Source organism: Dendrobium catenatum, unplaced genomic scaffold (genome assembly GCF_001605985.2).
Source record: "Dendrobium catenatum unplaced genomic scaffold, ASM160598v2 fragScaff_scaffold_466, whole genome shotgun sequence".
Taxonomy (NCBI): Eukaryota; Viridiplantae; Streptophyta; class Magnoliopsida; order Asparagales; family Orchidaceae; genus Dendrobium; species Dendrobium catenatum.
In genome coordinates, this window is record NW_021318928.1 from 252,473 (window position 1) to 324,561 (window position 72,089).

Below are 72,089 nucleotides of genomic sequence, written 5' to 3' on the forward strand. Positions count from 1 at the left end.
CCTTTATCCGTTATCAAATGAATTTCCTAATGCTCATCTTCTTCCTGGCAGATGTTCTGATGCCGCACGGGAGGCATCTGCGGCTACGAAAATCAGGACTTTGAATTCATTGTGGATGTCAGCGGTGCCAATACACATTCCTTCGCACGAACGAATGGAAGACGACACACTGATAAACAAAGTGGCAGAATAGAAGAAAATGAAAATTTATATGACATATCAGTAAATATAATAGTTTGGTCGTTGAATATGTATTTTTAATAGTTTTATATATTATGTATGTAAATTTTTTTAAAATTTTATATAAATGATATAATGTAATATTAAAGTTTTAAGTATTAAATATATGAATAATATGAAATAAAGTTGAATTTTTGTTGTTATATGTGGGCTAAATCGAATCTCCGGTTCTATGTCCGGAGCACGAACAATAATTTCCGGACACTGCGCCCTTCTCCCAAGGCGACGGGAGACTGACGGAGGCAGAGACGAGCGAGAGCGCGATGCGAGCTTGAAAGAAATACGCGGTTTTGCGAGGTTTTGATGCTCACTTACTTTAGGCGAAATGGATTGCATGACGATGGCGCCGGAACGGGAACGGGAACGGGAGCGGGAGCTGACGCCTGAGGAGGAGAGGACCCTCATCAGGGATATCTGTGCCGCTGCGGAGGTCCAAACCAAAGAAGGCGACACCTTCTACCTTATCACCAGCAGGTTCTACCTAAATCAATTTCGCTTTTATTCCTCAGCCTTTTGGGCGAAAATCAGCACTCCTTAAGTCTTTTTTCTTTTTTCCGCGAAACTGTCCTCAAAAACCTAATGTTTTTATTTGTTATCACTGCTGTTGATATTTGAGTTTATGTTTGTTATATGTTTCTATTTAGGTAATTGGTTTTCCCTGGACATTTCTTTTAAATTTGATTTAATTTATTAGACTATTTCTTCTGTTGATCGGAGATTTTCAAGTTGGGGATCAGAGATTCTCAAGCTGAACTGATTGCACATTAAGCTTGTCTGTTTCCTTTATCTATCTTTGCTGTTGTTGCCATGATTGAACTGCAAGATGTGGTCCCTAATTTAAGTGAAATAAACCTTCGAAATTTATTGTCTTACTTGGTGGGTTTAGGTTGCTGTTAGCAGCATGCAAGTCATGCGTTATGCTTTCAACTTTAATCTGTGCAAGGTGCTTTCTTGAGCATTCCATACAAGAAAACAATGTGCAGCAAATGGATTACGGTGATGCTTTTAGTGGAGTGATAAGAAATAAATAAGTTTTGGCAGAAGGTTCAGATATGATAATGTTGTAATCTTCACATGTGAATACCAGAAGGGGAGGGTAAGTGCCTACCACAGTCTGCCATCATACATCTATTTCATCTCAATGTGCATATTTTCATGGCTAATTCACTGAATAAGTCTCCTTAGAGAAACAAAGTCATAGATAGCGTTCTCTATCTCAGCTTTCGGAAAGTAATCCTATTGTTAGTTCATGTATTCACAGTTAAGTTTTAGTGACATAAATCTCGAGTTGCAGTATAAACAAATTCTTAAAAAAGTGATGGCCAATATATTGTAGAAGTGTTAAACTTACTGGAATCTATCCTAATTTAAGTAAATCTCGATATGAACCATTAGTGGTTATGCAATTAACTAGAAGATAATCCCCAAACAAGTTGTCCTTGTAACAATGTTCACATAATAGAATGTAAACTCGTTGAACCTTTAGGTGAGGCCTTGAGGCCAAATGATTTGACTCCTCCATCGCCGTTGGAGCATCACACCTTACAATTACGTTGAGTTCAACCTAAGCTAATGCTTTACAAAAACAAAAGCATTATGTGAGCCTTATAGATTGCAATTAGCCAAGACCTCGATAAATAAAAGTTCTCAAATCAATATATGCAATGAGCTATTAAACATGAACCAAAGTAAGTCCAAGTTTGCATAGGAAGAAGCAAAGGTAATATGAGATTTATTTGATAGTAGAGCCATGAACAATCCCATAGGTTCATTTTATACAGCAGACCTCCTTACAATCAACTTGATGCATAAAGAGATTCAAAACCCTAACCCCATGATTCAAATGCGGAGGCATGCTTAACCTCTATGAGGGCTTGCATATTTCCAAGGAATATTTACAAGCATATGTGAGCTTTGTTAGATAGGACAACCATGAACAACCCCAGATGTTTGCTTTATGTTGCACTTCTCTTTACAATCCACTTGATGCTTATAGAGATTCAAAATCCCCAACACCATGATTTGTGGTCACTTGATTTGTTTGTGAAAGATCAGGTTTTTGAGATGAAAATACAAGTGCTGAGGAAGGCTTGACCTTTGCAAGGGCTTGCATGTTTCCAAGGAACCTTTATGAAGTCTTTTAGGTAGAGATTTGATTTGCACGAAAGGCGATAAGAGAATTTTTTTTCAATTTTGAGAAAAAAATCTCGTATAGTTTATTATATATATTTTTCCTTGTAGAACCAAACCTAATGCCATTTGAGCCATGAATCTAAATTATTTGTCAGGAATGCATGTAAAACTTCCACCACAATCATCGTAAGTTTATTATTCAAACAAATTAGATTTATATCGTCCAATTTGATAAATTCCCCTTCTTCATTCTTTGTTGTTTAATGCTAAACTATTGAATATATTTTTTAACATAATATCTAGTCACGTTTTATAAGGTCTGCCCTTTTCTTGATAATCATTTATATTCATTCTATTTACTTGCCTGGTAGAACTTTCATCCTTTGTAGTACTTTTCAACAATATTTTTTCTATGAGTGATACTTCCAATGTTCTTATAATTTTATTTTTTATTTCATTCTTTATAATCTTACCACACATTCATCTTAATATTATCATTTTTACTATATTCAACTTGACATTTAGTGACTACGTTGCCACCCAACCCAATATAGGATGAGATATTTTCTTTCTTATACTATATAATATTTATATTTAAGTCTTCATTGTTTAGCATAAAGTTAAGTGTTGTGAAGATGAGAATGCTCAGGTGGATGAGTGGCATGAAAGTACCCTTTTTGTAACAAGTTTAAGACCAGATAGTTTAATTCTTAATAGTCATTTTATAATGAGGTAAATAAGGTATAGAGTAGCACCAGGAATAAGATTATGAGGTGTTGAATATTTACAATTGGGGTCAGAGTGAATTAACTTCATCAAAAAGATATCGTTATAACTCATTAAGAAGTAATCTAAGTTCGTGTTTGTTTTCTGCAAATTGGGTCTCTTCTTTGTTCAGGGATGAAACAACAATGAAATACCTGCTAGTGCCCTCAAAGGTCAGGGACTAGTAAAGTTCTCTCAATTTGACTACACTAATTGTCGTTCTTTTGATCTTTGGATGATCTGATATGGGATTGAGGTTCTCTCGCATTTTAGTGGTGAGAGTGTTAACTGGATCTTTTCCTTGACAATTTTAGAGATTCTTTTCCATCTATTATGTCTTTTTCTTCATTCAAATTACATTGATGGTCTGAGTTTAGTTTGGAAGGAATTTGAAGGTCCAAAATTACTCCATATTGAGCTCTAGTGAACCTTGCCATTGCAAATGACATTGGTTTTGTAATCTTACTTTTGACACCAATAATATTTTAGGATGAGATGGCTTATGCTCCCTGCCCTCAAAGATGGTTTTCTCTTATAGGTTTGTGAAGATGCAAGAAAGGGTAAGGAATTTTGTTGCACCTTTATTACGTATGAACCTTTTTCATGAATATAATGGAGATTAATTAGCTCATCTTGGAACTCATTTTGTTTGCTAGCTAGTGTTCTCTGTGCTAGTAAACTTTCTTCATTAAAATTCTCTTTAAGCGAAAGGTGTGTTTCTGACAGGAAACACTGGTAACCCACAATGAAACTATGGATAAAATTGAATTTTAGTGAAGTACAAAACTAGAAATACAAAGAACGAAGTGGAGGCAAAGGCGAGGAATGATTGTAGATAGAAGATGAAAGAAAACACTCAAGATACAATGGATCTTCAATTCGAGAAGAAGATCTAGCTCTCCCAAATCTCTAGACGCCGTTATAGCCCAAAAAAAATGAAGAACAACTCAATTTAGAAAAAAATACTTGATACCCTAACCCTAGGAAAACATTCTACCTAAAACATACAATCATAAAGGAAATCTCTAAACAATCATTCATTTGAATTTTCTCTCCTAAACCACCTTAATTTCTTCCTAAACGAGGGCTGTTGGACCCCACAGATTGGAGGCGGAAACCAGGGAGGCGAACATGTTCCACCTTATGTAGTAGAGGCCTGTCATTTCTGGATTGGCTAGACTGATCCCTCCTGGACCTGTCTAACAATACCCCCCTCCCAAAGACCCACCTTGTTCGTAAGGTGGAAAGAAGGCTCCCTCCTCAAGTTCCTCTTCATCACACAGGGTGAGAACCTGAAGAGATCGGTCCTTATATTTATGCCCCGATGTATACCTTTCTTCACATCTAAAATAAGCCCCTTCTCGCCCTTCTCCTGTAACTCCATTTATGTGAGCTTGTTGAAGTTTCCCCCGTTCTTCCTTCTACAGTCTTCTCTTTCGAGGTCTCCCGAAGGGTACCCTATGTCGGCTCCTTTGATGCCAAAAAGGCAGTGGTCATCTTATACGACTCGCCTGAGTTGTTGCCTCCAGTCCCTCTCTCCAGGTCCCTCTGATCCTCCACTAACTGAGTTGGGTCCATAGCCTCTCCCAAATCATGAGGCCTCATCACTCTAGTTGTAGCTCGAGTCTCGGGTTTGAGCCCTTTCATAAAGTTCCCCTTCTGTACAGTCTCTGGAAGCCGGTCCAGTTTATTGGTCAGGTGCTCAAACTGCTCATGATATTTAACTAGTTTTCTCTTGCATTAGGGTGAAGAACTGCTCATAGAAGTGCCCTACAAAACATTCCAATAAACAATCCTTAAACTCCCTCCAGGTACATATGGGTTGCCTCGTATCTCTCCATTAGTACCATGCTAACTCTTTCCCCTTCAAGCACATCCCATATGTTGTCAGTCTTTCCTCTTCTGTCAACCTTTTGACGATAAAGTATCTTTACACCATGTAGATCCACCCATGTGTACCACCTCTCTAAAAAATAAGCATCTTTAGCTTCCTCACCCGCAGATCTCCTTTGTTTCCCCTGTTTCCTCTATAATTTTTCATTCTCCAAGGGGGTTGTTCCCCCCAAGTGTCCCAATCATCTCTTCTATGCTCGTATCCACGCTTTTTGTCAAAATTTCACATTCTTCTTTCAAGTTCTGCACCTCTTGGATCATAATCAACTTTTCTCCCTTCAAATTTTACCCCTCCTTTCAAATTCGGTACCCCTCCGGTCATAATTAGCCCATCTCCTTTCCAATTATGACCTTCTTCCCTTAAATTCAGCACCCCTTCGTTCATGTTTGACCCCCTCATGCCTCTCCCCATACCCTCTACCAGATTCCTCCCTATGAATAGGCTCTAGGGGAGGCATTCTCTCTTCTCCCTCCAAAATTTCCTCCTGATCTTCCCTTCTCGTTATCAAATTAGGGTTTTGTCCATTTTCTCCGAAGATGCTGTTTTGGGTTGTCCATTAAGCAACTTCTTCAACATCTCATCCATGATGGATAATTTGAGATCAATCTTCTCATGGATAACTGAAATTTCATTTTTTAAATTTGAAACATGAGTTTGGAGATCCGAAATTTTAGATTTCATTTGTCCGATCTCCCCTTCCAATACTTCTACCTTTCTTCTAGCCATAGGTACACAGATCTAGGCTCCAAATAACACAAATAGCCAAAAAATAGCAGATTTACTCTTCAAACAGCAAAAATCAGTAAGATTGGAGAGAAAATCACAACAAGAATCAACAAGGGAGACTCATATTTCAACCTAGGATACTGCTCTGATACCAATTTGATAGGAAACACTTGTAAACCACAATGGAACCGTGACTGAAATTGAATTTCAGCAAAGTATAAAACTAGAAATACAAAGAACGAAGTGGAGACAAAGGCGAGGAACGATTGTATTGATAGCATATGAAAGAAAACATACAATATACAATGGATCTTCAATTCGAGAGGAAGACCCGCCTCTCCCAAATCTCTAAATGCCGCCACAGCCCAAAACAACGACGAACAACTCAATTCAAAAAAATACTCAGTACCCTAACCATAGGAAGACATTCTACTTAAAACATACAATCATAATTGAAATCTCTAAACAGCCACTCCTTTGAATTTTCACTCCTAAATCACCGTAATTTCTTTGAAAACGAGGGCTGCTGCTGGACCCCACGGAATTGTGATGGAAACCAAGGGAGGCGGACAGGCTCCGCCTTTTGTAGCAGAGGCTGATCCCTCCTTGACTGGTCTAACCGTTTGAGATCTAGTATTGCTTTAAGTTTTGGCAGCATGTAAATGGTAAGAGAAAATGAAAATATGGTGCAATTTTAGAGAAATTAGTTCTCTAACTTGGTTGCTAGGTTAGTTGGATGATCTTACTAAGACTGATAATAGTCCTCGCAATCTTCTCTTTTCAGGAGAACATTAAGTGGGTGAATGTCATGCTTTAACGGGTCTGATTTGTTAGATGGTAGTTTCAGATATTTGTTCTGCTGGTTTGGGTACGGTGTAGATTGCTTAGAATTCCGAGGAAGATTATGCTTGGTATTTTTGATAGAACTTAACTGCTTTTAAATTATGCTATCCTTCGATTATTTATCTTATTCTCACATAAAACAAATTCTTACTGAACAATGTGCATCTTGAGATGCTAAAACAATATCAGAACGGGTGACAAGTTCCTTTTGCCAGAATCTTTTATCCATTGTAATAATTACATCATGACTTGGGCCATTGTAATAATTACGCACCACACTATCAATTTCGCTGTTAAAAATTTTACTGAATTATTTTAATTCTTTTATGGTTCTTTTTCAGATTTAATTGTTTGAACTTGGAACTGTTTTTGATTGGTTTATTATGGTTTGAAAAACTTAGATTTCCTTTTCCTTTTGATAGATGGTGGCAATCCTGGCTTGACTTTGTTAACCAAGATATGAATGTCACTGTGAGCAATGGCTATGGTTCACACAATTATGGATCTCCTTGTTCAAGCAGCCCCAAAAGGCCTTTTGCTATTGACAATTCTGATTTGATTAATGACGCAACATCAGAAATCTCAAATGTAGATATAGAGCTTCATGAAACCTTAGTGGAAGGTCGGGACTACATATTGCTCCCACAAGAAGTTTGGGATAGATTGCATGGGTGGTGAGTTAACTGACTTCGAATTTAAATATTTCCATTTTGTACACGTGCATTTTGATACATGCAATCTTTCTTCTTTGAGTTCCATTTTACTTACAGAAAATTCAATACGTTTGAAGAATTTGACTCTTAATAAGGTTTATTGTTGAAAGGGATGTGTTATCTTTTGGCATAGCCCGACTGTGATGGCTTGATACTTTGTGTTACAGTGAATGTTCCAAATTTATATACGCCTCAATATTTCGCGAAACTTTTGTTGATACCTGATCCTGACGTAATTAAAAGAAAACTTGCTTCTCAATGTTTGCATCTTTGAATCATAACTTGAGAGCGAATCAAGTATGATGCATAAACACTCCAAAATGTCAAGTTTTGCACATCTAACATGATGACATAAAAACTTATCCAGTATCAAATAATATGTAAAGCAAGCCCAGCATGTGGTAGATGTGATATGGCAGGACTCATATTGGGAACGCCTTAGACATTGCTGACAATTTTTACTTTTTTTCCTTTTTATTTATTTATGATAATTTAATTTTTTTTGCCTTTCACTTTAGAAGGCAAGGACAATGTTACTTACGCTATTGCCCATTTATATTATTATTTTCTCATTTGTTTGATATTATTAAGAATATGATTGTAGAATATTATATATATATATATATATATTATTAGAACAATGATTATATTATTAGAACAATGATTGTATGATTTTTGTTTTTTAAGATGTGTTTGTGGGCTCATATCTTTCCAACCTATGTTAATGTCTCATATCTTTCTAGATTTTCCCTGCTTTGTGGGCTCCAAAACATTGTGCCCCAGCCTCTCCGTGTATTTTTATCGATGAGGAAAATTTTAATAGATTATATTCCATGTTAAATTTTTAGAAGGCAGATTAGTTTAATATATAAGACGCTACCCAGAGATTTAACTCTCATTTTGCGAGGACTTTATGATCTAAGTCTGGTTTATCCTTGTTGCGGACTGGAACATTCGCAGCGGTAGAAGGATAAAGAGCTTAATGTCTTAGCTTTAAACAAAGATCCAACACACATACATATAAAGAGAGGGGTGCAAGAAGCATAAGATACACCAAGAATTTTATGCGGAAAATCCTGAAAAGGGGAAAAATCACGGTGCTTGGCCCAATTAAAATGATTTCACTGGTGTTTGTAGTCGATTACAAATTGTGCCCTTCTGCGGGGGAAAGGCATTGGCTCAATATATTATATAGAGCACATTACATTGTTGGGGTTGGAAGAATCCAATGAAAAGGGAGCCATTCTCAAGAGAACTTTGGCATATTCATTTGGTTGGTAGGGCTGTATTTGGGCAAAAAAGATCAGAGAGATTGTAGCCGGCGGGTGACGGTAGTTGGAGGGATCGTAGTCGGCGGGTGACGGTGGTTGGAGGGACTTTAGTTGGGTGACGGGATACTGCCAGTAGGAGTTCCTCTCTCTCTCTCTCTCTCTCTCTCTTACAGGTAAGAAACATGATCCCAGAGAAAGAGTTATTAAAAAATCTTGTGAGAATTTATTTGATTGTAAACTAGTATATCTTTCTTTGTATTCTGTTATGCTTGAACCAGCCCAGGAGGGGCCGGCTGGACCCGGTCCGACCCGGGTCTACACCAGGCGGAGGCGGAACCAAGAAAGGGAGGAGGGCGGACAAGGTGGGCCCCACTTGGGGCTGATTTGATTATGTGGGAGGGAAAATTTTGAATGCAAAGGGCTGTTTAGGTATTTTGTAGGAATCCTTTATTGTTAATTAGGAGGATTAGGAGGGAAAGGGGGTTATCTGGAATTTGTATGTAATTTGAGATTTAGGGTTTCTTGCTTGGGCTCTTGGCGTTGCCGGAGATAGTTGGAGAGTTATTCTTCCTCTCGAATCGAAGAACATTGTATCTTGCTTTTGTTTTGATCATCTACTAGTGAAATACAAGTCCATTGCTTGGTTTTCTCTCATATTTTCCTACAGTTTCTCTGTTTTTTCCACTATCTTCCTGTACGTATTGCTGTTTTCCTGCAGCAAACAGCAATTCTGCTGCTGTTTGCTCTCCAATCTTGGGTAGGTTTGCTTGCGAACTCAAGTATTTCCTTAGGGTTACTTGCGAACTCAAGTATTTCCTTAGGGTTACTTGCGAACTCAAGTATTTCCTATCAAATTGGTATCAGAGCATCGTCGTGGGACTTGTGGCAGCTGAAAATCAAGAATTTCAGCGGAGTTCTTGAGGGATTCGAAGGAATTTTTTCCGGTTTTTCGTGAAAGGAAAGATGGCCGGAAAGAAGGTGGAAGTATTAGAAGGCGAGTTGTCCGGCGAGTTCGGACAACTGAAGACAGATCTGGAGGGAAAGTTCCTGGAAATCTCCACCAACAATGACAGGTTGGAAGGAAGGTTCGCGGCTATGGAAGAAATGATGAAGAAACTATTAGAGATGAAGACCAATCCGGCGACATCGGAAGTGAGAGAGATTACTGACGGCCATGGCATAGGAGGAAATCCAAACCCAATCCGGGGGAGGAGGAATCCGAAGGTGGAGATTCTTGAAGGGGAGGACGACATGCTGCCTCTAGAACCACTTTCTAGGGAGGAGATGAGTATGGGATATGACAGAAGAGGTGCTGATTTTTTAGGGAGAAGGGAAGAATTTCATTGCCGAGGTGCTGAATTTGAAGGAAGACGCGAGGACGACACTCGTCGGGATGCTGATTATGAAGGGAGAAGAAGGGATTACGATGAGGGGTTTGGGTATAATCCCAAAAGGGATAATCAGGACACTTGGGGAGCACCACCTCATCATGGAATGGGAGGTTATAGAGGAGATCCCAAGGTGAGGAAACTGAAGATGCCCATCTTTGAGGGCGAGGATGGACATGGCTGGATTTATAAGGTGGAACGGTATTTTCCAGTCAACGGGTTGACAGAGGAGGATAAACTGACAGCGGCAAGACTATGTTTGAAAGGGAAGGCACTGGCATGGTACCAGTGGAGGGACATGAGGCGACCCATTCAAAGCTGGAGGGAGTTCAAGGACTGTCTGCTAGAGCGTTTCCGAACCAGCAGGGGAGGAGACTTCTATGAGCAGTTCTTTGCGCTGACACAGGAGGGGACAGTAGCAGAGTCCAGGACCGGTTTGAGTACCTAGCTAGCAGGTTGGATCGTCTTTCTGAGACCGTGCTTGAGGGGAACTTCATGAAAGGGCTCAAACTAGAAATAAGGGCAGCTGTTAGAGTGATGAGACCACACGACCTGGGGGAGGCCATGGAGTTGGCACAACTGGTTGAGGACCAGAAGCATCTGGAGAGAGGGGCTCAAGGCAGTAGCTCAGGGGGATCCTACAGAATGACGACCACTTTTCTAGCTCCCAAGGGAGCTGCACCGGGGGGTATACGAGAGGTACCAAAGGAGAGGACTGGAGGAGGAGGACCTGGGGGAAATTTTAAAAAGCTTACTGATAAGGAGATGCATGAAAAGAGGGCCAAGGGATTGTGCTTTAGATGTGATGAGAAGTACATGCCAGGGCATAGGTGTAAGGACCGAACTCTTCAGGTTCTCCTCGTTTGCGAAGATGAGGAAGACGAAGAGGGAGGAGGGAGCAGGTCAGAAGTGGAGGAGGAGGAGAAGTTGCACCTGGATGTGGCAGAAGTCTCCCTGAACTCTGTAGTGGGATTCACTTCGAGTCACACTATGAAAGTGAAAGGGGTGATAGCTGACCACGAGGTGGTGGTTCTGATAGATAGTGGGGCAACCCACAATTTCATTTCCACCCGGCTTGTTGAATTGCTTGGAATGGAGTTAGTGGATACCGGCGGCTATGGGGTGATGATGGGCACGGGGAAGGTGGAAATGGGGAGAGGAGTGGTGCTGACTATTCAGGGGACCATTCAGGAGATACAGGTGAGGGAGGATTTTCTTCCCTTAGAATTGGGAAGTACTGATGTGATTTTGGGAATGAAGTGGCTGCAGACTTTGGGGGAGACCAAGGTGAACTGGGGAGAACTGAGGATGGAGCTGATAGTGGGGGGGAGGAGAATGGTGATACAGGGAGATGTCGGCCTGTCTAGGACGGGGGTGTCTCTCAAGTCCATGATCCGAACCATCCAGGAGGTTGGGGGTGGATATTTGGTGGAGCTGCAACGATTGGAAAAAGTTAGTGTGGGAAAAGAAGGAGACATTTCTCTTGTAGTTCAACCAGTCATCCAACAGTTCAGCGAGGTGTTCCAGCCACCTCAAGGGTTACCACCGGTCAGAGAACAAGAGCATGCAATTCTACTAAGGGAAGGGGTGTCACCGATTAGCGTACGACCCTACCGCTATCCCCAGATTCAGAAAGATGAAATTGAAAGGTTGATTAGTGAAATGCTGGAGGCAAAGATCATCAGACCTAGTGTAAGTCCTTTCTCTAGCCCCGTATTACTGGTCAAAAAGAAAGATGGAAGCTGGAGATTTTGTGTGGATTATAGGGCTTTGAATAAGGAGACTATCCCAGATAAATTTCCCATTCCTGTGATTGATGAACTTTTGGATGAACTGTATGGAGCAGTGATATTCTCCAAACTGGATTTGAAGTCGGGATACCATCAGATCCGGATGAGGGAGGAAGACATCTCTAAGACGGCGTTCAGAACACATGAGGGGCATTATGAGTTTCTGGTGATGCCGTTTGGGCTTACCAATGCCCCTGCGACTTTCCAATCACTGATGAATAGAGTGTTCAGACCGTATCTCAGGAAGTTTGTGCTTGTGTTCTTTGATGACATCTTGGTATACAGTAGAACTGAGGAGGAGCATATGAAGCATTTGAAGTTGGTATTGGAAGTTCTACAGGAGCATCAGCTGAGAGCCAATCTGAAGAAGTGTTGTTTTGGCCAATCTAGGGTGGAATACTTGGGCCATGTAGTATCCAAGGAAGGGGTGGCAGCTGATCAGGCAAAGGTGGAGGCGATGTTGAGATGGCCATTGCCTAAGAATCTGAAGGAATTGAGAGGATTCTTAGGACTTACAGGATACTATAGGAGATTTGTTAAAGGGTACAGTACTATAGCTTGGCCACTAACAGAACAGCTAAAGAAAGATGGATTCCTATGGGGAGAGGCAGCCACAGCAGCATTTGAGACACTAAAGAAGGCTATGACCACGGTACCAGTCCTAGCTCTACCGGACTTCACTCAGACCTTCATAGTGGAGACTGATGCTTCAGGGTACGGATTGGGGGCAGTGCTCATGCAAAATCGTCGACCCATTGCCTACTTCAGCCAGGTATTAGCAGCCAGAGCCAGGCTGAAGTCAGTCTATGAGAGGGAATTGATGGCTATTGTCTTAGCCATCCAGAAGTGGCGACCCTACCTATTAGGTAGGCATTTCATTGTCAGAACAGATCAGAGAAGTCTGAAGTACTTGTTGGAGCAGCGGATGGTGACGGAAGAGCATCAGCGATGGCTTTCAAAGTTGCTGGGGTATGACTTTGAAATTCAGTACAGACCAGGCGGGGAAAACAAAGCTGCGGATGCCTTGTCCAGACGATTGGGTGAACTACAGACAGTGGTTGTGTCTGTTCCTTTGATGCTAGATTGGGAGGCAATCAAAGTAGAGAGCTCGAAGGATGAGGTGTTGGGAAAGATCAGGGCTGATTTATTAAGGGAAGGTGATAGCCACCCAGGGTACTCAGTAGAGGGGGACAGATTGCTTTATCAAGGGAGGTTCGTGATGCCCAGGACTTCTATCCACATCCCAAACATACTCCAAGAATTTCATGGGAGCGCGGTTGGGGGTCATTCTGGGGTGCAGAAGACCTACAGGAGGATTGCGGCTGAGCTTTACTGGAAGGGAATGCATAGAGATGTAGAGGAGATGGTGGCCAGATGTGAGATTTGTCAGAGGAACAAATACATGGCTATGTCACCAGGGGGGCTACTACAACCATTGGCGTTACCAGGAAGAGTATGGGAGGAAATATCCATGGACTTCATAGATGGGCTGCCCCGTTCAGAAGGCTTCACAGTGATCCTGGTGGTGGTGGATAGGCTGAGCAAGTATGCTCATTTTATTCCCCTCCGACATCCTTACACCGCAATAACAGTGGCTTCCGCGTTCATCAGAGAGGTTGTCAGGTTGCATGGGGTACCAGAGGCAATAGTGTCCGATAGAGACAAGGTGTTCCTCAGTCATTTTTGGAGGGAGCTGTTCAAGTTACAAGGAACAGTTTTGAAAAGGAGCACCGCTTATCACCCACAGACAGATGGCCAAACGGAGGTGGTTAATAGGAGCTTAGAAACCTACTTGAGGTGTTTTGTGTCGGAGACACCTAAGCTTTGGGCCAAATGGTTACCTTGGGCAGAATACTGGTACAACACCTCTTTTCACTCAGCTTCACAGATGACGCCATTCAAAGTGCTGTACGGAAGGGATCCTCCACACTTGGTCCATTTTGGGAGTAGCAGCACTCCTGTTTCGTTAGTAGAAGAGTACTTAGAGGAGAGAGACCGAGTACTGGAAGAGCTAAAAAGGCATCTACTGAGAGCACAGCAAATTATGAAGAAGCAGGCGGATGGGCATAGGAAGGACATACAGTTTGCAGCAGGGGAGAGGGTGTTTCTGAAGCTCCGACCATATAGACAGAAGACAGTTGCCAACAGAAGGAATGAAAAGCTGGCTCCAAGGTACTTTGGGCCCTATGAAGTACTGGAGAAGATTGGGGCAGTAGCATACAGATTGAAACTACCTCCATCGGCAACTATACATCCAGTGTTTCACGTGTCACAATTGAGGAAGGCCATTGGGGAGCACACCGCCAATTCTGAGCTACCAGCAACCCTGACTGAGGACTTAGAGGTGATTCTAGAACCTATGGAGCTCAAAGGGGTGCGCCAGAAAGAAGATAAAACTAAGGAAGTGTTGATCCAGTGGAAGAACCTTCCTGACTACGAGGCTACGTGGGAGCCATACTGGAGGATGAAGCAGCAGTTTCCAGATTTTCACCTTGAGGACAAGGTGATTCTTTGGGAAGGCGGTAATGTTACGCCGGCCCAGGAGGGGCCGGCTGGACCGGTCCAGGAGGGACCGGTCCGGGTCTATTCCAGGCGACGGAATAGACCCAGCGGGAGCCAGGCTTTGGGCGGAAACTTGGTGGAGCCCATTATCCATTGCTTGGTTTTCTCTCAGATTTTCCTACAGTTTCTCTGTTTTTTCCACTGTCTTCATGTACGTATTGCTGTTTTCCTGCAGCAAACAGCAATTTTGCTGCTGTTTGCTCTCCAATCTTGGGTAGGTTTGCTTGCGAACTCAAGTATTTCCTTAGGGTTACTTGCGAACTCAATTATTTCCTATCATATTCTTTGTCAAGGGGCCAATGCGCTAAATGGAAGTGAGATTGTACAAATTCATGCATCTTTTAACCATGGTGCATAACCCAGATGTAATGAGATATTCTTGTTTTGTTGTTCAGTGAAAAATTTTGGTAATAGAACCAGCGTTGGTTCAACTTAGCCTTTGTCATTTGAGGTACCTGGCATGCTTTCCAATGAGATTCAGTATATTTTTATCAGTTTAGTGTCTTGAAGATTCATCAGCAGAATTCTTTTGGAGTTCATGGGTTTGAAACAAAAAACCTTTCACTATTCTAATTATTTATTTTCTTATTTTTAAGTTAGCGACCATTGCTGAGCATGCTACACCCTGTCTCCATTCTGAGAAGAGAGGGAATTATGCAACTGTTATTCTATTATGATGATTTCTTTCATTATTTTTCGTTGCCTATTCTTAGCTATAAATTGTTGAATCATCAAATTGATATTGTAATTTGACTTAAACGGTCAGCATCTTCTGTTGCATCCAAATATTTCTCAAACACTTCCCTTTACTTTTTTCTTAGTAATGAATTTTTTTTTCTATTCATCAGCTTCTTCTTATGTCCGCATGTGTCACAAACGTAGTTAGTGCGGAAGAAACTTCAGTTGAGTCAGAATTCGAATTTATTATATCTTTGCTTTGATGGCAGGTATGGAGGAGGTCCAACATTGCCTCGTAAGACTATCAATTCAGGTTTATCTCAAACAGATTTGTCCATTGAAGTCTACCCTCTACGGCTTCAGCTACTTCTAACACCTAAAAGGGGGCAAGCAATTATTAGAATAAGCAAAAAGGTTATGCAGAGTATTCCATCATTTTGTTTGCTTGTTTTTGGAGCTGCTACTAGATTTCAAACTCTGGATTTGGTGTTTCAGTTTTGTTACTTAATATTATTATCATGCAGCCAAGGATAGTTTATCTGTACAGAAGTTTACTTTCCTTTGGATTTCTTTAGTTGATGAGTGAAATTTTTAAGTGATTTTAAATGAAGTACTGTAAGGAAAGCTTAGTAATGCTTTCATGTCAACTTCTGCAGGAAACGGTTCGAGAACTTCATAGAAAGGCTTGCGAGGTTTTTGACCTTATCTTAGATAATGTAAGGTATTGGTTACTTGTTTTGATCACTGGCTTCTCAATCGGCATAATACTGATTACCTCACCTACAGGTTTGCATTTGGGACTACTATGGCCATCAAAAACATGATTTGATGAATGACATGGAGAAGACCCTTGATGATGCCAATATACAAATGGACCAGGACGTGAGTTTTATTTTGTTATTATCAACTTTTTTTTTCTTTGGTTTGATATGCCTTCAGTATTTTTTTTTTTGGTTGCTTGTAGAAAAGTAGGAAAGTAGAAAACTAGAAAATATATAATTTTTTTCTCTTTTAATGTGCAAAGTATGAAGGAATATAAGACTCCTACAAGAGTTTTACAGTAAAAATAAATCGAGGCTAACTAAAAAAAAGGGGGACCCCAAGAGGGTCCAACAACTAGAGGGAGCACACATATTGCAATTTGAAGGTCATGAGGATATCGATCTAATGGTTAGAACCCTTAATTCGTGTGTTCAAAGATGTCTATTAAGATTGGTTGATATGTGGGTTCTACCAGGTAGAGGTCTTGTGTGAGATTGGGGTGGGTGCTCATGTGTGTGTAGAGAGTGGGCTCCACGGTCTTTCCCCACTCAAACTGGATGGTATGAATTTTTGATTCCAAATTTGCTTACAATACTTATGAACATGGTTGCAATCCTTTGGTGAATGTGTCACGCCCCAAGATCTAACTTGGAAAGAATGTCAATCAATTTCCCAAAATAATTTACCAGAGTTATCTAAAACCTTCAATAAACAGTCTATCAAACATCTATAAAATTTAAAAAATCAATATACAAGTCGATTCATATCTCAAAAGCAAATCAATCAACTTTTTAGTTTCTCTTGTATGAAATGTCTATCTCAATATGCTTGGTCGATTATATTGTATTGGATTGTGAGCAATGATGATGGTAAATGCATTGTCACAATTATCTTTCGTAGGCCCCTTCTGATGGGGACATCATATTAGCATGGAAGGTTTATCAGAGACGTGGTCACAGATCTACGACCACGATTGAGTCTTTGTATTTCTGAGTCATGATTGTATTCTATTTTATTTATGCATTTTCTTATTTGCTTAGGTGTCGTTATTATTTTCCCTTTGTACCCCTTTCATGGGAGTGGTCGCATGTAAGCCTAAAGGGCAAGTTGGTCTTTTATTTTCTTGAGTCTTTGTACCCGGCTATTTATAGCCTCATTTCCTTTGTTTTGAGCTAATGAATAATTGATAATGAAAATTTCCTTCTTGCATGAGCATTGAGAGCTATGGAGTTCTAATGGAGAGAGCTTCCTAGGAGAGGAAGAGGATTCGCGCAATACCCACCAACCTAGATAACTCGGGTTCGTGGCTTCTTTGTTTAACTCGTTTTCTTCTCTCCCTTTTGTTTCTTCTTTCTTTGTCTTTCTTTTACAACCACTTAGCCACCGGATTTCCTCCTTGTTTGAAACCCCATCCTTTTCTCCCTACCCTCACGGCTGAGCACCCAACCCGAACCCCCCATCCCGCCGGCTCCAACCTTCCCACCGCCGACCGCCCCACTCCCTCTTCTCCTTTCACCTCCATTGCCTATTTGGGATTGAGTATTTTGTGGACAGATTTTGAATTCAAAATTATCTATTTGAAATTTAAAATCTTGCCTAAAATACTAAATCTATTTTAGGAAAGTTCATAATCTAAACTCATTTGAATTTGAAATTTAAATTGGGTAGAATTATTTACTTTCCTAAATCCTTAAACCAGATTAAGAAGCCTTTAATACTCCCATTAAATGCTCCAATATTCCTCATACCGCCGGCTTCTACAGGAGGAATTTTGGGAATTTCTTTCCTAAACCTCCTCTAACGTTATTGAGAGCAATTTCAAATCTCCACCCAGTTAGAAATAATTCAAATTATTTCTTTCTCTTTGGCCGAATACTCCAGGGACTCCAACTTCCATATTTCTTGCCTTTTTTTTCTTCTGCTGTTTTGGAAAGAATTTCCTGGCACCTCTTCATTGCCGCCCAAGCCTTTACCGTGCTCCCTTTTTTTTCTTTCCAAACTTTCTTCCCTCTCATAAGCCGTCTCTTGAATTGCCGGCACAAGCTTTCCTCCAAAGAATTCTATTGTCTCCTTAGAGAAACCTGAGATTTTCTCTCAGATTTTTGGGCCAAAAAAGTCTGAAAATTTATTCAGATTTTGGAAGGATTTTGGCTACTTCTTCAGCCCACGATGAAGAGAACATCTTAGTTCGTCGACCTTGGATATTCGTCAAGAGTAGTTGCTATCGTGGAGGATCTACACGTCTCCCTGAACAAAGGTTTCTTTTCTTTTCACTTGCATCTTATTTCTTCTAAATCTAAATTCTCATTGGATGGTTGCAATCACGAAAGCTCTTTCACTTGCTCTTGCCAAACCTAGTTCTTTGTAGGAATTGAGTGTAATCTTCTATGCATCCTACGTCTCATTGTTAGATTAGGGATTAACTTGAAACTACTATTTTGCATTGCTTTATTTTCTTGATTATCTTGAATGTTCAAAACTTAACGCATGTGATCTAGCCTATACAAGATTAAATCCCTCTTTGTTTGACTCGCCGTGGATAATTGCTAGTAATTTTAATCCGAACTTATTCTAATTGACGAGTTGTGCAAAGCCTAAGTGAAACTCATAACATGGCATCTAAGTAGTCCTGCATCATCTGGTATCAGAGCATGGTATGCTCTTGCATGTTTTAGGATTCCTGGTAGTTTTCCTTATTGGTGTTTTCATTTTGCATTAATTTCATTTAGAAAGCTTTTCACTTTATCCCTAGGGTGCTACTAAGTCATTGTGTTTCATTTATTTTGCATAAAGCATCTTTAGTTTCCCCTACACCCACTGTTTAGTGGCTGTCCAGAAAATTCCAGCAGCTTTTGGCAAACTTTAGGACCCCCATTTAGGTGTTTACTTGCTGTCCTTAGCTTTGCCATCACTTTTACTTGTTAGGGTGACTTTTTACTTGAGTGTAGTTTGCTGTCCCTGAATTTCCTGCACCATTTAGGATCATTTTAGAGTGTCTTTTCATCCCCTAGCTTGCTGTCCACTTCCTAGGAAACCACCCAAGCACCCCATTGTGTTTAGGAATCGACCCGGAACAACTAGGAAGGACCTTAGACCTCTTGGTAGGTCAAATGAACACTATTAGCCAGCAACTCAAGGAAAACCAGGCGGATCTAGCTGAGCTTCGTAGGAACACCACCGAAAGATTCGATACACTTGAGCGAGCTAGAGACCACCTTACTCCCTACACCCCATCTAGACCCACTTCTATGTATGGGGATGAAACTTACCCGGATGAGAGGCCACATCGGGCCAATCATCGAGCTCCCTACCACGGACATGATCCACGTCATGATCCTGATTTGGATGAGAGGCATCACCGTGCCAATCATCGTACTACCTACCACGGCCATGATCCCGATGCACCACTTATGAAAAACATTAAGGTTGATGCTCCTACCTTTGATGGCACCCTCGATGCCCAGCTCTTCCTGGACTGGGTCAAAGGTATGGATAGTTTCTTTAAGTGGTATGATATTTCTGAGGCCAGGAAAGTTAGTTTTGCTACCATGAAGCTTACGGGTAGGGCGAGTCAGTTTTGGGCGAATTTAGAGAGTCTTAGGGAGGATAGGAATGAATACCCTATTGTAGACTGGTTGTCCATGAAGCGGGAACTCAAACAGAAGTACTTACCCTCGTTGTACTTCCCCCGCCTATTGGACAGGTGGAATAGGTTGACCCAAGGCAATAAACCAGTGAAGGAGTACATCGCTTCGTTTGATGACTTCTTGATTAGATGCAAAGGGGAGACCTCTACCACCCCCGTCGCAAATCTTATTCTATGTTTCGAACCGGGTTGCGTGAGGATCTACGCAATGAGTTATTTGCCCGGAACGTCACTACACTGGAGAATGCCTACAGCTTAGTGCTTGATCTAGAGGAGTCCCGTTCTCAACACCCGAGTCGTTCCCATGATTCTAGACCCTCGTATAGATCAGCCGGTAGTTCCACCCCGCACACTCCTGCTTCACGACCCACTCCGGGAAGCACGACCGACCACCCAGCGGTCCACCTGCACCTAGATCTGATTTTAGAAGTAAACCTCCCACCCGGATGCCCCTCGGTCCAGTCCCGGGACCAAGTGCTTTCGATGCCAGGGGTATGGGCATATCGCTTCTCAGTGCTCCAATCCTTATAAGGGTTTCGATTGTTGAGGAGATGACTGAGGACGATCTCGAGCCCGAGGTTGATCAGATCCATCAAGTCGAGGAAGAAGACGAATACTTCGAGGAGGAGGACGACACTACGGTCCTCAATTGCCTTCAAAAGCTGGATACCTCTCCCATCTGCGTGGTGAGATGTGCACTATCACATCCGACACCCACTGATGACTGGCGTAGGACCACGATTTTTCATACCTACACCAAAATCAAAGACAAGAACTGTAAAGTCATAGTGGATAGTGGTAGTTGCATTAATGCTGTTTCCTCCAGCATGGTATCCCAGTTAGGTCTGTCTGCCGTTCCTCACCCCAACCCGTATAAGGTATCTTGGGTCAACTCCAATGCCTTGGAGGTGAAGGAACGAAGCCACGTACCCATCTCCTTTGCCACTTATAAGTAGAATGTCTGGTGCGATGTGTTGGCTATGATTGTTGGACAAATTTTGCTATAAGGTGAGATTCTTTAGGTTTGTGCTAAATTGATTGATGAGACTTACAGTAAATGCAATTTCAGGATTAATTTTTTAACTAATATTTGTTATTGCCTCATGTCTAACTCTATTCCTTCTTTATTTACGTCCAATTTTTGTCATGGGCTAGTTAGAGTTTCATAAGGCTTATATGTGTCTCTTTTTTTTTTTTCAATAGGTCTTTGATATGTTTCTTTTGAGAGAGAAATATTCCATGTTTAGAATAAGCATCCTTGATTTTTGTTTAGAATAGTGGTAGACATTTTTTTCTTCCATTTTAATAGTTCAATGATGTTTTATGTTTGATTTTTGTTTTTTTTTTTGAGGATTCATCTATTCTCTCATAAAATTCTTCCAATTCTTGTTGCTAAGTATCTCAAATAGAGTTTGTAGTATTTATAATGGAATTTGAGCTGAAATTTGTAAGGAATATTTTATATTGGATAAATTTTTTGGGAAGATGTGAATTGGGAGATTGAGATATATAGGAGCATGTTTAGTGATGGACTGATGGGCTATCATTGCTACCTGATATCAGCCCTAAGCTTTGAGATTGTTAGAGATTTGAGTTGGGCTTGCCCCTTTTTTGTATAGATTTAATGGAGGCAGTGTTTGGATTGAATGTCAAGATGAGAGAGAGCTTTTATTAAATTTATCTTTCAGTTGAGAGTTCTCTTGAAAGAGAGTTTTATTGAAAAAATTGTCTTATCAAAGATGACTTTTTTGCTTTTAAGTTAAAATGTGATAAAATTAGGAGGATAGATAGGAAATTTTAGAAGAGGAAATAGCTCGAAGATAATATAGTGAAAGTAGGACTAGGTGGTTTTTGGCATGTGCACTGGATGTAAAATTGCTCCAAGGGAAAACTGAGGGATAAAATGACATATAATAGAGGGATCAAAGTGAAATTTGCCCATTTCTTTTTGTACTTTGATTTGTTGAGGTTGAGCTTCCAACTTTGCTCTTATGAGCTATGAGGCATATGGGTGATCAAAGTTCAAAGCTTGACAGGTTAGGTTTGTGACTTTTCTTTGGTACTTAAGTATTTAATTAGTAACTCCAATTGTTTGCCTAGCAAACAATAAATATAGGTAACCTATTCATTATTATTTGATTTTCAAAATTTCTTGGATATTATTTCAATTGGTTGTTAAGTTTGTTTTCTTCTAATTTGATGGTGGTGAAGTCCGCAAGAAATTTAGAGCATTTCTTTTCCTTGAAAGCATTTTAATTAGTCAGATTAATTTGAAATTTAATCATACTTCTTTTAATATCAGTTTAATTAAGTAGTTGTTAAGTTTGTTTAAAAACCCTTGAGATTTTAACTACACTTTTGTGAGGTGTTTGATTAGCAGCTAATTTTATAATGAACAGATTCTTGTAGAGGTCCTTGGTGATTGCAACGGTACCACTGATGGTGGATGTATGAGTTCGGTTCAGGAAAATGGATCTAATGAGAGGGATTCTGGTTCTTTAGCTGCAGAACCTTGTAGGTCAAGCATATCGGTTGCTGAAGGTTTGTCAACAAGCAAGAATGTTTCAAGAAGTTGCAGTTCAGAGATCTCACAAAGCCAACTGCTTACATCCCCAAGCAGTGAGTTGGATACTGTACATGCCACCAGCACTGTTGCTACTAGGGGACCCCCTGTAGGTCTCAATGGACTTTTGAACCTTGGAAATACTTGCTTCATGAATAGTGCAATACAATGTCTTGTCCACACACCAGAATTAGCTCGATACTTCCGCGAAGACTACCATAAAGAAATTAACTGGAAAAATCCACTAGGGATGGTTGTAAGTAACTGCACTTATATAATTTTTTCATTTTCACATTAAGTAATTCGAAAGTTTAGTTCCTTCAAATTTGCAAGTATTATCAATTTGAATATTTTATTGCAATGATTTGATATTGTGTCGTTCTTTCACTGTATTGCAGTTTACTTGTGAGTGATTTTGTAATAAAAGTTTTTCTGAATTACTTTTGTGCACCCAAGTTCTTCGGACACGTGTGGATTGTCACATGTTATCTATTATTTGAAGTCCTCAATCAACTATCTGAGTTGGTACAACCAGTTTACAATGATTGGTCCAATTCATGATTTAAAAGGAAGTTTATGGCGCATTGGTGTTTTGTTCTTTTCGGTTTTGTCTTTTGCCCTTAAAACAAGGAAGTTGTTGGAAGAAAATTTACCTTTCAACTATGAAAGTTTGCATGTTTTCAGAAGTTCTAAAGGTATCATTTTTGGGTTCTAAAGGTCTGGAAATATACCTGAAGAAAACCTATTGCCAGTGAATATTTTATTTTAAGGTTTCAAATATTTTATGTTGTTTTTTGTATGCCCGAAACAATTTTATATTACAAAATGTTATTACAAAAGCTGGTCAATATGAGTGACAATGATTTAAACGGGAGTGTGATACACCTTGGGAACGAAAACAACAAACAAGTAGAAAAAAAATTGCAGTAAAATCAAAACGGTGGTTGATTTTGTAATGAGCTAACATCCCACTTGACATTAATGAGCTAGAGAAGTCAAAAATCAAATTTTAGGATTTGATTCGACCCCCCTCCCTTGCCTACATCATAAACTTTACTTTCTATTTCTTTAATATACTCATTACATGTCATTCTTCTTTCTCATAATTGTACTCATACATATCGTTGCTTATTTCAGGTAATCATTTCCAACAGTAGCATAATTCATAAGTCTAAACAATTACATATGTAATTCTTTCTAATTAAAATAGAATTGAAATAAAGAAATTTAAACTTTTATAAATACCCACTTATTTGCTCTTCCAGCATTCGTACAGTTTTGAAAACCTTTAACTGTTCACAAAACTAAAACAACTTTAAGAAATATTAAATCTCAATTTAAATATCTCAACAAGTATTGAACTTCTTTCATACCTCAAAACAAGTTTTCTTTCCTATTGAAAACTTCCTTCTTTCTCCCTCAGATCTCCTCTCCTCGCTTCCAAATGTCTTCCTTATCATCAAATTAAATGTTTACACTAATTAGAGAAAATATTAGGAACAATTTATAAAAGATTTGGGAAAACAAACTTTTTCCTATTTCCTCCCAATCATGACAGAACCAAGCACATAGAAGTGGATAGACATTTTATAAAGGAGAAATTAGTCAGTGGTCTTGTATGTATCGACCCTGTCTCATCAAAATATCAGTTTGCAGATATTCTTACTGTGGGACTTGATAACTCTACCCTTTTGTAATTGATTATCAAGCTGAGAATGATGGATTTGTATTCCCAGCTTGAGGGGGAGTGTTAAATCCTAGCAGTCCCTTGGCATTTTGATCCCACGATTAGGATGAGAATCCGTGGGAGGCTCACCTATTAAATCCTAGCAGTCTCTTAGCATTTTGATCTCACAGGTAGGATGGGAATCCCTGGGAGGCTCATCGGGATTGCGCTGATCTCCTTCGATATTTAGGTGATTGATTTAGGAAGCATTATATTAGAGCAATTATGCATGATTATACAATTATGTGTTTCTCTATTAAGATATCTTGTATAGATCTATAGATAGGGACAAGTTTGTGCAATAAAATTAAGCCTTTTACCTCTTAAATTCTCTGAATTTAACAGTTCAATACTGCGAAGGAATAAGGATTGATTAAAAAACATGATCCTTAAGATTAATTCATGATGAATTAGCAATACGTGGGAAAAAAGTGTCTTTGTAGAACATTATTGATCAAATTTCTGAAAGCTGTAATTAATAAAATGTGCATATGGCTGTTGGCTGATATGACGCCATTTATATGCTGGAACCAATACCTGTTTTTAGAGGCTTTTTATGACATTAATAATTGTTGTTTCCCTTGCTGTTGTATAATTCTATCAATCTTTGGTGATCATTGTTTTCCTTGTAGTAATGTGAAGTCTGCTTATATGAAAGTCCTCTATATGTGGCTGCTAACTAAACTTTGATGTGTAGGGTGAGCTTGCTATGGCATTTGGGGATTTACTAAGAAAACTATGGGGTCCTGGCCGAACGTCAGTTTCTCCTCGGCCATTTAAGGCAAAACTTGCTCGTTTTGCTCCTCAGTTTAGTGGATATAATCAACATGACTCTCAGGTTTTAGTTATTCTGCTTTTTAATTTATTTGCTCGTGCAGCTTTTTCATGCTTAATGATGTATGGCCCATTTCAGGAGCTTTTGGCATTTCTTTTAGATGGACTTCATGAAGATTTGAACCGGGTAAAGCATAGGCCTTATATAAAGTCTAAAGATGCAGATGGACGTCCTGATGAAGAAGTTGCAGATGAATACTGGGCAAACCACATTGCTCGTAATAATTCTATTATTGTTGATGTATGCCAGGTACTTGGGCGGTTTAAATCAGAAGTTTAAAACATAAATAAGGGAAATAGCCCTACTTATAATCCTCATTTGTTGTTCTCAACCTTTTTCAATGTATAATTCATGTTTAGAAATGATGCTCTTCTTCTATTTAGGTGTTTTGATGTGATTGTCATTGTTTTCTCATCTAGAGTAAAGCCTTTGATATGCTAGCATCTGAGTTGGCACAAAGGATTTGGGTGCAATGCACAATCAATCGAGGCTTTAAGTTTTCACTCTTTTCTCTCTTTTAATGCCATCACATCGAGACTTCTTGGGCTGTAAGTGGGACAACCTAGAAATTCTCTTTCATCTACACTGTAACCATCTTTTCATATGTCATGGGAGACTTTTGTGGAGTGAATTCCCTGATATATGAATAGTTTTGTTTATTTGTTTTTTCAGGGTACTTAAAAACAATGTCATGTTTCTCTGGATTGAATATATGCAATTATTTAGTATATTTGTACATTGAATACCCGTATGTTTCAAACTTGCAACTTTAAAGAGTTAAAGAAGCGCAGAAATTCATATTGCAATTTTTTAGTTTTTATCGATTTCAAACAGAAATTTGTTTGTAATTTTTTAAATATTTTACTAGATGAGAACATTGTGCATATACTTGTTTATTAGAGTATTTTTATGATATAGAAAGTATTATCAAGTACTTAATTTCATGTAATCTTTTCTTTCTACTTTGTAACCAAACAAAGCTATTTAATGTTTTAGGGTCAAAATATTCCAACTATAAATATCTAGATATTCTGCTATCATTTTTCTAAATAATTACAGTTATTGCGACCAACAGTAAAGAGTATAGTACATTTTGTGTGAGCCATTATAAGCCATCTAAATTATCACTAAGTTTGAACAATGATTAATTCTTCATAAAAAATATCAAATTATCTCAGGTTGAGGTGAACACCAATAATCATGATCTTACATTTTAAAGGTAAAAACATATAAAATAATTATGAAAATAGAAAATTTCCATTCTCTTACACATTTGTGCACTGTATGTGTATATAGTATATGTATGCATATGGTACAATGTGCTTGTAGATATGTCTTTGGGCTTATATGAGGGAATTTTCTCCTCACTTTTTCCTATCGATTTTATGTCTCTTTTAATTTTTTTGTCTGCTAGATATTGGATGCCAGTTTCTGATGAGAGCTAGTACTTCATTATTTTTATCTTTCTGATTTCTGATCAATGAATATTTGGCAGGGTCAATACAAGTCTACTTTAGTCTGCCCTGTGTGCCGTAAAGTTTCTGTTACTTTTGATCCATTCATGTACCTTTCATTGCCTCTTCAATCACCATCTGCCAATTCCATGACTATCTTGGTCTTCACTAGTGATGGCAGTGCACTTCCAACCCCATGCACTGTAAATGTTCCCAAGCAGGGTCGGTGCAAGGACCTTATCCAAGTTCTAAGCAATGCATGCTCGGTGAAGGGTGGAGAAAAACTTATTCTTGCTGAGGTTTGCATGATGCTGTGATGGAATTTCTTGGAGGTTTTTTTTTTTTGCTTGATGCCTCTTGTGATCAATCAACTTGTTTAACTTTAATTGCAGATTCGGGATCACAAGATTCATCAGTTTGTAGAGGACCCTATGCTTCCAGTATCTAATATCAAGGATGAGCACCTTGTTGCTTATAAGGTTCCAAAGTTGGATAAAAAGTCAATTTTACTTCAGTTTGTACATCGCCGTGAAGAACCGTAAGTTGGGCTTCTTTTTTTATTCTTTGTTTTTAAATATATTTATTTTATATCCTTTATGCTGTACATTTTAAGAAGTTGGACATGTATTCTGTCATGGGAGGATTACTTGTCTGTAACTGCTATTGGCAGTGAATTTAAACTTAATGTTCCGGTCAAATAGTGTAAATGAACTAAGATGATGTTAGCACTCTGAGTATAGGCTTGACCAGTTTTGTGTGCATGGGAAGATGCGATGTTTGGATGATAGCAAGTGATTGAAGAAAAGAGTTTAAGCTCCTACCATCTTGTCTAAATAGCCAATACTAAAAGTTAAGAACATAACAGAAATAAAATCAGACCTCCACATATAGGGATTGGTATTCGCCCCTCTTCCTGTTTATAGTTTGGACCATATTTTTATTTCTACTTATAAAGGAGCGAATTTGTTTTATAAAGAAAGAAATTAATATGCAGCATCAGTGGTTTGAGAAAAGAGTTTTCTTCGTTAAATAAAATTAGACCTCTAGATTTAGGGATTGGATATTAGTCATTTTTGTTTTAATAATTTTGAACTTATTGTTTATTTCTATTTATCAAGAGTAAAAAAGGAAAGAAATCAATAGGCAGCGTGATTTCTTTTAGAAAAGGTTCAATTATTTAAATACAAGGGTCTAGAGACTCGTTGCTGAATGTGAAAATGCAAGATTTTTTTCCCTAAATAAACTGCTTCTCCTATTTGGAATTATTGCAATAGCTAAGGGGCGTGGAATTTCTTTAGAAATTTAACAGTTGCTTCCATGTTTACTTTTGAAATTCAAGGGATTTTACTTTTTAGAATTGAAAGGTTGGAATACCCCTTCTCATTATAAGAATAGAAAGATTGCATAGTTACTACAACAATAACATCGAGCCTTTATCCCATTACATGGGGTCAGCTACATGAATCTTTTTTCTACATTGTATCCTATCAAGAGTCAATTTCTCATTTAAATCTAATAAAAAAATGTCATTTATGATATTTTCTAAGGTCTACCTCTATATTTCTTAATATAGGTCAGATCTAATACATCTCTCCTAACCAAGCCATCGAAAAGTTGACGTTTTATGTGTCCAAGCCATCTGAGGCGACTCTTTATAATCTAATCTTCCATTGGAGCTATTCCAACCTTTTCACGTATATACTCGTTACATATTCTGTCTTCAAGAGTGAAGCCACTCATCCACCTGAACATCCTCATATGTGCAACACTTAATTTTATACTTCTCTTTTATTAGCCAACATTCTGCACCATAAAGCATTATAGGTCTCGCCACCATCTTATAGAATTTTCCCTTAAGTTTGAGAGGTACTTTTTTTCACACAATATACAATCCAACTTGAATTCTACTAATAATAGTCCCATCTATTTCATCATCACTTTGAGCAATAAATCCAAGATATCTAAAACATTAATGACTTGATCGCCCAAAGTCACAATCTCCCACTAGATGTATTACTACTAAAATTATACTCCATGTATTCGGTGTTAGATCTTCTCACAAAAACCTTTAAACTCTAAGGTTGACCTCTATAATTCAAGTTTTCCTTCAACTCTCTCTCTACTCTTATCAATAAGAAGAATATCATCAACAAAACAGCTAGGGAAGCTGTCAAAGTCTGAATTGAATGCTGCCTATTTGCTGTCTAACACTAATTGATCAATCCTGCAGCATCATTTGCCATGGCTGAGTAGTCTTGAACTAACGATTTACTAAATCAAATTCTTCAGTGGATGATGACAAAGTATGCTCTAATCTTTCAACCTCAATGGTTATCCATGCAAAATCCTCCTTATTATAAGCAGCTGCCACTCGGACTCCAGCCGTTTCTCCAAAAGAGCGTTCTCCATCTACCTCAAAACCTTGAGCTCGGCTGATATCTCCAAAAGCTCAACTGCTTATTAGAAATATCTCGCTTATGCACGAGCAAACTATTTGAAATCGCAGTGACCTATATAATATTGGTGCCTTTTTTTAGTAATCTCAATATTATGACTATGTTGGCATAGTCTTTTTCTTGAAATGGACGTTTAGAACAGTTTGATTGCTGTTGAAGTGTTTCGATCAAGTTTTCATGTCGTCATGGTTTTTTTAAAGAATCAAGAGATATTTGAGGAGCAATTTTGATTGTGATCAAAACGTCTTCAATTAATTTGGTATGATGTTGCTCAACAATCATCATTATCTTTGTTCTTTGCTCGATCAAATTTGTGTTATTATGTGACATGTGTAGGCCAATAGCCACTCCAGAAGAATCTTCTATGAAAGACTCATTTGAGTTACTCCATCGTCTTTGAGAGTTATGTCCATAAAGAGTTTTAGTCCTTATTATAATCCTCTAGCGTTGGGATTGCAAAACCTTATTTCATTGTCAAGACGATCCTCATTGACAATAAATGGATTTTCCACTCTCCTTAATGTCATCTCATTAAAAATGACAAACTTTAGCCTATCACAAGCCCTCTCGACTGCTCAACTCAAATGACTGTTCAATTTAACTTGATGGCACTATAACTGTCATGCCCCACGATGGGCACTCCAGGTAAATCATAAAGTGTGAGGCTGGTATATCTCAGCTAATTAGATCTACTGATGTGATGCAATGGGGAGTTACACAAGAACTTTAAAAGAAAATTAAATATTAGCTCCACAATTATTTAATCATGCATCAAAGTCAAGTAAATTATAAGAAACTCGCGATGTTTAAATTGCTAGGCAAGAAAATACAAGAGAGAGCCAAGTCTTTTAAGCAATTGCAAAAGAAAACATAAAACAAAAGCTAGTAAATAGAATCCCACGATTAATACCACGTTGTTCACACTTTGAGGCCTTTAACGCTCTCTTCCTACGAAGACTAAGTTGAACGGCGGAAGATTGTCCAAGCTAGCATGGAGGTTGCCACTAAGATGGAACCAAATGACCAATGAATTTGAATTCAATAAGCACCCCAAATACTAGGTTTCTTGTGCATAATTAAGTGCACAACATTCATTTTTTCTTATGCTTGATTTCAAACTAAATAATCATTGATGAAATTTTGTTGCTTGCTATTTTAGGTATGGTATATGAAGGTCAACGATGTTGATTTTCATTTTAGATCCTTTATGATCAAAATTTAGTTGGCATGAAAAATGAAATTTTCCTTTTATTAGGACCGATTCAAAGTAGAGGTAGATGTCCCAATGAGAGGGAAGAGATGCTTGATGGCTTGAAGATTGATGACAGTGATGATGAGTGGGGATACTTGAAATGTCTCTGTGACGAATGATTAAGGCTGAGGTGCAAAATGATGATTAAGGATCGGAATGCATTTGGCTGTGAAGGTCCAGATGCACTCAAAAGATTCTAGGGCATAAGATTAAATTATCACGTGATGATTATAACTATTATCATTTTATTCATATCAGTTCGAGGCATAAGATTAAATATGGCATTTACATACTTTTCAAATCAGTTTGATTATACACAGAAGGCTTGCCCATTGCACAAATTTACTAGTTAACCTTGAAAGCTAGTTCAGACCTACCCGCACCTCCACCTAATCGTGGACAGAAAGAAAGCAGTAACCGAGTTAATTTCCCTCGCCTGCTTGCCCCTCACCTCGTGCCCCATCACAGCACCTCTCCACCAACTCCATCCAATACCCTGCCCTTTCCCTATACACCTTGTTACTTGCACTCCACGCCATTAAAATAAGAGGGAATTCCCAATAATGAAACATAGAGATTTTTTGGCGTATGTTCACAGTTATTTTTAGTTTAAAAACACTCATCTGAATTTGATGGTATATTTTGTTGGTTTTCATCAAAAGGACCTAGTTGCAGGTTCTTTCGAAGTTGGAAAAATTGCTTAGAAAACAAATGCTCGTTGCGTTGGAAAAAAAATGCTATTTCCTCTTTCCAATATTTTTCATGATGATGAATGTATCAAGATATGCATGGCCATTAACATATATGCAGACATACTTTCATTTGGAGCCTTTATCCTCTTCTCCATCAAGTGAAATGAAATTTTATTGAAGTTTTCTAATGAAATAAGTTTGCATTGCAACCTATTCATACAGGTCAAATAATTTCTTAAAGTTGCTTGTCATTTATTATTATTTTGTTCCGTCCACAATTTTATACTGTATTCTCACGTTTGTATATATATATCTTTTTCGAACTTTTTGGAGTGGTTTTCAACATTTTATAATTCAGTAAGTTTTAACTTGCCCACGCATTTCTTTCTTTTTAACTTTCTTAGAGAGGGAAACGGAAGCATAAAGGCATGGAAGCCCTATGGTATGCCTCTTTTAGCTCCATTTTCATATGATGGAGCTGCACGAAGTGCTGATATCCAAAGAGCACTACTCACGATGCTTATACCTATGCTACAAAGTGAAAAGTCACAGCCTGCTAGTCTTTCAAATTCATGCCCACGTATGGCATCACATGCTACTGATCAAGATATTAGTATGAATGAGGAATGTGCTGAGAGTGATCATAAAGATGGAGGCAACCATGACAGAGAAGAAGCAGACTGCCACCTGTTCCTTGAGTTGGTTGATGAAAATAACCAACTCATAGATCTATCGACGGTAGAAGAGAAGTCTTTTAAGCTGTTATCATCGTCGTCGTCATCATCATCATCATCAATACTAGTTTTTATCAATTGGTACCAGAAGGATTTTCAGAACTATGATACTCGCCGGCTAGAGATCCTTCCAGAAGTATACAAATATGGTCCGCCATTACCTAAAAGATCGCGTGGCGAGCCTCTCTCTTTATATACTTGCCTTGATGCTTTCTTGCGGGAAGAGCCATTGGTTCCTGAGGACATGTGGTCAGTTTCATTGTGGCTTTTGTTTTACTTTCAGGAAATGTTTTCAAAACTGCATCTGATATGTTTTCCATCAGTTATGATTATTTTTGTTAGTTCTCGTAGTATGCGCATGCCAATATTTGTGTGCATTCTCAGCTCTTGTTTAGTGCTTCAACAATATATCCTCATCACACTGATAATACATCTATCGGTTATTGCTTAGTATAATAGGCTTATCATGTTACTAATGCTAAGGTTTGGTGATGATTTAAAGCACTGCATTATACTATTTCAAATAAAGTGGCCGCCACTCTGATAGGTATGTAACATCTGTACCTGCAACTTTGTTGCCCATAGACCATAATTGTAAAGCTGCGGAGGAGGCACACGCTCAGTGTAGAGCTCTTTATTCAATGTTTCCTGTATAAATCAGAATAACGTTATGGTGAGGCTATTTGGAAGTAAATCAGAAGAAAAGTATTGCCATATGATGCCGAAGTATTGCCATGTTGACTCTAGTTTATGAAGTTATTGAAGTATCTTCGTTTTAAGTATTACTTCTTGAATGCTTTCAGTATATATATCCTTGATAGCCATTTGAGTGCAGTAGATGGCTTGCCCTGGTAGAAACGCATCTGATATTTCATTACTAAGATCCAACAAGAGTTACTAAATAGCACTTGCCTGACAGTTAAAAATATTCCAGCTGCATCTACCCCCTAAATATCTCGTTTTTTTTAATTAGATTCATGGTCAAGTCTGAAACTTTTCTTCTTGTAAGGTTCTGTCCTAAATGCAAGGAGCAAAGGCAGGCCAGCAAAAAGTTGGATTTATGGAGGCTTCCTGAGGTTCTTGTTATTCACTTGAAGAGATTCTCTTTCAGTCGGTCTACTAAGCAAAAGTTGGAAACTTTTGTCAACTTCCCCATTCATGACCTTGATTTGACCGATTATCTTGCCAACAAAAGTAACTCTCAGCGTCAAACTTATGAGTTGTATGCATTGAGCAATCACTATGGAAGCATGGCAAGTGGACATTATACGGCACATATAAAGGTGAGCTTTTAGCTACCTCTTTGCTTAATGAGCTTGATAATTACATATATCCTTCAAGTGAGTCTTGCGTTTCAAAGATTTCATTTGTAGAATTTTGCTAGTAATCAACTTGTAGTTTTAGGCATTGGTCAAATGAACAACCCATCATCTTTGTCATTATTCGTTGTTAGCCTTAACCCAAACTTAAGGGTTGGCTAACTCTGAACAAAGTCATGGATTCAGACTAATGAAAGAAAGGGGCTGTCTTTTTGTTGAACTATGCATTCCTTAGCTAATGGATCATATACCTTAATTGTGGTTTCTTTATCGCCATATGTTCATCATATTTTCTCATTTCATGCAACATATTTTTTCATTTTTCGAATAGGATATTTTGTTTTATTTTTTGTATTATGATATTAATTGTTGATCAATTCCATTATTTATCTTCTTATCTTAAGCTATTCAATGTGACAAACTCAAAATTTGATCGTGAAACATTTGAGATTATGATTTTGTTAGGAAACAAATGCAGAAATTGTAGAAGCCTTGGCTGAAATTTGGAATTTCAGCAAGGTTCAAGTAGGATTTTGAGATAAATACCTAGGCAAAACGCTAGGGAGCTTGATAATTGATTAAAAATGTAGAAGAAAATAAACAAGATACAATGAATCATCAATTCGAGAGGAAAATCTAGCTTTCCCAATACCTAATCGGTGGCTGGAGCCCAAACACCTAAGAGAAAACCCAGAAATCGGCGAACATAGCACATAACTCTAACCCTAATCCCTTCCCCTACTTAGAGAATACAAATAAAATCATAATTACTAAACAGGCCTTCCGTGAATAATTTTCCTCATAAACCGCCCCCTCCTATTTGAATTTGTCATCAATGCATGATTTGATTTTGGAAGTTGAAGAATCTTTCCTCCAAATCGGATTTCAATTGTCCGACTTCACCTTCCAAGACGTCAACCTTCTTTCCGGCCATCGTTTTTCCCAACGGATCTCAAAAAAATCACTTCCGGAAGCCAAAAGCTCGCTGAAAAATAGGGATTTCAGCCGCCTAAGGTCCCTAATCGATGCTCTGATACTTTGATAGGAAATACTTGTATGCACATACAAGTAAACCTAACCCAAATTAAGTATCTAAACAGCGAAAACTGCTGTCCACAACAGAAAACAGCCCAAATTGGTGAGAAATCTGAGAGAAAATTGAGAGATATCCGTAGGAAATCAAAGCAAACACTTATATTCCACTAATAGATGAAAAGCACTTGCAAGATACAATTTTCCTTCAATTCGAGAGGAAGGAAAAACTCTCCACCATCTCCGGCAACGCCAAGAGCCAAGACAAACCCTAGATCTCAAAGAGAAAATTCAAATTCAAGATAACCCCTAATCTCTCTCCGTCACTCCTAATTAAAGACAAAGGATAATTGCAATTTTCCTAAAACAGCCCCTCATTCAAAAATCTCCCTCCCAAATCAAATTTAAACCCACGTGGGGCCCACAGGGGCTTGCGCCCCTTCCTTCTGTTTCCGCCCGGTCCGGTCCAATGGGGACCGGTCCACTCGTAACATTACTCCCCTCCCAAAGATTCACCTTGTCCTTAAGGTGAAAGTCTGGAAACTGCTGCTTCACCATCTCATAGGGCTCCCAGGTAGCCTCGTAGTCGGGAGGATCTTTCCATTTGATTAACACTTCCTTGGTTACTTTTTTATTAACTCTTACTCCTTTCAGCTCCATGGGTTCCATGACCACCTCCAAGTCCTTTGTCAATGATGCTGGTAGCTCGGCACTGGCTGCATGCTCCCCAAGCGCTCTCCTCAACTGTGACACATGGAACACCGGGTGTATGGTGGCGGACGGGGGTAACTTCAGACGATACGCTACTGCTCCAATCCTCCCAGTGACCTCATAGGGGCCAAAATACCTCAGGTCCAATTTCTCCTTCCTCCTGTTTGCCACTGATTTCTGCCTGTAGGGTCTTAACTTCAGAAATACCTTCTCCCCCAATTCAAATTGTATGTCTCTCCTGTGTGTATCTGCTCGCTTCTTCATGATTTGTTGTGCCATTCCCAAGTGCTTCTTTAACTCCTCCAGCACCTGGTCTCTTTCTTCTAAGTACTGCTCAACTGAAAAGATCGATGTGTTTCCCTTCCCATAATGCACTAACTGTGGTGGGTCTCTTCCATAAAGCATCTTGAAAGGGGTCATTTGTGATGCAGAGTGATACGAAGTATTATACCAATACTCTGCCCATTGTAACCATTTGGCCCACTTATGTGGTGTTTTCGAAGCAAAACACCTCAAGTAGGTCTCCAAGCTCTGATTTACCACCTATGTCTATCTATCTGTCTGTGGATGGTAGGCGATACTCCTCTTGAGAACAGTGCCCTGCATTTGGAAGAGTTCATTCCAGAATTGACTAAGGAAAACTTTGTCACTATCTGACACAATTGAAGCAGAGAATCCGTGTAATCTCACTTCTCTAATAAATGATGCTGCCACTGAGACCGCAGTGTACGGGTGTCGCAGGAGGACGAAATGGGCATACTTATTGAGGCGGTCCACCACTACCAAAATGACTGTGAATCCCTCTGAGCGAGGTAGGCCGTCAATGAAGTCCATGGACACTTCCTCCCAGACTCTGTTTGGAAGCTCCAAGGGTTGGAGTAGCCCTCCTGGTGCCATCGCCATATATTTATTCCTTTGGCACACCTCACACCTTGCCACCAGCTCATCCACATCTATATGCATGCCCTTCCAATAGAGCTCCGCTGCTAGTCTCATACACGCCTTCTGAACTCCTGAATGGCCTCCAACTGCACTGCCATGGAACTCCTGCAACAGGTGGGGGATATGTATGGAAGTTCGTGGCATCACAAACCTCCCTTGATACAATAATCTCTCCCCCTCAATGCAGTAGCACGGATGGCTACTCTTGTCTTTCTGGAGGTCTTCCCTGATCTTTCCCAACTCCTTATCCCTTTTGCTTTCTTCCTTGATGGCTCCCTAGTCAACCATCAGGGGTATTGAAACTGTCAACTCCTGAAACTCCCCCACACACCTGGATAAGGCGTCAGCCGCCTTGTTTTCCACCCCTGGTCGGTACTTGATCTCAAAGTCATAGCCCAACAGTTTTGACAGCCACCTTTGGTGTTCCTCAGTCACCATCCTTTGCTCCAACAAATATTTCAGGCTCCGCTGATCCGTGCGAACAATGAAATGCCTACCCAACAGGTAAGGGCGCCATTTCTGAATGGCTAAGACGATGGCCATCAGTTCTATCTTGTATACTGACTTCAATCATGCCCTGGTCGATAGCACCTGGCTAAAATAAGCTATAGGCCTATGATTCTGCATCAACACTGCTCCCAAGCCATACCCTGAAGCATCAGTCTCCACCACAAATACATGGCTGAAATCCGGGAGAGCTAGCACTGGGACGGTCGTCATGGTCGTCTTCAATCGTTCAAAAGCCTGGGTCGCCGCCTCTCCCCACAGAAAATTGTCCTTCTTTAGCTGCTCTGTCAACGGCCAAGCGATGGTACTGTACCCCTTCACAAATCTCCGGTTGTACCCCGTCAGTCCCAAAAAACCCCTCAACCCACTGATGTTCTTGGGCATGGGCCATTTCTGCATTGCTTCAATCTTTGACTGGTCGGCTGCCACTCCCTCTTGAGACACTACATGTCCCAAATATTCCACCCTCGACTAGGCAAAACTGCACTTCTTTAAGTCAGCTTTCAGCTGATGTGTTTGTAGAATCCTCATAACCTCCTTCAGATGCTTCAGATGTTCCTCCTCGGTATGGCTGTACACCAAAATGTCATCAAAGAAGGCTAGCACAAACTTTCTCAGGTATTGCCTGAACACCCTGTTCATCAATAACTGAAAGGTAGCCGGGGCTTTAGTGAGCCCAAATGGCATCACCAAGAACTCATAGTGCCCCTCGTGTGTTCTGAAAGCCGTCTTCTGAATGTCCCCTTCTTTCATTCTGATTTGGTGGTAGCCTGACTTCAGATCCATCTTTGAAAACACAATTGCTCCATGCAGCTCATCTAATAACTCATTGATCACTGGAATGGGGAATTTGTTCGGTACTGTCTCCTTGTTTAGGGCCCTGTAATCCACGCAAAACCTCCAGCTCCCATCCTTCTTTTTGACAAGTAGGACTGGACTGGAGAAAGGGCTCATGCTAGGTCTGACGATCCCTGCTTCCAACATCTCCTTGATCAGCTTCTCAATTTCATCTTTCTGAATCTGGGGGTAGCGGTATGGTCGAACACTGATCGGTGATAATCCTTCTTTCAGAAGAATGGCGTGCTCCTGCTTTCTAGGTGGTGGCAATCCCTGGGGTGGCTGGAACACCTCTCTGTATTGTTGTATGAGCGGTTGCACCACTTGTGGAATGTCTCCTTTTTCTCCCACACCGACCCTCTCCAAACGTTGCAGCTCCACTAAAAATCCCCCTCCCACCTCCTGTATGGATCTGATCATGGATTTGAGAGATACGACTGCCCTTGTCAGCCCTGCATCCCCCTGGATCACCTTCCTCTATCCTTCTACCACCAGTTCCATCCTCAAAGCACTCCAGTTGACCTTGGTCTCCCCCAAAATCTGTAGCCATTTCATCCCCAGGATGATATATGTACTTCCCAATTCTAAGGGGAGAAAATCCTCCCTTACCTGTAGCCCTTGGAGGGTCAAGACACTCCCCTGCAAACTCCTCTCCCCATCTCCACCTTCGCCGTGCCCATCATCACCCCATAGCCTCCTGTATCGACTAGCTCCATCCCTAACTGATCAACGATCTGGGCATAAATGAAATTGTGGGTTGCCCCACTATCGATCAACCCCAACACTTCACGGTCAGCTATCTCTTCTCTTACTTTCATAGTGTGACTCGGAGTGAATCCCACTACTGAGTTCAGAGAGACTTTTGCCACATCCAGATGCAGCTTCTCCTCCCCTTCTGACCCGCTCCCACCTCCCTCCTCGTCTTCCTCGTCTTCGCAAACGAAGAGAACCTGAAGAGTTTGGTCCTTGCACCTGTGTCCGGGCATGTACTTCTCATCTCATCGAAAACATAACCTCTTTGACCTCTTCTCTTGCATCTCCTTCTCGGTCAGCCGTTTAAACTGTCCCCCGTTTCCCCCTCCTCCAGTCCTGTACTTTGGTGCCTCCTTCAGACTCCCTGAGGATCCCCTCTTTGAAGGCAAGATGGTAGTAGTCATCCTGTACGACCCCCCCAAGTAGTTTCCCCGCTCTCCTCTTTCAGATTTCTTTTGATCCTCCACCAACTGTGCTAGCTCCATAGTCTTCCCTAGGTTCCTTGGCTCCAATACTCTGACAGCTATTTGTATCTCTGGTTTAAGTCCCTTCATGAAGTTCCCCTCCATGGCCGATTCTGAGATGTGATCCAAGCGGCTAGCCAAGTACTCGAATCTGTCTCGATAATCCGCCATCGTCCCTTCCTGAGTCTGGGCAAAGAACTGCTCATAGAAGTCTCCTCCCCCATCGGCTCAGAAACGCTCTAATAAGCAGTCCTTGAACTCCCGCCAGCTCCTGATGGGCTCCCTCCTGTCACGCCACTGATACCATACCAAAGCTTTTCCCTCCAGGCACAATCCTGCAGCCGTCAGCTTCTCATTATTTGTCAAACCGTTGACAGCAAAGTAACGCTCCACCTTTTAGATCCAGCCATGACCGTCTTCCCCCTCGAAAATGGGCATCTTCAATTTCCTCACCTTGGGATCTCCCCCGTTTCCCCGATATCCTCTATAGCCTCCCATTCCTCTCAGAGGAGGCGCTCCCAAATTGTCCCGATCGTCCCTCCGACGATTGTATCCCAAACCACCATCGTATTCCTCTCTCATCCCATCAACATCAGCACCTCGACACTGAAATTCCTCTCTTCTTCCTTCAAATTCAGCACCTCGACGTTGAAAATCCTCTCTTCTCCCTCCAAAATTAGCCCCCCTTCGGTCATATCCCATACTCATCTCTTCCCTAGAAAGAAGCTCTAAAGGAGGCATGTCGTTCTCTCCCTCTAGGATCTCCACCTCCGAATTTCTCCTCCCCCGCAAGGGGTTCGGATTTCCTCCAATGCCATGGCCGTCGGTGGTCTCTCTTACTTCCGATGTTGCTGAATTAGTCTTCATTTCAAGTAGTTTCTTCATCATTTCTTCCATCGCGGTTAACTTCCCCTCCAACCTTTCATTGTTGGAGGTGATTTGATTTTGAAAGTTGAAGAATCTTTCTTCCAAATCGGATTTCAATTGTCCCACTTCGCCTTCCAAGACATCAACCTTCTTTCCGGCCATCGTTTTTCCCAACGGATCTAAAAAAAATCACTTCTGGAAGCCAAAAGCTCGCTGAAAAATAGGGATTTCAGCTGCCTAAGGTCCCCAATCGATGCTCTGATACCAATTTGATAGGAAATACTTGTTTGCACAAGTAAACCTAACCCAAATCAAGTATCTAAACAGCGAAATCTGCTGTCCACAGCAGAAAACAGCCCAAATCGGTGAGAAATCTGAGAGAAAATAGAGAGATATCCGTAGGAAATCAAACAAACACTTATATTCCACTAATAGATGAAAAGCACTTGCAAGATACAATTTTCCTTCAATTCAAGAGGAAGGAAAAACTCTCCACTATCTCCGGCAACGCCAAGAGCCAAGACAAACCCTAGATCTCAAAGAGAAAATTCAAATTCAAGATAATTCCTAATCTCTCTCTGTCACTCCTAATTAAAGACAAAGGATAATTGCAATTTTCCTAAAACAGCCCCTCATTCAAAAATCTCCCTCCCAAATCAAATTTAAACCCACGTGGGGCCCACAGGGGCTTCCGCCTCTTCCTTATGTTTCCGCCCAGCCAGGCTTCGCCTGGCGTAAAACCGGACCGGTCCAGTGGGGACCGGTCCACTCGTAACACCCTCCTATTCCCTGAATAACAAGGGGCCAGCTGCTCTCCTATTCCGCCAGGAATAAACCAGGTGCCGGCCCTAATTTTGGGCCGGCTGGACTGGTCCATCTTGGACCGGTGTATCAGATTTCTAGAGGCCTTTAATATGGAATTCTCATGAGGCACTTTTCACCTCTAGTAGTTCAAGCATAGAAAGTCTTTTATTGAACAATCAAGGATTATTACTCTAAGGCACTTCTATCCCAGTTCAATCATTTATTAATTTTATGAAGTGAAACCACCCGTTTTTCATTCCATTTTATTCGCTACTATTTTTTCTAGTTTCGATTTGTTTTCTTTTCTTTGAAGAGCTCAATGCTGAGCATGAAGAGAGAGGTGGAAGGCGGCAGGCTCTAAGGATAATTTGAAAAAAATCACCTCAAAATAGGTTCAGTCATTACAAATTTTCTAAAAAAGGGCTTTCTACATTGTTGTGGATCAACAATTTCAAATGGTATATTCCTTGTGTTTTTCACTTTAAAAGAACTGGAGGCTTAAGAATTTGAGATGAGTCTATTGGGCTTAGGTGAATTAACTGGAATTAAGAAATAATTGTTTTTTTAATAATTGTGAGAACTTTAATAGATGAACTACTTGTCTATTTTACTTGAGCTAGTCATAAGACTGATATTTCTAGTTAATTGCGTGGCATTAGGATGCAAATTTTTTCCCTTGATATGCTAGCTATGAAAGCCTATTTTTCAAGCAAAATATAATGCATTAAAATTAGCTAATTTAGCTTTGAATAGACCAATTTTTTTATAGTTCAATCAAAAGAAGCTGAATCCGGCTACAAAGGAGTTGAACTAACCATTTTCATTTCTTTTTAGAATTGTATTAAATTATAATTGAATTTTCCATTTTTTTATTTAATTAATTTTAACCGTCTTCTTTTGATAAATTAAGTTTGAATTTTGATTTTATGATATGATTAGGGTATATTTGGATTTAAAATTTCTCTTATCTTTGTAACCCCATTTCTATAAATAGGGATTGATGGTTTGTAATTTGTAAAATTGATTGATTGATAAATGAATGAAATCTAATTAATTGTGAGGCTAATTAAGTGCACTTAAGATCTTAGTTCCTATTTGTGTGAGTGGAATTCTCTCTCTTTCCCTCTATCAGTTTTTGCATCAATGTAAGATCAAATTGTTTCTCTTTGATGAACCATATTCCATATGAAATTGCAGCCATATGGTTAATCCAAAACCCTTATCCTCCTTTACAATCATGAATGAAGCCCCACTTCACTAAGTTGGTCTTCTTTGCATAGCCGCTTTTAACGATAATACTTGTAAGCATTCTCTGTACTGCATGTGACACCACAACCTGTTCTCCTTAGCCTCACCAAACTGACTTTGACTTCACGTGCTCGGCTATGCATCTTGTTGTGCCGAAACATAGTATGCATCAACCCCACTTGTGTTTCCTTAACAAGTTTTACTTTCCCTTCAGGGCACTCTTTGCACATGTTAAATCGCACTATCTCATGGCTTTTATGTGATTTGCTTACCCTCGACTACAATACTTGACAAATCATGCTACAATGTAACCCACTTGGATCAGTCAACCTTATGTGTCTAACCCATGACATGCCTCTCTCCCCAGCATTCCACACGTATTCTTGACACAGCTTCTAGGACACTATCTATTCTTCCTCATCACAAGGGCATTGCAACTCTCGGCGACTGTCGACAATTGCTATGCTCCAACACATTTTATTGCCGTCTTGCAGTGACTCCCTATCAAGTTGGCATTGTTGTCCATTTAGACATTGGATCTTCTTGCCACGGTCAATATCATTTGTGATCTTCTATTGAACTACATAAATTATATTAGTTCTCTTTGTTGCTTAGATTTTAATGGTACATTGTCATCGTAAACAAGGGATAACAGCATATTGTAGAGGTCAGTTTTTTCCTATGATGCACCGACATTTCTCCTCAAAGAGGCGTGCAGTGTCCGACACCGTGTTCGACACGACACTCGTTCGACACTCCTCCGACACGTGTCGGACACACCGAAAATGTGTCCGATTAAAAAAGGTACCGCTCGATATCTTTCCATACAAATAACTTACGAACTTTAAAAACAAGCAAAACTTCAAAATTACTTTTACCCTGGCAAGTCGAACCCCACTAGGAGAGAGCCCCATTGGACCCCAAAAGACCGATATATTGTTGTATTCATGTTGTCTTATTATTGAGATATTTTGATTATTGGATGTTGCAAATCTTTCTCTAGATGAACCAGAGTTGGAAGCAATGATATTCAATGATGATGATATTGAAGGTCAAAAATCAACATCTGAACCTAATTCTATCATTCCCTCTATTGAGTAGTTGTACCTTCATGTTGTACTAAATGATTTTTTGCTTATATTTTTTTTGTTGTACTGATATTTTGTACTAAACATTTTTATGCTATAAGCTAAACAAGTTATCATGAAATTGATTTATTATTCCTTGTCATTTTTAATATAATGTCGTCTTAATTTCTATATATTATATTAAAAAATTATTATGCCGTGTCCCGTGTCCGTGTCGTGTCGTGTCCGTGTCGACGTGTTCGTGTCGACGTGTTCGTGTCGGTGCATCATAGGTTTTTTCATTCTCATTTTTTTTGTATCTAAAAGTTTTTATTTGTGGGTGTCAATTATATCCCTTCGCATCTTATTACTCCTATATATGATGATGACAATGGTTCCTATTATCCACGTGCTTATGGTGATGCTTTTTTTTACAGGCCTTGGATCTGTATTAATGAAGCATTTAATTGGTCATGTCATGCCACACTCCAACTCAAATATCCACTTTGCTAAATTATATTCAATCCACTATACAGGCCCCACGAATTCCTTGATCCAACAAATCTTAGAAAATTTTTAGTGCAATTTCGAGTGCTCAAAATTAATGATAATTTCTTTATGATGAATGGTCCTGAATATGTTTATGATGGTGCATATCTTTTTTGATGATAAATTAAACCTTGTCGATAATTATGAATTATCAGTATCTGAGTGTAATAAAACGCTTGAGGTTGAAATATTAGCACAGATTAAGTCAGAGCGTATATTTGAAGAAGTGCATGAGCCTGATAATGTTATTCAGTATGATTCAACTCTTTAGGACAAGATTTCTTTATTGGTCGGTTGAATTAATGCAATACAAATTGGCTAGGTTAGCTTGGAAAAGACCATACATAGTGATGTGATACGATCAAGAATTGCACGTAAAATTTAGAAAGAATCACAAAGTGTACTAATTTAAGATTAAGGTATCGTGAGATGAGGTTCAAGAGTTTTCAATTGTCAATGTTATTAAGCAATTACAAACTTGATGTTTGGACACAATTGACGATAGATCTTGAAATTATCACAATAAGACAAATGCGGAACAATATAGAATCCCACGGTTAATATTTAGAAGATTCACTATGAGTTACCTTGCTCACTCACACTCGGAGTAGGACTTAGCGGAAGGTCTTTAGCATACCCAACGATGCCACGAGGACGGTAGCAACCCCAACGGCCTTGAACCACGGAAAGGTTGACGGTGGCGAGGATGGCGGGAGTGGTTGACTGTTGATGCTCCAATCGTAGTTTGGAAGTTGACGATCGATGACGCTCGCAAGAGTAGGGACAACTCGATCCAAATAATCTCCAACGGTGGCGTCGTATTCAAATCCCACGTTGAAGAACGGAGATCGTAGGATGTTGAGATTTCCATCGGCGTCGAACACAAGTCCCCATTCAAATTCGAGATCCGCCATGCATGCTTGACATTGGAAAGAACTCCAATGAGAAGAGGGGTAAAGAGGTGGAGGGGGAGAGCACTTGTGGTGTGCGAAGAAGGAAGAGGGAGAGGAGGGGGCGGCGGGATCTCAAAGGAGAGGGGGTGAGGTCGGCGGGTGCAAGGGGGAAAAGGCTAGGGTTTGGATAAATTAGGTTTGGGTGGAGTGCTTTAGATATTTAATCAAAATCTGAATTTAATTTCAGATTTGATTAAGTTTGGAGGGAAATTTGATTTGAATTTTAAATTTCAAATCAAGGGAATTAAGGCATTGAATGGGGGAATTAATGAGGGGAGCCAAGGAGGGGGCCGGCGGGTTCTAGAGAGAGGGGGAGGAGATTATTTCAAAACCTAAAATTAATTTCAGGATTTGAATGAAATTGGGGGGAACTTAATTTAAAATTTGATTTCAAATTAAGTGGCCATTAATGCTTTAAGTGGGGATTTAATGGGATAAAACCCATGCATGGCCGGCGGGTTCAAGAGGGAGGGAGGAGGTGTGGGAGCAACTTATGAACCTTCCAAATCAACACATAAGCCTTAGGAAACTTTAGAAAGAAATCCACTTCAATTTGAATTTCAAATTGATTTAAATTTGAAAACTTTCCTAATTTTACTTTGGCCAAATTTGAAAATTTTGAAATTCAATTAATTTGAATTTCAAAATTTGAAACATGTGAGGGAAAGGGGAAGGGGCCGGCGGTTGAAGAATGGGGAAGGGGTGGTGGAGGAGGAGTGGCCGGCGGCTAAGGAAGAGCCGGCGGGTTGGATCCTTAGGTGGCCGGCAGGTGAAGTCGAGGCTCGGATTGAGGAGAAGACGGGATGGGGATTTGGGGCTTGGTGAGGATGAGAAAACACAAATAAGATAGAAACAAACTTAACCACGAGCCGCGGACTCTTCCAACAACTGGTGGGCCTTGCAATTGCTCCATGTGAGCTCTCTCCCTTCTCTAGCTCTCATGCAAGAAGAAGAAACATGATAAAATTTTCATTCAAATGTTCATTACCCTTTTACAAAGCATAAGACCGCTATATATAGGTCTCAAACACAAAGAAAAAAAAAGTGCTCAAATGCCCCCTGGGCTACAATAAGAAAACACTCCCCATAGGGGTAAACTAGGAAACAGAAATGTAAACTAAATAAAACATAAAATACATCAAAAGTAAAGACTCTGGATCGTAGCCGTCGATCTGTGCTGTCTCCGGCGATACACATGCTTGAACCTCTGATCGATGTCCTCATCACATAGGACTCAAATCGGGTGAACAAAGGAGTCGAATCAGACCATTTTTTTATTCTTCTTAGAACCATATTAAATATGGCTGAATTTTTTCATCTTAATCTGATTTATTTTATTAGGTTTAATTATCTTCTGTTGGATAAGTAAGATTTGAATTTGATTTCAAGATAGGATTTTATAATAGATTTGGATTTATGATTTGACCAATGTTGGAAACTCTTTTTCTATAAATAGGGATTGATGTTTAGTAATTTAAAAGATTGATTGATTGATAAATGAATGAAATATGACTATTTATGAGATAGATTGAGTGCACTTAACATTCAAGTTGTATGCATGAATGTCTCTAACTTGTGTACATGTGGTTCTTTTTTGTAAAACATGCACTGGACTCCATGTACGATATCAAAACTATCAATATGCCATCCTTAGTCACCAAATTTTCTGTAACTGGGCTACTTGTATGCATTAACATACAGCCATTTTGCTTCTTTATCTACTATATTTTACGAAGAGTGCATGACACCGGTACAGAGTAAACATAAATTTGTGAGCTTCAAATCATACACTTAGAGGATATTATAAAAATTTGTACTTTTCTGAGAGGTAATGTAATTAACACAACTGATTAAAAAGTTTTTTCTGCTGCAGCTTTTTGAGGAAAACAGATGGTATAATTTTGATGATAGCCATGTGTCTCCTATAAATGAAGAGGAAGTGAAGTCAGCAGCAGCCTATGTGCTCTTCTATAGGAGAGTAAGGGCTGACAATCCCTCTCCAAGCAATGGAGCTCAGTCATGCGCAAACCAGAGCCATAGTTTGTGCCACAGATAGGTTCTATATTTCATCTGTCTGCCTCTTGTATTCTTCTTTCCGAAGACATTTGATCTGAAAGAAAGCTTTGCTCCATTACCTATGCTGATTGTTTTTTGACAATAGATTTGCTTCTGAAAGCATAATGAAAGGCCTGATTATAGGCTTTTTGTCTGATAGTTGAATGTATTCTTTGGTGTTTTGGGAGAGACGCTGCAATATTTTCTTCTTTCAGGAGGAAAGTTATCGATGAGCTGAAGCATTCTTTTTCTTTGGAGGTTTAGCTCTGTTCTGTGAGGTACGGCATCAATTCTTTTTTGGTTTTTATTATCCCAACCTTATTGTAAAGTATGACAAGCAAAGCCTTGTATAGGCAAGATTTGATAAAAATAGTTAATAGCAAGGATTTACTTCCCCTAAGCTTTAGAACGGCAGTGTTTTGAATTGGGAATGTATTTTGGTTTCTGTTGCTGCATTTGCCGCATTCTAAATACCCGCTGTTCTGCTGCATTCAGGCACATCAAATAAATTTTGTGCATTGTCTGTTAGTTTAAGACCAAAGCTAGCAGATAAAAACATGTTTTATGCACCCATTGTGTTCATCTGTCCAATATGTTTATCATCAATATTGAACTTAATGCTTGGACTAAGTGTTGTGGTTTGTCAATTTGTTATTCAAGAATTTGCAAGAATTGTGCTCCCTAGCTCGTTAAAACAGTTGGGATTTCATTGAAACTTTTTCCATCATAATGACATATGCAACTTAATTTTGTTGGAGCTATCATTTGATTGGATGTACATATAAATCAATTTTATTGAGTTGAGTTCATTTGACTAGCTCAACTTGAAGTTGATATGAATTTGAATCAAGTCAAAATTAAAGTTATTCTATTTTGATTTCAATTTGGGTTTACTTGAGCATTTTTTTTTTCCTTCCATTTTTTTGGTCTTTATATATAGGCATTAGTGTTGCATGCCAAAACATTCACAGCGGTAAATTGAGAGTCTAATGTCCTAGCATTACACTAAGATCAAACACACTCATAGATAAGATAGAATGACAAGGGTCACCAAAGTTTGTGTAGGGAAAGCTCATAAAAGGGAAAAGCATGAGGCATAACTCAGTCAAAATGATTTTTATTGAGAAATTGAGTTTGAGAGATCATAGCCGGACAACGATGGTCGAAGAATCGTAATTTTCCGATGGTGGTCAAAAGATTCTAGTTGGGCTATGCGAATCAGAGGACCATGGTCAGGCAATGTTTGTTTGAGGTATTGCATTCGGGTGGCGGTGGTCGGAATATCATATTTCGACGATGGTGATTGAAAGACCGTGGTATGAAAACCATCATTGGACAACGGTAGTTGGAGGATCTATAATAATTTAAACTACAGAAACTGGTAAGACTCTTCCCTATACCTAGGTACATCTTAAATTTGAAACTACTAAATCTAGAAAGGAGTAGAAAAGTCTGAAATGCAATTAGAAAAATCCCTCTTGGACTGCTAAAGCATTATGCATTGGAGCACAATGGCACTTCCCTCTCTGTCCGGGAGATTGAGTTGGGCATTGCGGCGTCGTCCTCTTTGTTTTGGAGCAGAGTTTGAGGAAGCATTGCTACGTGGAGTGGAGATCTATGGCACTGAGCCCTCTTTGTCGAAAAGTCTAGGGGAATAAATAATATTCTATTTGAGCGCCATAGTGTTAGCCACTAAAATGAATTTTTTATATACCAAAAAACCTAGATCTATTATCTTCACCCCATACTAGCAGCCTTGCCAGAGTAGGAAGAGAAGGAGAGGAGAAGAGGAGAGGGAAAGTGATAGGAAATACTTGAGTTCGCAAGTAATCCTATCGGTTCTACTTGAGTTTGCAAGCAAACCTAACAATAATCAGTGAAAACAGTGAGAAAATGTAGAAATCGTCATGGAAGAACAATCAAACGATAGCAAATTCTTATAGAAAATGAAGGAAAACAAGAACAAAGCAAAGATACAAGAGATCCTCAATTCGAGAGGAGAATAGTCTCTCCCAAATCTCTAGACAAGAGAGTCTAGAGCCCAAGTCGCCAAGAAACCCTAATTCTAATCAATCAAAATATAATTTCCCCTAATCCTCTCATGCACTTTAATACAAAGCTTTCCTAATCTAATTTCCCTCCCAAAGCTCTAGCAGCCCCCCTCCTTTTCACTTTGAATTCAATTGCATGAGTGGGACCCACCCATTGGGCAGAAAAACATAGAGGAGGCAGACTGTTTCAGCCTGACCGACATATCATAAAGGAATGAGAAGAGTTTGGAGGCCGCAGTGTGAGATTTGCCTGTCGGGCCAGTTATTGGATTCATTCTACTCGAGATAGGCTCCAATGCCCAATTTTTTATTTCAATTATGTTATTTCTATGAAAGATGGAGTACAATGTGTTTTAATGAGTATAATAAACTTTCCACCATGTAATTTATGGTATATTGTTTAATGTCTTATCCTCGTCATTTTAATTATAATATTGATATTTCATAGGTTGTTTTTGTCTATACAAAATTTAGAGTATTTTCTATTGGAAATGACAATTCTAGCATCGGCTAACATTCATTAAAATCTTCAAAATAATATTTTGAAGATTCATTATAAATGATTTTTCAAATCTCAATTTTGAAATGTGTAGGCAAATTATATATGCATCATCTCCTAAAGTATTGCACGTATGTGTTCACGCTCATGTTCAATATCATGTGTATTTGTTAATTTTGTTTATCTATGCATGTGCATTCATGTTTATATGGAGAAAGTTCTAATGTTGTATATTACAAGTTCTGTTATATGGGCCCGAATTTCTATTCTGTTATGCTTTTGATTCTGCCCCCATTTGCTTTCTATTATGTTATGCTTTTGATTTTGACCCCATCTGCTTTATGTGGATGTATGAGATTATTTTTAACCCCATTTTTTAATGCAGTTGTGGGAGGTTCAAGGGAGTTATAAGTAGAAGTGAATTTACAAGAGGAATCAAGTTGATCTCCTTCACCTTGTGAGGGTTAATCTTGGGAGATATAAGTAGAAGTGGAGTTATAAACAAACATCGGGACATTAATATCATGATTCATATATTGCATATTTTGTTAAATAAAATAGGTTCAAATATAAAGAATATTCTGTTGATAAATACACTCAAATATTTATTTATAAATACCATCTAATACTTTTGTGAAAATATAAGTGCCATGTTATTAACAACTACACTTTGACACTCATGTGAAAATTCAATTGAAATGCTAATGTATATAATGTTCAATTTCAAAGTAAAAATTTTTTGGAAGGTTAAGTTTGATGCATCTTCAAGTTTAATTTACACTTATATGTTCTTCTGGTTATATTGATATAAGTAATCTTTTGTTTAGGTTTCTTGAAAATAAAGTTAGTTTTTATAAATTTTATAATTGATATTTAAATCTTTTAATTATACATTATAAATGTGTGTATAGATAGCTGCAATAGGAATTGGGTAGCCTATTGAACATGTGATCGCTCACCATATAATTTTATGAAATTTCAAAAAAAAGAAAAGTATCTGAAGGAGTAGATATTGATAAGGGCAGGACTGTTAGGAGTTTTTTATTAAGTATTTTGTAATCCAGTTATTATATTTTGATGTATAGAAACGAATTTGGATTGAATTATTTATGTATAGTTCTTTTGGAGATGTATTGTGGATGTTCATTTGTATTATTTTAATTATTTTGGATTATTTAGTCAGCTCTGATATGTTTTGAATTGTGGTTGAGAAAATTAGGTTCAATGTTTGATTTTTCAATTTGGTTTAGGGGAATGATAAGATCGTAGTCGGACGAAGGTTGTCGGAGGATTGTTGTTAGGCGATAGTGGTTGGAGGACTATAGTCGGACATCAGAGGGTAGATTATAGTCCGATGATGGTGATTATGAGACTATAGTTAAGGGATTGTGCTCAAAGGGCCATAGTCTGATGATGGTGGTCGTAGGAACGTTGTCAGGTGACTAAAGTGGTTAAAGGAACATATTCGAGTGATGGTAGTCTAAGGATCATCTGGTCGAGCAATGGTAGTCGAGCGGTGATTTGACGATAGTGGTCGAATGACGACATTTGATGGTGTTGATCGGGAGGTTTTTCGGCAACGATGGTTTTGGTATGGCGGTGGAGATTGGGTAATGGTCTTATATGGTAATCAAGCAGTGGTTTGACGGTTGTGGTCGGTTAGTGGTGTGATGACAACAATCAAGCAATGGTCTCAAAATAGAGCTTTGGGATTTTTCAAGCTACTGAGCTCTCGTGAATCTCAAACTAAGATTCTAGCCTTGTTTCATTTTGAGAGTGAGGGCCTATTTATAATTTGTTTGGGTTGCATGTCCTATAAATATATCCAAAATCAAGAACACTCTATTGGACAGCTTACATTGAATTCCTCAATCATTGACTAATATTTCAACATTTAATTGTTGTGCTGAAGTTGGAATTAGGCGATTTTGGGTTTGTTGGATTTTTCTTGTCGAGATGCTTGATTTGACTATATGTATGTGAGAATTTGAGATGGTTTGATCGTCCAATTGATGGCTTGAAGTTTTTAATTATATTTTAAGTACTTGATCTAGGCTCATTTGGACTCAGATCATATCACTTTTCATATTCATGGATTTGTCTCGTCGAGATGTTTGGTTATGCTATAAGTTTGTTAAATTCGGAGTTTAAATGGTCCTGAATTTAATTCTGGAAGCTTCCAATTCAAATATGCATCGAGATTCATGATCAATTAAGCTGGATTTTTTATGAAGTACCAGTTGCCTCTCTTTTTGTGAATGTCAAAACTTATGTTCAAAAATATATGTTTTAGTCCTACAAAAATTCGCAGTGTAAAATTACAATTTAGTAAAAAAGTTATGAGGTGCAGCCTCTCCTTAGACATCAATATGGATTTCCCTCAAAGTTATTAACTTAGTGTAAAATCTCTTCAATTATAATTTTGGCTTTCTATGAAGTTGGCATATCAATTAAAGTACAAAAAAATGTTTAGAAATTTCACTCGGAACTCTTTAAAATTACTCGTTGCTGGTTGTAGGGCCTCTGTTGAGCTTTATAAGTGCCAAAATTGGATTTGAAATGTCGAAAAATGGTTACAAATACCTTTAAAATATCCAAAATGGGTTGTCCAAGTCAAAAAAATGGCTTAGACAAATGTAAGAGGTCAGATTAGTCAGCTAAGCGGTCGTCTGCCATCGACAATGCTGGAGAGCGCCATGTGTGCTCATGCGTTGGGAGCATGTCTACAACACTTATATATATATATATATATATATATATTCGTTTGCTTTTTAATTTATTTGAAAAGAAAAAAAGTTTATTAAATCTAATTTTTCTCCATCGTGTATCTATGAATGCCCCCTTGGAGCTAAAGTAGAGTTATGATTCTCTCATCATGTTCTGGCTTGTCCCCCGTTAATGGTGAACTCACAGGAGTTTAGAAATTGTTTGAGACAATCAAGGCCTAAAGTCCCTATGGCGAGGCTCTTGTCTTCCCTTAACAAAGGGGTTAACTGTCCTAGTCGGACAGTTGCGGTTCGTAGATCCATGATTCTCTTAGTAGGTTTTAATTTTTCTGAAAAATTATACTCTAAGATACAAGCATCGGCATTGGTTCTATTGCCATTGGAAGCATTTGAGACATGTTTTCAAGGCAGATTTTTTTTTTTTTTTTTTTTTTTAAAGTTTTTTTTTTTTTTTTTTTGAAAAACTGTAATAAATCTTGAAGGAGAGGAGACCACTCGCTGGAAGATGAGGCAAATGTTTGGAAGGTAGTAAGGACTTCAAAAAATCTTTGATGATTTTCATGAAGAATATATTGAATCATGTAATTTCAGCAGTTCTGTGTGGACTTGAAATAGGACTTTTTCTTTGTTCAATTCATAGATAATTATTTTTTGTGTATAATTATATTTTGATTGATGTTTTACGATCAAGTTGTCAGAAGTAATATCATAGATGAACTCACAATCTTGATCAAGCGTAATTCATATTTTTTTAAATTCCGTCCCACAAAAAACTAGCCTAGCACTTTGGATGTATACTTGTTTGAGCATGATTGACATTTTAACAAGCTTCACTAATGATGTAATTTAACAAAGCTTTTTATTTGTGCTGAAAAGGTTTATGAATGATTATTTTTAAAAATTCTGTCTTTTTTAGGTTGTTAATGTGAAATGCCACCGCAACTCTTACCTAGTGGTGGAGAATGTTGAGAGAAATCTATTAAGAATGTTTTATATGTTCAAGGTTGTTTATCAATATGGTAGTCAATGACATTAATACGTGTGGAAGTGGTCAAGAGAAATTCACAAAGAAATCTATTGAGGTTGTTTGTCAGGGCATTGTTCAATGACGTTAACTTGTGTGGAAGAGATTGAATCGAATCCCTAGGGATTAAGAGTGATTTACTATAGGTGATGCTTACACATTACATAAAATGCACGACCTACATCCTGTTGAAATCAAAGGCATTTTGATTTGCAAGTGTTCTCACATGTACTATAAGTTGCCTCGTGTGTTCTTTTGCATTATTGCATATGTTTCTATGATTGGCATCATTTTCTGTCAATATTATCTATGATTTCTTGTTCTTGTAATTGATTCCATGATCTATTAAACAATCAGGCTGCCTAATATTGTATGTTCTTATACATTATTATTTATTATTCTATGTTATTTTTATTTTAGTTTCCCACCATTGCATGCACTATCATCATGCTTGTTACTACTGCCTGATTTTTCACATATTGTAATTGTACATGGTACCTTACAACAACTACAGGTTATCTTGTCATCTGTTGTTGTGTCATTTGACTAGCAAGTTATTTCATCTCTATTTGTGAAAAAAATTATTCTGCGCGGACATCGAACGCCATTTGGAGATTAATCAAAATGCACCTCGTCACCCTTTCATTGTACTGCGGCTCGGTACTGCTGGGTACTGCGGCATCCGGATATAGAGCTGCGTCCGGTGTCTGCACAGAATAACTTCTCCTATTTGTGGCATCTGTGGACAAAAGAGTATGAATGAATGGATCATTGCATGAATGGTACTTATCATGATAATGAAATTACAATGGCATGATGTAAGATGCATGCAGGTAACTTATACTGTTATATGTTTATATGTTCATCTATTCCATAATATTATGTGACATGTCTACCATACATGCTACTTCGTTTTGTTGTTGTCTACTATGAATTTATGATCATTATTATATTGTGTTATTTGAATAATATCATATTGCTTGTTGTGAATATTATTGTACTACAGTATATAGAGCCATAGAGGTGTCTACTGTAAACGCTATTTTATTTCTTATTGTAATTTTTATTGCATTACACAATGAATATGATTGTTGCATTGTGTGAATGCTATGAATAATGTGGGAATTAAGGTTTTGTTTGGGACATTGTTCTTACTGCTTCTTAAAACAGTTTTTTAGTATAAAATTTTAATTTTTTATTAAAAAGATACTTTAAGAAGCAATGAGAAAGCTGACCCAAACAAAGCCTAAGAAGTAGTGATTAAGTGCTTTTTCATAGGTAACATATAAACATATAGACCTGTATTAATGAACCTCGATACCAAGGGAAAAGTGCAGTTCCTCATTAGGAGAAAAAAATTTTGAATTAAATTTTTTTTTACTAAAAAGTTGCTTTAAAAAACAATAAGAAAGCTGTCTCAAACAAAATTATAATATTCAAAATTCACCATGCATATCAAACAAAACAAAGTTCAAATGGAATATGGAGATATTTAAACTTTTGCAATAATTCCTCATGTGGCATTGAAGGCATGACAACCTCAATGAAGGAAAATGTTACATATAAAGCTTTAGTTTTTTTTCCTACTAAAAAATTGCATGAGAAAGCAGGAAAAAAGTTGATCCCAAACAAAGCCTAAAGTTGAATGGCTCAGAGGAGTGACTAGAATTGGGTTGGATCGAGGTCGGCTTAGGGTTGATTAAGAATTATGTGGTGTACTGCATTGGTCACTAAGTGCCAAGTCACATAATGGTTTCCTAAGTATGCCTACTAGTGCTTGGCTTGGGTAAGTATGGCCCTAAGGTGCTCTTCTACTCTTCTGGATGCTAGGACAAGTGGGCAACTAGGTTGTTGATATATGAAACAATCTCAAAGGACTCCTAACAACACAAGAATGAATTTGGTCAACCACAAATGGGAAAAATTATTATGTCCGGCATCCGGATTCGTTCGGAGGCGAATCTGAATGGGTCACATCACGTCACCCGGGGCCCAGTGCATTCGGGTGATGTGGTGTGTCCAGATTCGTCTTTAAATGGTTCGGATATGGCACGGAATAATCTCTCCACAAATGGAGAGCCAAGGAGCCAATGACTCTAATCCAAGTCAAGAAAAATAACAAAGCTAAAAGAAAGGTCAGCATCATCTTCAAGTTGGAGTAAAAAAATACAGTAATTATTAAGCAAATTTCAAGTTGCAAATCTTGGACATAATAATTAATAACTGTAGAACTTATTAAAAAATTATATTTTCATACATAAAATAAGCACAAAAAAAAAAAGATCTTACAAAAAAAATATTTTGTCCATGAACAATAAGATAAGCCCTTAAGGTAAGTGACTTAATTATTATTGTTTTGATCAATATGTTTATAATACAAATGAACAAATTCCTTTGAGCAAATGACAATTACTAATGACTATCTTGTATTCTAGATGTTAGATAATAAAATATCAAGATTAATAACATGATAAACTCTATTTCAGAGGGATTTAATTGAAATGGAATTTAATAAATTTATAAATTTTATATTGATTAATTCTTCTTGATATTAAATTTAAAAAGTGTTCGGCATGATATTACTTCTAGCCCCCTTTTTTTTTACAAATTATCTATCTTATTTCTCAGCTTTAAGCCTTTTAAGTGTTTAAATGAATTTGAGATAAAATAATTTTTTTTTTTTTTTGATAGGATGCTTAAACGTGGTGTTTATTATATTATAAATAATCAAAATTGATGCATTAAGAGTCTATTATTTTATTTTAACACTAACTATTAGTCAATAAATAATGAACTAAATTATTTTCATTCTATTCTGAATAAATATCTTAGTATTAATTAATTCATAATAATTATTTCAATTCATATTAATTAGCTTAGCTACTTTTCTAATCAATAAAATAATATCAAAATAATTAATTTATTGTTTTTAAATTAATTTATAAGTAATTAGTAATTTCTTATTTTAAATGCATTTATTATTCTAAATAAAATCTCTATTTTTAGTTAACGCTAACTATTGACTAATTATTAAAGTTATCTAAACTGTACATTAAGGGTTTATTTGGTATTCTATTTTAAAAAGATTTAGCTTAATGCCACTAAATGTTTTTTATGGGGTTTTAACTCTATTATTTTGATAAATAAAAAAATCAACTTGGTCAGACAAAAATATAGATTCAAATATGAGTTGGAATTCAAAAATTAAATATGGAACAATCCAAACTTCAATATCACCAAACTTATAGTCGAATTGAACATCTTAGAGAGATGAGTCCAATAACCAACTTCAATTGCATCCGAGCCCAAAAGAGCCCAAATCAAAGGATTAAAATGTACTTGGAAGCTTCAGAGCATCAATTGGATGACCAAATGATATCAGTATATGACATGCTTATAATCAAATCGAGTGGGTCAACGAGATGAATCCAACGAGCCTAAGATCGCCTAATTGTGACATCATTATGACATATAAATGTTGGAAGAACACTCCATGGTCGATGGGATCATTTCCAACCATCCAATGGAACACTCCAAATTTGCCATAGATATTATCCATATTTATTAGGCACGTCACTTCCAAAAAATTGTGGAGCTTCATCCCGGCACCATCGCTAATGAATTTGTGCCACAAGTTCGTCGCTGCTGAACCTCTACCAGACCACTACTGTAGGACCTCCATCTGACAGCCATTGTCGCGCCTCCTCCTTACCATCGTCTTTCCCCGACTACAGTTCATTTAACCACCGTCACCCAGTGATTAATGTCTCTCTTACCATTATCACATGTCAACTATGGTCCGTTCGACCACTGTCAACAGTCGACTATAATCCCTCCGACCTCCATCGTATGCCAATTACAGTACTTCCAACCATTGTCGCCTGCCAACTACGGCTACTTTAACCACCATCATCAGTCCATTACAATCTTTCCAATTATCGTTGCCTGCCAACTACATTTTCTCTGACCACAGTCACATGACTACACCTTCCATTGTAGCCCTATTATAGCACTTTCGACCTCCGTCACTCGCCAACTACTATCCCTCGGACCACAATCTCCTAACTACGGTCCTTCCGACCCTCATCATCCATTGACTAAGATTCCTCCGACCACCGTTGCCCGACTACGATCCATCCTACTATCGTCACCTAACTATAGTCCTTTCAACCTCTATTGCCCGAGTTCAATCATTCTGACCACCGTTACCTAACTACGGTACTTCTGACCTCCATCACCAGCCAACTTTTGTCCCTTCAATCACTGTCCTTCCAACCTCTGACTATTGTCTTTCCAACCTGTGATTATTGTCCTTCCAACCTCCATTGCCTGTCGACTACAGTCATTTTAACAATCATCATCCGACTACGACACTACAAACCAAACGAGCAAGATAACACTCTTTTGAGAACAACTATCATGCGATTCTCCAAATATGCAATGTACTCTATACAATGTGTATTTATTTTATTAAGCAAACACCCTCCTCCAAAGAAGGGCATTATCTGCAACGAACCACCAACATTAGTGGAATCATTACAACCGGGCTAGACATTGTGGCTTTTCCCCTTTTCAAGAATTTTCACGTAAAAATTATGGTGTCTATTTTGAACATTGCACCTTTCTCTTTTATTTGTCTGCGTGATGGATGTTCATATAAAATTAAGAAGTTAAATTCTCTATCTCTACCATCACGAATTTTTCAAGACACAATAATAACTTTTTAATATTTTAATCCATTCTTTTTAAAATCTCACATTTAAAAGGATTAAGCAGTTGTTTGATTGATGAAAAATTAGAATAAAATTTTCTTACTGCAATAATTTTAGTAATTTTTCTTTTTAGTTTGAATAACATGTAAAGTAAATTTTTGGTTAGAAGCTCATTTTGATTTATTAGTTGGGAGTTTTGATCATTAATTAAGAGATTTTGAGTTTGAAATTTACGTGTATATAATATGAGTATGAATTTATCTTAATTGATCTAATTTTTTTAAATATATATATAAAGTAAAATTTTTATGAATTATAAATCACTATCTGTTTTTTTTTTTAAATTTATTTAATATGAATTAGATCCCCCACCATTAGAGTCGCCTACTAATTTTCTATTATAATGGGCCTTGCGCGCCCTGTACTGCATTCCATGGATCACTTACAAGACTCTATGACTGATCAGAGACGCCACTGATGAAGCAATCCAGGTGGGTTTTCGTCGCCGATAGGCACGTCCAGTCATCGTAGCTGGTGAGGCAACGAGCAATCCTAATCTTCGACGAATCCTCTGCGGCGATGGCGAAGCTCCGCCGGCAATTTAATTCCACCGTTTTCCTTCTCATTATCTTCTTTTTCAATTCTGTTCTCCGTCCAGCCCTAGCTTTGGTCGAAGGCGGCGAGGGACTGGAGGAGGAGTTCACTGAGGAGCTTCTTCTGAAACCGTTGCCCGATCGAAAAGTGCTTGCCCATTTCCACTTCCAGAGCTCAGCCCCTCCTTCCGTCGCCAACGGACGCCATCACCGCCTCTTCCCCAAGGCCATCGCACAGCTGGTTCGGCTTCTTATCGGTTTCTTATTCTTCTTTTGCAGATTGATTTATTATTTCGTGAGGATATAAATTGGGATTTTCTCCCTAGAGAGCGTTTAATTGCATGACTTTTTTGGCTAGTTGATTATGGTTGTGTAGTTCAGATGGAACTTGGACATAATTGTCTAAAAAGAAAAAAAAAATGAGGAACTTGTTGTTTGCGTGACTATGTTTCATTTTATCTTGAATGTGACAAAATTTTAATAACAGAATAAAAAAATCGCTCGTGAATTCGCATGCTTGATTTGGTTGAAGTGTTTGTTTTTTTACTTGGATCTTGAAAATGTTTTGTATATATGTCGCGGAGCTGAAGGCCCAGTCATGCAGCAAGACATGTTCTTTTCAGTATCATAATGTCACCGTTAAACTGCAGAGAAACTAATAGTACGATCAACGAGTGATTAAAAATCTAGTCTAGTACTACCTTTTGAAGATCTTAAGCAGGTTTCCATGCATGTTTCTTTTATCGTAAGTTTTCTAACATAATAGAAGTTTATTTAGCTATTTTGGCTCCAAGTATGTTGCTACTCTGCAACAATTAGATTATGTTCTTTAGCTGTTTTGCTGAAAAAATGCTTCGCAAACTAGTCATGCCAACTTTGCTGATTGGAGTTCAGGTTAACCGATAGAGAATTGTATCTGTTAAAGAACACGTAAGAATAAATGAGAAATTGCTTTTTCTCAACATCCTTTCTGTTCCTCTTTTTTGGTCGGCATGCAATAAAATTTATGATGCTTGAACAGGCACGCAAGTTTCAAATAAGGGAGCTGGAGTTGTCTTTCACACAAGGACGTTGGAACTATGAGAGATGGGGTGGATTTGATCCAATGTCAGCTTCCAATGCCAAGCCCCCTGGTGTTGAGCTTTGGGCAGCCTTTGATCTCCCTCTAAATGAAATTGATCATACTTGGAAGAATCTTACCCATGCTCTTTCGGGACTTTTCTGCGCTTCCATCAATTTCCTAGAGTCCTCCACTGCTTATTCTGCTCCAAGTTGGGGTTTCCATTCAAATTCAAGCAAACTACGATATGGGGCATTACCACGAGAAGCAGTTTGTACTGAGAATCTCACTCCTTGGTTAAAACTTCTTCCATGCCGTGATAAGACAGGGATAGCTTTATTATTGAACAGACCTTCTATTTACAGGAGTCACTACCACTCCCAAAGGCTAAGGCTGATATCTTCTGAGTTTACTGGTATAATTCTTGAACAGGCTCTGACTGTTGTCCTTCAACCAAGTATGAGAAGTAATAGTCCAGCTTCTTCGGGTTATGGATTTCTTCAACCAAGTTGGTCCATTAACTCATTATTTGGGAAGGAGGTGGTGGGGCAATGCGTTCTTGCAAAAACTAGCAGAATTTTTTTTGAACTGGAGAAGGATTTAGCTTTTAAAGTAGATAAGCTACAACCTTTGTCTTCTTGGAATAATTCAGCCTTTGAATTGTCCGGGATACCGAACAGTAATATCAGAGAGCTAAATGCAGTGAAAAATCTGGGAAGTTCTGTTCTCTATGTATTTGAAGTCAGCAACTCAAATGACCATATTCCTTTGGATGTAGGCATCCGTTGGAAAATTCCATTGGTTTGGTCTTGCCCTCGTGCACCTTTCCATATGAACCGTTATCTAATGGGAAGTGGAAATGAAAGAGGCTCTATTGCTATCTCTTTACGATCTACACATCTGCATGAACAGTTTTCTAAAGCTTCAGATGGTTGTGCGGTGCATGCTGTCATTTTCCAGGTTGTTCCTTGGTATGTTAAAGTTTATTATCACACGCTGCACATTTTTGTAGATGGAAAGACTCAGATCATCTCAGATGTGGTGAGAAAGATGAAAATCTCTCCTTCTGAAGACAAGTTATCACCTGGGTCTATGGAGTTGCTGCTTAGATTTCCTTGTAATATACAATCAGCTGCACTGACTTTAGATTTTGACAAGGCAAGTTATATTTTCTGTTTTAATCTTTATGTACCAATTTTTCATAGAAATTGACAATTTTTTCTAGAGCCCTGTAATTAAGTAGTTATTCACCAAGATAACCAATGACAATCATTCATTTTTGCATCATTACATTGAACTACTTGAAGAAATATCAACCATTGAGGGGAACATTTGTAGATCAATAACATCACTTACGGTAATTTTCACTATACTACCAGAAAAATTTTAATATTGTAAAACATGTCACACTTTAGTCGGTATTCACTGATAAACCATTGGTTTTAGTGATTTTCTCAAAATGGAGAAAAAGGATTCATGTAGCCGACCCCACGTAGTGGGATAAAGGCTTGATGTTGTTGTTGTTGTTGTATTATTTGGTTCATCATTCAGATGCTGTGAGCTTCCCAACACACAAACATGCACAATTTTTTTTTCAACTTTCTAGTCTGTAGTTGGAAGCTATACATGCAAGTCATTTGTCCTTTTGCGTGCCCTCTAGAGCAGTAACTTTCTATCTAGCTTATATGAAAATTTTCTATAGACATTACGTACTGTTTAAGTTTATATTTTAATCCTCAGTTTGAAAGTTTAACCAGATACAACCTTTAATTCATTTGCCTAAAAGTTTCTACATGCATTAAAATTGTAGGGATTCTTACACATAGATGAATATCCTCCTGATGCCAATCAGGGCTTTGACATTCCATCCGCTTTAGTCACTTTTCCTGACTTCAATTGTAGCAGAAGTTACCAGTTAGACGACTCGATACATTACATGTCCACTCTGCTATCTAAGTTTCAGGTATCATGAACTTGTGCTATCTTATGGTTTTATTATATTATTGAGTTAATTTTAATTTTATTTTATGCAATTTTTATTAAAAAGGCCACCCTTACACTTAAGATATGTTGAGAAAGTTTTTTTTTTTTTTCCTTTTTCTTTTTTATTGAGTATTTGAACCCTTGTCTTCACTTTGGAAGGCAAAGGCCTTATCAATTGATCTACTTTTACAAATGTTAGTTATTTAATTACTGTTTTCTTATATTTTGCAGGAGGAAAATCCTGTCCAAACATATACGGAAGTATTGCTTGTTCCCTTAACAACTCCCGATTTTAGCATGCCTTATAATGTCATCACATTTACATGCACTGTTTTAGCATTATATTTTGGATCAATGCTCAATGTCTTGAGAAGAAGGGCTGGTGAAGAAGAGAGATTAGAAAGAAGTAAAGGTATATTTTTATTTTGAAAATTGCTCTGTTGTTGAATCTTTTTCCTATTATTTTAAAGAGAAAATATCTTCATTTGTTACATCTTGTTATGGAGAAAAAATATTCTAGACTATAATCTCAACTCTGGAAGCTTTGACCATGCATATTCCAATTATTCTTGCAACATATTTTCCCCTTTGGTAGAAATTTGCTTGCTAATGTTTTGTATTATATTCGTATGAAAAACTAAACTGCTACTGCCTATGAACAACTTGTTAATATCATATAATATGTACGCCTAAATAGCTTGGCTGATTGTATGCACAATCTAGATATCGTGCCTGCAGTTATTGTTGTCTTACTTACATTTGTGCATATCTGATCTTGTACAGTGGTACATAATTGAAGCTGTTTACGTAACTGGAGTCCATATTTTCCTTCTTAGATAGTTAGATACTAGATTCCACATATTCATCAAAGGACTAATGAGTTTAATGCTATGAACTAAGACCATATTTGTTGATGTGTATAAATGTAGTATCTAGCATGGGTAAGCTGCGACCAGCTATAGTTCTAATTTTACCAAGTAAGATGGAAATTATTAACTTGATGCTCCTTAGAGAAGTGACTGTTAGAGGCATCACCATTAGCGTTATTCAAACAGTTGGAATAACATTTTGAATACTTCAAAGCTGCTAAGATCTTATTACTTGTTATTGAAGTTAAACTTATTGGTTTACATTATGAAGTAATTAGCAATGCTGCATTAAAATGTGAGTTAAAGAGCAATCATACATTATTGTGTACCAGCTTAGCTTAAATTTTGATTAAAGTGTTTTGTTTGGATTCATCCACGCAATGGATTGAAGTCAACTTGTAGATCAAGAGCACTATATTGTAATGTGTGATCCTGTGTATAAGAGCATGTGACAGAGTTTTAGTTATCAATAAAGGATTCAAACTGAACCAAACTAGTTGATGCGGCTGTAAATATGCGGAACCCCTCAAAAATAAACAAATGCTTGGGTTCCAACACCTTTGTTTCGGGTCATGTGATGTGATGGTATTAATTGTTAAGCTAGCTACCTGAAAATTTCTTGATTTCAAAACATGTCTCTGGCAGATCTGAGCTACAGTTTACAGTTCTGCATTGCAAAGTAATAAAATAATTGAGGAAAAAAAAAAGATTAAAAGTAGTTAGAAAATATTTCCAGATAGTCCTTCGGAAATGCTGGATATAATAATTTCGTATAATGAAATACATCCCTTGAACGGTTAAGCTTGATAACGTAGGTAATTTGACAAATTCGAACATGAAATGCACACGTTGACTATTGTCATGAAGATTAATATCCTTAACTCAAGCAATGTTGGTTGCTATTTTGTCATTAGTCATTTTGTTGTTACTTACCTAAATTCCACCATATATTCAAGTTAGTCACCCTAGCAATCTTTCAAATAGTATTCTTCTATTGGTTGTGGTTAGATTTTTATCATGAAGGACTTCTTCATCACTTATTTGTTTATTTCTTGCAAATATTTTTGAGCAGCTTCATCCATGTTTCGTTTATTCTCTTTTCCGCACTAATTTTACTTTCCATGTTGTATTATTGTGTATAAAAATTCGTTGATAATTAAGTTGAACTTGGTGGAAATGGACGTTTGACAAAATTAGGAGTAATAAATCAAGGAATGGTTATATTTAATAGATTGTTGGAGTTAACATCTATTGAATATAAAATGGTGAAAATATATTAGATGCTTGAATATGTACAATTAAAAATAAAAAATACATTGGTTAAATACAACAACAACAACAACATCAAGCCTTTTTCCCACTACGTGGGGTCGGCTACATGAATCCTTTTTCTCCATTGTGTCCTATTAAAAGTCAAATTCTCGTTTAAATCTAATAAAGAAAGGTCATTCCTAATATTTTCTAACCAAGTCTTTTTAGGTCTACCCCTACCTTTCTTAACATAAGTCAAATCTAATACCTCTACTCTCCTAACCGGGTCATCACAAGGCCGCCGTTTTATGTGACCAAACCATCTAAGGCGACTTTCTCTAATCTTATCTTCTACTGGAGCTACTCCAACCTTTTCACGTATATGCTCATTTCGTATCCTATCTCTATGGGTAAAGCCACTCATCCACCTGAGCATCCTCATCTCTGCCACACTTAACTTAGTATTATGCTTCTCTTTTAAAGGCCAACATTGGTTAAATGATTGATAAAATTAGTGTTGAAAAATTATGAAGAAAATAGAGATATAGTTGTTCAAAAAAAACTTTAGCATAGAGTGTGTTTAACATCTCATGCAACAACTGATATTATTATTAAAAAACAAGGATTATACGAACGATTGGAAAACCAGAATTCATAAATTGGCCGTGAATTGTTGGGACAAGATTAATAAAGATGGTTGGGACAAGTTAAAAAGAATGGTGGTGATGAGTTATCTTATTTAAGAGAAATTGTGGATTTTAGTCTATTATCTTGTTTTAGCAAACTTGACCTTACGTCCATTAGAAATTTCTGTGCACTCAAACAAGTGTCCCATGTCCTTCAGTCAATCTGGAAAGATTTTCAGTTTGAGCCTACCATCAAATGAAGGTGCCCTGTATTTACTTTGTAAGTTATCTCATCTTCGAATCATGCTCTTGGCGCATAAGTGGAACCTCACAATTTTGAAAGCGGTTATTGGACACAAAATAACTTGTGATTAGATTCATGTAAGATTGCCTCCTTACAAAGAGGATACTCTATTGATGTCGGAGGGCAATGATTTCCATGAACGAGAGGCTTTAACTCGATGATTCATTCCTGCAGGAATTCTAGGTGGTGTTATGATCTTGTGATCTACACCTGCATCCAATTTTAGTCTCTTCTAGGTATCGCCATGCTTTTCACGTTTTCCTTTAGGAACAATAGTATGTTAGCTTTTGCTTGTATTTAGAAAATGCACGGAAGTCGTGAATCCTCTGATAATGCAGTGTCTAAAGGATCAGCGAGGCCTTCACAATAAATGAGTTTGTAATTCATGTGAGTTTATTAGGCTTGTGGTAAATTCAATATTTTATGATGGACAAGCAAGCTATCATTACATTGTCCATCAATCAGATAAACTTGATATGGATTTTCATGTTGAGAGACCATAAAATGCAACCCATGCTCTTAATACTGACTTGATATAGTAGGATTATGTGGAGATCTTATACTAGATATCCAGAAATCCTATAACCTACATTGTAAGTCTTTGAATTATTTAGTGACTTGTGATACATTGTAAGTCTTTGAATTAATTAGTGACCTATTGATGTAGAACGGATACGGGGGAAGGGGTCATTTGAATAATTAAAATATGAATTTAATTTTAGACTACAAAAACAAGGGGAAGTGGAGGGAAAATTTGAATTTCAAATTATCTTAATTGGGAAGGGATTAATTAGGATTTGATGAAGGATGGGGATCGACGGTTACTAGGGGTAATTGGAGTTGATTGAGGGCTTTAATGGAGAGGCATTAATTAGAGAGGAGGTGAGAGAAGGGGCCGGCCTTATGGAGAGGGAGGAGAAGTGTCCACATACAACATATGTGGATCAAACATTAAATGGTATGGGGCGAATTAAATCTGAAATTAATTTCAGATTGAGAGTAATTTGAGGAGGCTCTCTAATGTAGAATTTATTAAATTGGAAATGTTTTGAAATTCAAATTTATTTGAATTCAAAATTGAATGATTTTCCAAATTAAAAAAATCTTATTTATGAAGGTAATCAAGAGGCTATTTTGAATTCAAAATTCAAAATTTGTGGAGGAGGGAATAGGCTACGGGTGAGGTGGTCGGCCAACTATGGAGATGGAGGGGTTGATGTTTGATCCAAAAGAAAAGTTAACCAAAATCAAACGAAATAAAATAAAAACTGATGGTGAATGATGGAGACTATAGATGAGAGGACGGATAAAAAAAAATAAAAATAAAAATAAAAATAAAATGATACAAACCACGAACCCGGACTCTTCCTGCGGCTGGTGGGTACTACGTTGCCCTCCCCGAGGGACTTCAATCCACGAGCCCGGATCCATCCCGCGGCTGGTGGAAACAAGATTGTCCTCCCATAGGACTTTTCCTCTCCAGAACTCACACAGAAATCAAGACAGGCTCTAATTCTTTTTTTTTTTAATAATCCATCATGTTCTAATACAAGAGCAAAGGCCTCTATATATAGGCCTTAAAAGAAATTAAAAGACAATTTTGCCCCTTAGGCTTACATAAAAAAAAATCCCTTAAGGGTAAAAAAGTAAAATGCATAATTAAATAAAAATTACAATTAATAAAGTAAGATAAAATGAAGGGATCTCGGCCGTCGATCTTGGTCTCTTCCTTTGATTAATGCCCATCGTCGGATGTCCGCATCATTCTCCCGGGGTGGAAAAGAGCTCGACTCTGTCGAGTCCGCACCCTGGGTAACCATGCTCTGATACCAAACTGATGTAGAACGGATATGGGGGGAGGGGTCATTTGAATAATTAAAATATGAATTTAATTTCGGACTTCAAAAAAAAAAAAGAGGAAGTGGAGGGAAAATTTGAATTTCAAATCACCTTAATTAGGAAGGGATTAATTAGGATTTGATGAGGGATGGGGATCGGCGGTTACTAGGGGTGATTGGAGTTGATTGAGGGCCTTAATGGAGAGGCATTAATTAGAGAGTAGGTGAGAGAAGGGGCCGGCCTTATGGAGAGAGAGGAGAAGTGTCCACATACAACGTATGTGGATCAAGCATTAAATGGTATGAGGCGAATTAAATCTGAAATTAATTTCAGATTGAGAGTAATTTGAGGAGGCTCCCTAATTTAGAATTTATTAAATTGGAAATGTTTTGAAATTCAAATTTATTTGAATTCAAAATTGAATGATTTTCCAAATTAACAAAATCTAATTTAGGAAGGTAATCAAGAGGCTATTTTGAATTCAAAATTCAAAATTTGTGGAGGGAAGAGGCTATGGGTGACGTGATCGGCCAACTATGGAGATGGAGGGATTGATGTTTGATCCAAAAGAAAAGTTAACCAAAATCAAACGAAATAAAATAAAAACGGAGGGTGAATGATGGAGATTATAGATGAGAGGACGGATAAAAAAAATAAAAATAAAAATAAAAACCATACAAACCACGAGCCCAGACTCTTTCTGCGGCTGGTGGGTACTACGTTGCCCTCCCCGAGGGACTTCAATCCACGAGCCCGGATCCATCCCGCTGTTGGTGGAAACAAAATTGTCCTCCCATAGGACTTTTCCTCTCCAGAACTCACACAGAGATCAAGACAAAGGCTCTAATTTTTTTTTTTTAATAATCCATCATGTTCTAATACAAGAGTAAAGGCCTCTATATATAGGCCTTAAAAGAAACTAAAAGACAATTTTGCCCCTTGGGCTTACATAAAAAAAATCCCTTAAGGGTAAAAAAGAAAAATGCATAATTAAATAAAAATTACAATTAATAAAATAAGATAAAATGAAGGGATCTCGGCCGTCGATCTTGATCTCTTCCTTTGATTAATGCCCACCGTTGGATGTCCGCATCACCTATGTTATGCGAATTCTCAATTTCCTTTGCTTGGGGGAAGGGTTTTTATAAATGATGCATCAAATTCTACCTTAATTTGCTTATATTTGAAATATGAACCACATCCACAATCATAGAATGCATCTTGGATATAAAAAATTATTATCTTGTCTTAAAGGTGTCGATTTTCGATTCAATTGACCACTTGTTTTGATAAAATCTAGTATGATTTGCTAAGCATAAATAATGAAGGTCAACTTTAGAGTTTAAAGTTTTTGTTTGAGTAAATCTAAAACCAATGACATTGAGTATAATTTTAGTAGTAATAGATCTAGTGGTGGAATTGTGACTTTGAGTGATCAAGTCATTAAAATGAGTGCACATTTTAGATATCTTGGATTTTGTTGTTCAAAATAATGGTGAAATAGATGGGGATATTATTAAGTAGAATTTAAGTTGGACGGTTAAAGTGGAGGAATGCATCCGGTTTGTTGTGTGATAGAAAAGTACCCCTCAAACTTAAGAGAAATTTTTATAACATATTGGTGAGACAAAATTTTATAGCACGGAATGTTGGCCATTAAAAAAGAAGCATAAAATTAAGCTAACTATTGCAAAGATTTGGATGCTCAAGAGGATGAGTGGCTTTATACTTAAAGACAAAATATGTAACGAGTATATACGTAAAAAAGTTGGAGTAGCTTTAGTGGCAAAGAAGATTAGAAAGAGTCGCCTTAGATGGTTTGGTCACGTAAAGTATTGGCCTTCTAATGACCTTGTTTGGAGAGTAGAAGTATTAGAACCAACCTATGTTAAGAAAACTAGATGTAGACTTAAAAAGATTTGGTTATAAAGTATGAAAAATAATTTTTTTATTAAATTTAAATGAGAATTTGAATTTTAATAGGGCACAATGAAAAAAAAAAGGATTCAGATAGATGACCCCACATAGTGGAATAAAGGCTTGTTGTTGTTGTTTTTGTTGTGACGTGCTACCCACGGGCATGGCTCATGCTATTTTGAATAGGCTTCGTTATATGATTCAAATGTTGTGCATTTTGAGAGATGTAGTATTTATAATTTTATGACTTATAGGATAAGGGTGGTTTTGAAACCTACAAAGCCCAAGGGTAGTATGAATTTGAATAAGAATCTAGTGCTTCTAATACTACTACTACTACAACAACAATAACAACAAGAAGCCTTTGTCCCACTTAGCGTTTCTAATAAAATGAAAAATTTGTTGTATATTCTAATGTAGAGTCTATATGATCTTTATGATGAATGCAACAACTTGACTAGTATCCCCTTAGCCCTTAGGGTGATTATGGAAAGATTATTTGGCTTATGGTGAAATGAGTATTTAACTTTTGGACATATTTGATCATTAAACTTCTCGGCTATCAAAGGGCAATTTTTTCTTGGAGGAAAAGTAGGAGGAATTTTATATCAAATGTTTGAGATGTTGGAGAACTATTGGTGATATTTTTATGGATTTTGGATAAGTTGTTAAGAGTTGTGATGTTTTTAATCTTGTTGCGCATAGTAATTTTTTTTTTCCTATATAGGGCTTTTGGCTTGGGTGTCTTAGGGATATTGGGGAGTTGAGGTTTTGGAAGTTATGAGAAATGTGGGGAATTTTTTAGAGAGTTTTTGTAGATGTTGAATGTGTTTTGGAGTTGAGGGAAGCTAAGTTTGAGGTTATATAGAAGAGATAAAAATTGTGTTGAAAAAGATAAGGAATACTTGCATGATGTATATATATATATATATATATAATTCTAAATCTCTGATATTTTTGTTTCGTGTTCAGTTTTATCTATATTATTATTGAATTGTTTAGTGCTATAGATTTTTTATCAAAATGAGAATTCGGCTCTTAACCGGACACAATGGAAAAAAAAGATTAATGTGTAGCCGACCCCACGTAGTGGGATAAATGCTTGATGTTGTTGTTGTAAAGATTTTTTTATCAAAAAGCAACACATTGGAATTTCAAAGATTCTCTATTTTTTTCTAAAATTTTGCTGAAATTATTGGGTTATTTTGATCATTTCATTATGAATCGGTTCTAAAATATATTACCACTTGTTCACATTCAAAGAAAGCAAGTCCTTAAATTAATTGATGATTTATGATTTATGAATCCTCAAATTTTTTTTAGTGGATGATTGGTATGCAGAGCTCTCACACAAGGGGTTTTGTGATGGTATGTGAGAGTATTAGGTTTGTCTTACATATGATTGTTGAAAATATGCTAATGGAAAAATACCAAGTGGTTGGCCTCCCATACATATATAAATGGATTTGATTGCAGGTGTATCAAGCTCAACTTTGATTTACTTTTGATTAATTCTCCTGACAATGTAATATGGAGTATATACAAATATAAGCAAGCTACGTATGAACGTTTGATGGTTGTAGATGATAACTAATATCTTGAGTCGTAAATTTTCTGCACTGAGATAGAATTAAACTTGAGTTTTTCTTGTGCTTATTACAAATTTGATTGGAATCCGTCTCCTCCCATCTTTCTTGCAGCTTCCGAGAAACCTGGGCTGATTCCCCTGCTCCTGTCCAAGTTGTCTTCAAAGCTAAAGATAAAAGGGAAAGCACCAGAATCTTCTCCATCATTATCAGCATCTTCTTCCATACTGGGGCCTAAACTACTAACTAAAGTCATGCTAGTAGGCTTACTAGCCGTTATCTGGAACTACTATCTCAAAAATGGTTAAACTTTCAGCCCTCTAGTTTCATTTTATCAGATGCTTGCAGTTCAAACTGTGCTCTTGTTATTATTTGAACAAGCTGAGGCTTCGTTGGATGTGGCTTTCTTACTGCTTCATAAAGCAACTTTTTAATACAAAAATAGAAAGCTGCTTTAAGCAGCATTAAGAAAGCCTCCCCAAAAGAGTTGATGGGGGGATCATATAGCTTCTAACCATCAATCTTTGGATGTGCTGCTCTTACAGCAGAAATTTTGCAGCAGCTCACATTACAAGATTCTTTTGATTTATTTAAAAGTTAGTTTTTTCGGTGATTTGAAGCTTTTTGGAGATCAGATGCTAACAACTCATTCAAGAAGTCTTCATCTTGAAAGAGTAGAATGTTAGGTGTATTCTGCTTATTCAAATTCAAGATCTTAACAATAATTAGTCGGCATCCACTATTTATGTTTGAGTTTTTAGGTAGTTATAGTAAAAACTTAAGATAGTGTTCTTCTTTTTATTAAACCTTTAGGTGGTCTTGTTGGGCGTTACTATAAATTAACGCATGGTCTGTAACTTTCAGCAAATATGAGAACTATCATGATTCTTGTATTGTAGTTGGCTCTTTTCTTAGACTTTTTATCAAACGTACTGTTTAATATCAGCTGCTTCATGATTTTAGGTCATGCTAAGTTGGTAAATTTGATAGCCTTGTACTAAAGGCAGCTTATCATCGATTTATATATATATATATATATATATAACATGGAGATGACCGGCATCAATAAGGGGAGACCACTTGGTAAGCTTAATGTAGCAATTATAAACCAAATACAATATATGGTAGAAAACCTGACATTAATTAATGTCATTTGCAAGCTTGATGAGAACATGTGACGGATCCAGTAAGGTTACCGAAACCATCCCATTTAGCTTGAGGTTGAAAAAAAATCTATGAATGGTATCAAGAGATGGTGGTTTGGTAGAAAAAATCAACCAAAGAGAATTGAAAAGGAACGACCAAAGCATGAATTTTCCGATCAGACCAAAGGGAAGGCAAACCACAAAAAGATGATACCCTAAGCTCAGGAAATTCATTAACGGAAGAAGAACCCAGAAGAACATCCAAAAATGAACGCGAAGAAGATGAACCCCTTAAAAAATCAGGGTCGCAAAGCTTCAACGTCATCCTGGCACACGCCGGAAGGAAAAGAAACAACCAAAAAATCAAAAGCGAACCAGAAAAGAAAAGAAAACTTCCCTGGATAAGCAATGAAAGCAACCCACCGGAGAGTGTTCCAGCAACCGCGAAGGAAAAGCTAGGGTAAAGTCCTAGTGGAGTGGCCGAAACGAAAGAGCGAGAGGATTTATGTTCTTAAGTCTAATGACTAATATATGGTCTTTTCATTGTACATTGACTCCAAATAAGAGAAAAAAAATAAGGGCACCACAAATGGGCTTAACCTACCTGAGCTGAGGCCATCACCTCATTAATCAGTCGTGTTCATCATCAACTAATGAATTCACTAAGGAGTTTTTTGGGTTGATAAAAAATAGTATATTAAAAATATTTTTTTATTTATTTAATTGAATACACTAAAAAATCAGGATTATAATTTTTTTTATTTAGTTTGAAGTAAGGAAATACAAAGCAAAGTAGCAATTTATTTAGATAGTTGATTGGAGGTGGCCGACGACGATGGTCGTTAGTGTGTTGGCGGTGGCGGAGACTAGTGGTGGTAGTGATGGTAATGGATAACCAACATTACTTTTAAAAAAATTGTGTAAAATATTAAAAATTGAATTTGTGTATATAGTGGCGGTTAAAACTATAGGGTCTTGCCTAGGTGAGAAGATTCCACTATACTAGAGTGAGTTACAAAGCTTGGCTTATCTTTTAACTTGGATTTAGTGAACTTACAATAGTTTGGAGAGTTGGTTGAACTTTGTATAGGTACTCAGGAGCATGTAATGACCTTAGTCAGATGATGGAAGCCCGAAGTCTAGTAACAACGGTTGTAAGAATATCCACCAGGTGTTGGTGGCCGTGCAGAGATCCGATGGCGATTGGGATGAGGTTTGTTGACGGTCAGGCGGAGGTCTATCGCCAATTGGTGGCCATGTAGTGCTTCGACTGCGATCGCCGGCCTGATAGATAGTGATGTCAACTTTTGACCCGATCCGAAACCCGACCCGAACCCGATCCGAAAAAATCCGGGTTCGTGTTGATCCGTTTAGCAAACGAGTAGGGTTCGGGTTCGGGTTCAGATTTTCGACCCGTTTCAAAAACGGGGCGGGTTCGAGTTGACCCAAAAGCCTTAAATCAACCCGATAATGATCCGAAAAATCCAGGTTCGTCATTATCGCGCTCGCACGGTCATGCGCTCGCGCCTCATGCCGTCGCCCGCTGCCGGGCTGCTACGCATTCGGTCCCCCGAGGACTCCGTTCCGGACGCACGGTGCAGTCCCGCGGATTGCCTGACCCGGACTCCGTCTGAAGTTCAAACTCGTGCGGTCGCTTGGTCCAGCGGACTCCTTCCACATGCACGGTCCAGCGGACTTCGTCCGCACTCCGCTGTCGCGAGCTCCGTTCTCTGCCACGCGGGTCGGGTCGGTCAACTCGACAACTCGGCAGAGTCTGGTCCGGTTTGAAATGTCCAACTTGTTTGCAAAAATGGGTCGGGTTTGTGTTGACCCGTTTAGATCCGGGTCAACTCGGGTTCGACCCGAACCCGACCCGTCGACCCGAATTGACACCCCTACTGATAGAGGTATGGCGGTGGTAGTGATGCCATAATCTAATTTGGAAGTTTTTTTATCTTTTAATTTATACAATCAGAGCTATCTAATTTTTTTTATCAATCAAAATAGCAGCATAAATAAAATATCAATCAAAACATATATATATATATATATTTGTATTCATTTCTCAAAAAACATGTATATTATTTAGGATCTATGCACTTTATGAAAATATAAAAATTTTCTTAGTAGAATTTTTGGTTGCTTACTACTAGAATATTTCGACACTTTTTGAAATAAGCTTAGTTATATTTATTTACTATAATGCATCAGAAATTAATGTGAATATATTATTGAGTAATAATTGGTTGATATTACTATTATAGTATTGTGATAATAATTTGCATGGGGTGAAAAATAAGTAAAAACTAGTTATTTATTGATGTTGGCTGAAGACTGATTGACATGTACATGATGGTGGGTTGGCGGACTTTCCTTTTTAGGTCAGGACAAGGGAGCATGAGTGTGAGATTGACCAGGATTTCTCAGGTTCTATTTCTTTTTGTTTAGTTTTTATTTTGTACTCATGACAGAATAGTAATAATATGATTGTTGGATAAAGATATTTTTAAGGATGATTATGGGATAAAGATGCTAACAAGGATATTCGTTAACTTAAGTGGAAGAGATTGTGAAATCCTTTAAATAAAAAAAAGCTAAACTCTTAAACATCGACGCGCTTTTTGATATAATAGTTGAAATTTTATAGTTAAGCATGTTCATCCTAGAGAAATC

The 72,089-nt window shown here is 37.9% G+C and overlaps 2 protein-coding genes across 2 annotated transcripts; both read left to right on the plus strand.

Moving 5' to 3' along the window:
* Positions 1-404: 404 nt before the first annotated feature.
* LOC110103431 (ubiquitin carboxyl-terminal hydrolase 5) lies at positions 405-45,789 on the plus strand. Its single transcript, XM_020832147.2, has 13 exons — positions 405-714; positions 7,024-7,275; positions 15,273-15,417; positions 15,660-15,719; positions 15,790-15,885; positions 21,811-22,230; positions 24,398-24,538; positions 24,614-24,784; positions 26,031-26,288; positions 26,382-26,527; positions 30,794-31,372; positions 32,133-32,406; positions 45,050-45,789. Exons 1-13 carry the CDS (start codon positions 566-568, stop codon positions 45,230-45,232), a joined length of 2,874 nt encoding a protein of 957 aa, XP_020687806.1. The 5' UTR covers positions 405-565; the 3' UTR covers positions 45,233-45,789.
* Positions 45,790-56,654: 10,865 nt separating this feature from the next.
* Positions 56,655-69,172, plus strand: LOC110103443 (GPI transamidase component PIG-T). The gene is made up of 5 exons (XM_028694387.1): positions 56,655-57,077; positions 57,858-59,054; positions 59,707-59,859; positions 60,111-60,291; positions 68,386-69,172. Exons 1-5 carry the CDS (start codon positions 56,823-56,825, stop codon positions 68,577-68,579), a joined length of 1,980 nt encoding a protein of 659 aa, XP_028550220.1. The 5' UTR covers positions 56,655-56,822; the 3' UTR covers positions 68,580-69,172.
* The last annotated feature ends 2,917 nt before the right edge of the window (positions 69,173-72,089 follow it).

Bases quoted from the DNA above. Each gene is read 5' to 3' on its own strand.
- LOC110103431 (XM_020832147.2), top strand. From the start codon at position 566: ATGGATTGCATGACGATGGCGCCGGAACGGGAACGGGAACGGGAGCGG. The intron at 15,720-15,789 runs GTAAGGTATTGG...CCTCACCTACAG, and splicing joins TTGACCTTATCTTAGATAAT to GTTTGCATTTGGGACTACTA. The intron at 31,373-32,132 runs GTCAGTTTCATT...TCTTCTTGTAAG, and splicing joins TTGGTTCCTGAGGACATGTG to GTTCTGTCCTAAATGCAAGG.
- LOC110103443 (XM_028694387.1), top strand. From the start codon at position 56,823: ATGGCGAAGCTCCGCCGGCAATTTAATTCCACCGTTTTCCTTCTCATT. The intron at 59,860-60,110 runs GTATCATGAACT...TATATTTTGCAG, and splicing joins CTCTGCTATCTAAGTTTCAG to GAGGAAAATCCTGTCCAAAC. The intron at 60,292-68,385 runs GTATATTTTTAT...TCTTTCTTGCAG, and splicing joins GAGATTAGAAAGAAGTAAAG to CTTCCGAGAAACCTGGGCTG.